The 63,591-nt window shown below is 36.2% G+C and overlaps 3 protein-coding genes across 5 annotated transcripts; 2 read left to right on the forward strand and 1 right to left on the reverse strand.

The window, feature by feature from the left end:
• Nucleotides 1-28,027: 28,027 nt before the first annotated feature.
• LOC133882757 (protein SODIUM POTASSIUM ROOT DEFECTIVE 1-like) lies at nucleotides 28,028-31,126 on the reverse strand. Of its 2 annotated transcripts, none has more exons than XM_062321971.1 (3): nucleotides 30,665-31,126; nucleotides 29,184-29,268; nucleotides 28,028-28,457 (listed from the first exon to the last, which is right to left on the reverse strand). In XM_062321971.1, exons 1-3 carry the CDS (start codon nucleotides 30,986-30,988, stop codon nucleotides 28,336-28,338), a joined length of 531 nt encoding a protein of 176 aa, XP_062177955.1. In that variant the 5' UTR covers nucleotides 30,989-31,126; the 3' UTR covers nucleotides 28,028-28,335. The 2 variants fall into 2 exon arrangements, with proteins under 2 accessions (XP_062177955.1, XP_062177956.1); XM_062321972.1 differs by having other exon boundaries at nucleotides 29,184-29,259; nucleotides 30,665-31,119.
• A 19,389-nt stretch (nucleotides 31,127-50,515) lies between these two features.
• Nucleotides 50,516-53,327, forward strand: LOC133882317 (F-box/kelch-repeat protein At1g22040-like). Of its 2 annotated transcripts, none has more exons than XM_062321457.1 (2): nucleotides 50,516-50,658; nucleotides 51,723-53,327. In XM_062321457.1, exon 2 carries the CDS (start codon nucleotides 51,766-51,768, stop codon nucleotides 53,185-53,187), a length of 1,422 nt encoding a protein of 473 aa, XP_062177441.1. In that variant the 5' UTR covers nucleotides 50,516-50,658; nucleotides 51,723-51,765; the 3' UTR covers nucleotides 53,188-53,327. The 2 variants fall into 2 exon arrangements, with proteins under 2 accessions (XP_062177441.1, XP_062177442.1); XM_062321458.1 differs by having other exon boundaries at nucleotides 50,550-50,658; nucleotides 51,720-53,327.
• Nucleotides 53,328-60,000: 6,673 nt separating this feature from the next.
• LOC133881163 (uncharacterized) lies at nucleotides 60,001-61,779 on the forward strand. The gene is made up of 2 exons (XM_062320118.1): nucleotides 60,001-60,223; nucleotides 60,320-61,779. Exons 1-2 carry the CDS (start codon nucleotides 60,001-60,003, stop codon nucleotides 61,777-61,779), a joined length of 1,683 nt encoding a protein of 560 aa, XP_062176102.1.
• Nucleotides 61,780-63,591: the final 1,812 nt, after the last annotated feature.

Below are 63,591 nucleotides of genomic sequence, written 5' to 3' on the forward strand. Positions count from 1 at the left end.
TTTTTTAGAAATGCTTTATACCTACTCAATTTGTTATTGTTATGGCCATATATACCATTTATTATTATTGTCATAAAACGTAACACAATTTTCATATATGATGAATTGATTTTATTTTATTCAGATAAATTCATATATATATATATAATTCTCTGGTACAAAAAATAAAGACTCCTAATTTAATTGTGATAAGTGTGTAGTGCAATAAAGTATTAAATGTGAAATTTAAGAGACTCCAATATGTTAAAAAAATTTATAAATAATTTCTAATTTAGGCCCTCAATCATGTAAAAGAAATTACAAATTGAAAGTATAAAAAAATATTCATAAATTTTTGAAAAATCCCATTTATTTGTTCTTTTTAAAAGCCACATTTTTACATTCATGAAATTAGTCTAATGTGCATAATTTTTTCTCTAATATTTATTTGAATTGAATGTTTAGAAAAATATAAAAAGTCTTCAAAGTGTATAAATTGTCATTACTTACGTTGTGCATAATGGATAGAATTATATCATCAGTGAGCTTTCGATGTCCAACATTTTTTCTTGCGTTATGTTCTATTACAGATCAATCGTTATATAACTTATTTCCATTTTTTTTCTTTATTTTTCTTTAAATCTTATTATTTCGTATTTTTGAATCAAGTGAGATAAGTCATTATATTTTACATATTAAATAAAATAAATATATATATATATATATATATATATATATATATATATATTAAAATAAATTCAATTTAATTACTATTTAAATATAAGAAAATGGCATCCGTTAAACTTGTCGTTTTAGGCCTCAAAATTTATCAAGCCGGCCCTGATCACACGTCTTCCATACATCCCTTCAATCTCTTAAGTTCAATCTAGTCATTGAGCTACTCCTTAGGGTCATAAGTATGTACAATTAAGTATAAACTAATGTTTATATGTGGTATTCAATTGTACACTTGTATTTATATGCAAGCATACTATACGCATAAGATTCAGCTTGTAAGTTGTAGTTAAAACTATAGTATTGCAAAAATATTGAAGGGCTAAGATTTAACTAAATAATTGAAGGGTTCATATCTATTTCAAGATTTTTCTCAAGCTCTTTTCCATCCATCGCTTATTTTCATCAAGCAGGATTCATATGGATGTATATGAATTCTTGATTTTTCAATCTTAGACTTTCAGCTCAAACTTTCAGTTTCAGAGATTTAGAGATTAGGTTAAGTTAGATTCACGAAAAAGAAGACACAAACGATGCCGTTTCCATTATGTTTTTATTATATGACAAAAACGCGCCATTTCACTTATGAGGTTTGAGTTGAGTTCCGTAACTTACGTTGACCACGCTCCCATTGAAACTGATTTGATTCATTTGAGGTAAATGTTTTTATTAATTATTTTTAATGAAAAGCGTTTCAATTCGTACCGTGGGAGTTGAAGGCTTGATGCCATAAAAACTTAAAAAGATCAACAAAAAAACTAGCTAGCCAGCTAGTTGTTCAAGCTTTATAGCTCACGTCTGCAATTGAAAGTACCCTAGTCTGATTCCTCTGATTCTTAGCTTGAATAGTGTCAGGAAGGTCTAAAAAAAAAATGCTAGTGTCAGGAATAAATGATCAAAGTACTTGTAGTCTTGGACTCTTAAATCCACATTTGCGTATATAAAAGTCATAATTATATGAAAATAGGGCCCAACACTAGGTATTGTAGAATATATTAAACTGAACTTTGAAACTAGGGACAAATTCAATGCAATTTTTAGCCATGATTATCTCTAATAAATTTAATTAAGTGTGGAGGGTTGCAAAGAGAGTGCTTAAAATAAAGCAAAAAGACAACTTTTTGGTTCTTTAAATTTGTAAGGTATCTAATTAAAATTTTACACTGATTTGTTTATAAATTTACTGTTTAATAATAAAATCATCTATGTTGATTTTTATATATAGACAATTTTTAAAATTAATTGTTAATATATATATATATATATATATATATATATATATATATATATATATATATATATATATATATATATTAACAATTAATATAGATCAATAGGATCGACAGATCATCCGATCAATCGTAATATATCAATAGGATCGACAAATTATCCGATCGATCGTGATTGATCAATAGGATCGACAGATCATCCGATCGGTTGTGATAGATCAATAGGATCCATAGATCATCCGATTGATCGTGATATATCAATAAGATCCATAGATCATCTGATCCATCGTGATCAATCAATAGGATCGATAGATCATCCGATCGATCGTGATATATCAATAGGATCCAAAGATCATCCGATCCATCGTGATCAATCAATAGGATCGATAGATCATCTGATCGATCGTGATATATCAATAAGATCGACAGATCATCCGATCGATCGTGATATATCAATAGGATTGACAGATCATCCGATCGATCGTGATCGATCAATAGATCGACAGATCATCCGATCGATCGTGATAGATCAATAGGATCCATATATCATCCGATCGATCGTGATCGATCAATAAGATCGATAGATCATTCGATCGATCGTGATAGATCAATATGATCCATAGATCATCCGACCGATCGTGATGGATCAGTAGGATCCATAGATCATCCGATCCATCGTGATCAATCAATAGGATCGATAGATCATTCGATCGGTCGTGATCAATCAATACGATCGATAGATCATCCGATCGGTCGTGATAGATCAGTAGGATCGATCAATTAATAAGATCGATAAATCATCCGATCGATCGTGATAGATCAGTAGGATTGATAGATCATCCGATCGATCGTGATAGATCAGTAGGATCAATAGATTATCCGATCGATCTTGATAGATCAATAGGATCGACAAATCATCCGATCGGTTGTGATAGATCAATAGGATTGATAGATCATCCGATCGATCGTGATCGATCAATAGATCGATAGATCATCCGATCGATCGTGATCGATCAATAAGATCGATAGATCATCCGATCGATTGTGATCGATCAATAAGATCGATAGATCATCCGATCGATCGTGATAGATCGGTAGGATCGATAGATTATCCGATCGATCTTGATAGATCAATAGGATCGACAAATCATCCGATCGGTTGTGATAGATTAATAGGATCAATAGATCATCTGATCGATCGTGATAGATCAGTAGGATCGACAGATCATCCGATCGATCGTGATATATCAATAGGATCGACAGATCATCCGATCGATCGTGATCGATCAATAGATTGACAGATCATCCGATCGATCGTGATAGATCAGTAGGATCGACAGATCATCCGATCGATCGTGATATATCAATAGGATCGACAGATCATCCGATCGATCGTGATCGATCAATAGATCGACAGATCATCCGATCGCTCGTGATCGATCAATAGGATCGATAGATCATCCGATCGATCGTGATCGATCAATATGATCGATAGATCATCCGATCGATCGTGATCGATCAATATGATCGATAGATCATCCGATCGATTGTGATAGATCAGTAGGATCGACAGATTATCTGATCTATCTTGATAGATCAATAGGATCGACAAATCATCCGATCGGTTGTGATAGATCAATAGGATCGATAGATCATCCGATCGATCGTGATATATCAATAGGATCCATAAATCATCTGATCCATCGTGATCAATCAATAGGATTGATAGATCATCCGATCGGTTGTGATAAATCAATAGGATCGATAGATCATCGGATCAATTGTGATAGATCAATAGGATCGACAGATCATCTGATCGATCATGATAGATTAGTAGGATCGACAGATCATTCGATCGGTCGTGTAGGATCGATAGATCATCCGATCGATCGTGATATATCAATAGGATCCATAGATCATCCGATCCATCGTGATCAATCAATAGGATCGATAGATCATCCGATCGGTCGTGATCAATCAATAGGATTGATAGATCATCCGATCGATCGTGATAGATCAATATGACCGATAGATCAGCTGATCGATCGTGATAGATCAATATGATCACTAGGTCATCCGATCGATCGTGATCGATCAATAGGATCGATAGATCACCCGATTGATTGTGATCGATCCATATGATCGACAAATCATCCGATCGGTCCATAGGATTGATAGATCATCCAATCGATTGTGATCGATCAATAGGGTCGATAGATAATCCGATCGATCGTGATCGATCAATAGAATCGATAGATCATTCGATCGATTATGATAGATTAATAGGATCGATAGATCATCTGATCGATTGTGATAAATTAATAGGGTCGATATATCATCCGATCCGTCATGATTCATGATAGATCAATAGGATCGATAACTTATCTGTTCGATCGTGATCGATCGATAGGATCAATAGATCATCAGATCGATCATGATGGATAAATAGGATCGATAGATCATCTGATCGATCATGATAGATCAATAGGATCGATAAATCATCCGATCCATCTTGATAGATCAATAGGATCGATAGATCATCCGATCGATCGTGATAGATCTATAAAATCGCTAGATGATCTAATCGATCATGATACAACAATAGGATCGATGTGTTTTACTTATGAATGTCTTTAATATTATTTGATTCTCTTATTTAATATTTTCAATTTTTTAAAACTTATTTTAAGAATTAAATATTAAAGAATTAAATGATATTAATACCTTTTTAATTGTCTCTTACTATAATTATGAGTCTTATTTGAAAAAATATTGTCTCTCATTAAGTTTTTAAATAAGTATATATATAACATTTATTAGTGTGTCATTGTGTATACGGTAAAAGAGTACAAAAATGATGGATCCTCTCATCATTTATAATTAAGGTTTTTTTTTTTAAAGAAAATAAATTTAAAAATAAGTCTCTCTCTCTCTCTCTCTCTCTCTCTCTCTCTCTCTTTTTATATATATATATATTGAAAAAACGTTATTAAATACAAATATATGGATCCAGCTACTATGCGGTACAATTAAGTATAAACTAATGTTTACATATGATATTGAATTGTACACTTGTATTTATATGTAAGCATACTATACGCATGAGATCCGGCTTGCAAGCTATAGTTAAAACTACAACACTGTAAAAATATTGAAGGGTTCAAATCTGTTCCAAGATTTTTCGTCAAGCTTTTTTCCATCCATCACTTATTTTCATCAAGTTGGATCCATATGGATGTAAGTTATACACTTATTAACACGCATGAGATCCGGCTTGCGAGCTATAGTTAAAACTACAACACTGTAAAAATATTGAAGGGTTCAAATCTGTTCCAAGATTTTTCGTCAAGCTTTTTTCCATCCATCACTTATTTTCATCAAGTTGGATCCATATGGATGTAAGTTATAACTTATACACTTATTAACTATATTTTGTAATTATATACTTATACACTATTATATATTAACATGTTTATTAATTATAAATATAATATACACATACTAACTAACTGTACTAATATGTTGTCATTGAAACAAAGACCCTATATAAACATGCATGATATAAATATATGTAAGCATACTATATACATTAATGGTCACAACAAGGCATTATTATTATTTTCATTATTTTCAAGAACATAACATTTAAAGTTAAAGAATGTTTTTTATTTATGAATGACATTAATATTATTTAATTCTCTTATTTAATATGATCAATTTTTTTAAAACTTATTTCAAGAATCAAATATTGAAGAATTATATATGATATTAATACTTTTTTAATTTTTTTTATTATAATTAAGAGTCTTAATTAAAAAATATTAACTAGAATTAAATTTTTGAATATGTATAGTATATAATTACTAAAAACTATAAAAAAATAATAAAAAAAAAAGTTTCATACATGCAGTGAAAGTACAAAATAAAAAAAATAAAATAAAAAATAAAGCTCTTTTTTTTTTGGTTTCATACATGCAGTGAAAGTACAAAATAAAAAAAAAAAAAAAAAAAAAAAAAAGATAAAGCTCTTTTTTTTTTTTTTGGTTCCTCGTGCCCCTCAGAGTAATTCCTTTAAAGAAGATTTGAAACTTTCAAAGTCTAATTAATCACAACCCGAAATTTATTGTATTCAACTCAATAAACAATTTGAAGGTAAAAGCAAACACGTAACCATTTCGTGAGCCACCATTTTGGACCTTAATTATTCATTCTCATGAATTCAACTCAATAAACAATTTGAGGCCCGAAAGAGAAAGGAGAAGCAGGAGGAACTCAAACTACGTCCGGATTCATTGAACCTAAATGCGTTGATTATGTCTTCTCTCTGAAGAGCTCATTTAATTAGGAATAGATGATATAATGTTTATATATATATTTTCTGGTGACGCTTATTAACATAATTAACTAGAAATTTAAATATAACGAAAGATAAGTTTATGCAAGTTGTCACGATGTCTGTCGGTTTTGGTCACATATATCTATATATACATATATGCCGACATGCATGCCGTACTGATTTTCTGATTTTGAAAAATTTTCAAGTAGAAATGTCTTCGAATAAAACAAGCTAAGGGTGTCATACATATTTTTATATTTCCGATAGAAAACAATATTATAGGTGGCGTCAACCGGGTTTTACATAAAACTATAATAATTAGTTAATTAAATTATACAAACTTTTAATTTGCTTATGCACGTACAATTCTTTCTTTAAATAATCTCTTTTTTCTTTTTTATTATATTATTAATATATTTCATATTAAGTTAAGTAATAGATTTAATATTAAAATAAAATAAATTCTAACTATAAAAATAAGTTATATATATATAACTAACTATAATTTATAGGTAAACAAGGCAGGGCACCATGCACGTACGTACGACGTAGTATTTTGATGTTTATGATTCAGTGACAATTAACATGGGTAGTATTGCGTGTATATCGTTTGTTTTTGGCCTGAAGGGTGACAAGGGTCTAATATATTGGATATACCTTGAAACTTTGGTTCAGAAAATATGTTTTTGCAAAGGAGAAGAAAAAAAAAAGGTTTGTTTCGTGTGGTTTAATTTTCGTTTGAAAAATTTGTTTGGAAAAATTAAAATAAATTAAAATCTAAATGTAATAAAACAAAAAAAAAAAATTTGAAAATTTGATAGATCACAACCAGGAAGATTCAACTTGCCAAACTGTAATAATCTCTGATCGAGCTAGATGTTACGTATAATAATTAGTTAATTAAAAAGTGTATTCTTTTTTTCTTTTTTTCTTTTTTCTTTTTTCTTTCTTTGTTTTTTTTTTATTTATTTTTTTTTATATCTTTGTTTTGTTTTTCTCTGGGAATCAACTTGCCAAACATATTTTCTTCAGAAAACAATAATTTTTTTTTTATTTTTTTGAAAATAAAAAACTATTCTCGGAACCACTAAATAAACAGGCCAGGGCCATATTTTGATAAAAATATCCTTAAACCTTTTGGTATTTCGGGCCGTTTTTAATTGCAGTCCAATTTTTAAAATTTTTTAATTAGACAACCTTGTGTAGCATACTGATTAATGATCGATCGATCTAATAAAAAGGCACTTTTTTAACCTATTTTCTTTGGACTATGTACTCACCAAAGATTTTAACTGAGGCAATCGAAGGGGGGATGCTTAATTTAGAAACAGGAAATTAAAGGAGTACTTTTGTTCATTTAGCTAAAACATGGGGGACACGAATTTGTCCTCCTATGGCTTTTTTTTTTTTTTTTTTTAGATGAATAAAACCCTTTATAAAGCTCAAACTCAACATCCTTACACTCCAATTAAAATTGGATGACGATCCTGCGTAAGACAATCCCCTAGCTAGGAACACTACTTAAACAGAAAAAGAACCGGTTAAATCATTACCGCAGGCAACAGACAGTATCCAAATACACTTCAACCCCCTCCCACAAAAAACTGAAACTGCATAGCAGCAAACACCAGCAAGCAGAAAAAACTGCAAAAAATACCATCAAACAATCCATTATCTACGATTACAAGGGAATTTCAGAGGAAATTTATAAACCATTCTAGTCTTCACCTCCCATTAATGATGGCTTTTTTCTTCTGTCGCTTTTATCCCATTAACGATGGAGAAGAGAGAGACACAGAAGTTTGGATGATACGTACCCATTAACGAAGGCACGTTTAGTCCTGCTTGAGCGTACGTCATGAACCCTAGCTTTTTTTTTTTTTTTTTTTTTTTTTTTTTTTTTTTTCCGTTTTACTTCATTGGAGAAGCTGAAAGGAGAATTAAGAAGAAAAACATCAAAACATGTTCTCAAATTAACAAAGAACCTTATTGCTTCCAAATCACGTTGGTTACCTGATCGAGGTGTTGCTGCAGCAGTACTGATCACCTCTTGCAGTCTTGGCAAAGATTTTAAAAGAGAAAAGAGAGAAGGGTTGCGTTTATAATAAATCCCTACTCATCATCTAAGCAGCATGCATATATGGTTTTCCGTGAGGAGCACCGTCTTGCTGTGGGATAAGGGAAATTAAGAAAACAAAGAGAGGAGATTAGTACAAAGACATTTGTCGAAGCCTCGTGCATAAAGTTTTGTGGGCAGAGAAATACTCTGCCGTCAATTCCTTTTAAACTGCGTTGTTCCCCGCCAAGGCTTATTGGTTGACAAATTGACATCCACGAAAGAATTCAAAGAAAACACAACCACATGAGACTAAGAGAACTTATTATTTTATGTAATTGTAATGTGCCTATGTAACGTGGGACCACTACGAAAAAAAAAAAAAAAAGATTTAGTTTCATTTAATTTAATGCTGCTTGAACAGTAAATAACACTAAATTTAAATTTGGTGTCGTTTGCTTTCCAAATGACACTAATTTTTGTGAAAAAAAATTTAGTTATATATTTTGCTTAAGTGTTTGAGAGAGAGAGAGAGAGAGAGAGAGAGTTAACTCTCCTGCAACATTGTAGGAGATGAGAAGAAGCAGAAGAAGAAGAACGGGCAAGAGAAGAGATCGAAAAGCCACGAAGAAGAACGTGGAGGAGGAAGAGGATCCTAATTTTTTATTTTTTTTTAATTTATAATTTAGAGGTGTTTGAACTATAAATGCGTCCAATCTCTAATTTGTTAGTCATTTGAACAATCAAGCACCTCTAAGTAGTGTCGTTTGAATAGTAAACAACGCTACTCCTGAATCCAGACCCAATGTTTAGCGTCATTTTGCCATAAATGATACTATTCAAGCAACTCTAAACCTTGGTTTTTTTTTTTTTTTTGTAGTGGATGGAAACATAACAAAACAATATTCTAGGGTAGTTGGAGGAACCTTAAACCTCCTAAAACAAGTATTAGAGTTGAATAATTAACTTCTTTGATATTTGTATTAATCAAGCAACAACTATATATAGCTTTACAAAACCAAAAGATAAACATAATTGATGATATCTACATAGATACCCATAACAAGGATAAAAAGGTAACTCTTACGGACTTCTACTAATTACATACTAACACCTAGGATACACAATATTCTTTATTCTCTACATACAAACTCTAATAGATAAACTCTTACAATTACTCCTATCACGGCTGCTTGTTTATTGCTTGTTGCTGGTAGGACTCTTCTTCTCGTCCATCCCTCACATATGTGGTATGTAACAGTAACGTACGTAGAGTTTGACGCATTCTTAAGAGCAAAATACACGTACATACAAAAACTGAAATTCCACCTTATGATCCGTGTCAACTTAATTATTGTATTAGATGTTATGATTTAGGTCATTGTCAAATTGATCATCTGTTTCTAATTCTATCATTTAGTTCATTTCGTATTTTTACCATTATGGAATAAACATTTTCTCTACAATGATGCAGCGAGGTGTATTTATGCGACGACCCATTTTTTTTTTTTCAAAATGAATCGCGTGGTGGTATGACGATTAGTCAAAAAGCCAACACATAGTACACGTCCCATAATATATACATAGTATATCAGAGTATGATATCTATGCAGCAGAAAACATAAATCTTATAAAACCATCAAATGTTAATTACAACAAAAGAGCCATTACATCATCTATCTGTTTAAGGCTTAAATCATAATGTTAATTACTTATTCAAAATAATGGCTTTACAAAAGAATATGTGTCACAAACGACACAAGACAAAAACAAAAGCCTACAAAATATGGACTACCATCGATTCTGTGACATATAACCGTCGTAAAGTACTTCAATTATAGTACCCCAAATACAAGGCTATTGGGTTATCATCAACATCCGCAATACTTGTAGCCAAAGGAACAACATCTACATGATCATAGTATTAGCCACGTCTGCATAGGTGAAACTAGGAGTTCACCAATTCAGTATTATAAAACTCACTAAGTTTTCACTTTGAACCAATGTTTCTTTCTTTCATCATCCGTTTACAATACTAGCTACCATTTATAAAATCATTCCCTTTAAAACATTCCATAGATGATAATGTAAACACTCATATTTCTTAAACATGTGCACTCTAGCCGTAGCCATATACATATGCTCTGTTCCATTGAAACTCATAACTATATCGATACGTCTAGCATAAAAACTCATTTAAATCATCAATGAAATCTAGTTATAACTGTATACATATGTTCTGTCGCATTCAAACTCATAGGCATACAGATACATCTAGTCATGAAAACAACTTAAAACATCACATAAAACTATGTCATGCATGCTTTCTTTCTTATTACTGGTGTGACTTACAGAAGCTGGACAGGTCAACCTTGGCACGTGAGAGACACGAGCAGTCAGTAGAGAAGGTGCATGGAAGCGCATGGCAACTCCACGGGCCGCGTGGTTGCGGCGGTCCAATAGATGGGCAGTTTTCAATCTTGGACCCAGGGTTTTCTTCCTTAGACGGTTATCAAAAACTACCTACAATTCGTTAGAGGGCGTTGAGGCTTAGATGGCTGTGAAACTGGCATCTGGGACGATCGGCAACAAATTTGTCTGATGGCATGACTATTGAGGTGATCGTATGACCATAGCGGTGCGTAGTTGAATGTGCATAATTTTTCGGTGGTGCGTCGAAGCACGTGAAGATTATTATGGCAGTGATCTCCATGGTGATGGAACCGTCTGCTTCACATCTATTGATTGGCACGGGTACCAAGATGATTGGACGACTTTGGAGATGTGGAGTTTCAAAGGCAGAAACTCTTGGCAGCGGATGGAAGCATGACTAAACTATTTAGGCTAGGAAAAGATGGCTTTGATATCATGTTAAGATTTGTGTATAAATCTAAAATAGAATAAAAGCGGAAGCAAGAGAGAGAAAAGAGACAGAATTTACGTGGTTCGGTCTATGACCTACATCCATAAGGTAAAGCCCAAAGGGCTACATAGTGTTCAATAATTTAATTGTTTACAACACATAGGTCCCTATTTATAGTTGAATAAGTCGACCTATACAAGTAAACCTAAGTCGAATTATACAAGGAAACACAAATCGACCTAGACTAGAAAATATAAATCAATAATATTATATTCAGAATATAATTATAATATGTTAGTTTTTGTGTTGGCTGCATTCTGTTGGACAAAATCACTTTTATGTAATGTTGCTGCTTTCACAGGGATGCTGCTTTATCCAGAGTCTACTCTTCAGCTATGTTCTTCGAGAAGATTCTGTGAAGTTTCAAGGATTTATTTCGGTTCCCTGTTAGCCGTACGGACGACGTGGAATTCCGTCCGGACGCTCATCTATCAAAGCATCATCCGTCCGGATGACGAGAACTTTCCGTCCGGACGCTCATCAATGTCTAGAAGCTTCGAACAGTTCAAGATTACATCCTTCCGGACGTAATGGTAAATCGTCCAGACAGAGTTCGAGAAGATCCCAGTGTTTCAGTGCATCCGTCCGGACAACGTGGCTATACCGTCCGGACGCCATTCAGTGTTTGACAAGTATTAGGGTTTTTTCTTAAGGCACATTTATGGGAAGACGGCTGCTACCGTCCGGACGATGTGTGATCCCGTCCGGATGATGTTTTCTATAAAGCAAGACGTGCATACAAAGTATAACCGTTCGGACGGCAATCTCCATGGTTTGGACGATCAAGCTTCATATATGGAAATTGCGTGCACCAGTTCAACCGTCCGGACATCTCCCTTCATGGTCCGGACGCTCCAAAGCCTTGTTATGGTAATTCTGTGCAGCCAAAGTGCAACCGTCCGGACGTGGCCTTGTTATGGAAGCTTTCAGTGCTACTTTGGAAAGGCGGAGGCGGTTGCAGTTGACCGTCCGGATGCTCAGTCAAGCCGTCCAGACACCCTACGGTATTTTGGACATAACTTTTTACTCAATATCGGATTGGGATGAATTCAGCATCGTTGAAAAGCTGACAAAAAATGCTGTCAACTAATTGGCCAGACGGCCACAAGAAGCTTCTGAATGGACCCCGTTCGGATGGAAAGATTTGCCCGTCCGGACGGCCTTGCAAAAAATTCCAGAATTACTTTCCGGACAAGAAAAACTTGGCCCGTCTGGACGCGCGTGTTTCAGACTCCGTTTTGGACGCGTTTTTGGGTTTCCTAAGCCTATAAATAAGAGGCTTGAGGCATGCTTTCAACATAGAATTCGGTGGTGAATTCTCTACTGCTCAGAGACGTGATATTTCCTCTGAAGCCTTTTCAAGTGTGTTGTTGCTGTGCTGTAAACTGAAGTCTATCTTAGGGGTCGGCCCTAAGGTAAAGGATTCCATTGAAGACCCCTTCAGGTAGGTGACCTGGTTGGGAAGCGTTCGTGTTGGGTTACACGTTAGAGAGCAAGGTACGACCACTACATCAGGGGTATGTGAGTGTTACTGCTTTGTATCTAGCTTTGTCTTCTGAATAGTGGATATCCTGGGTTTGGCTGCCTCGGAGTAGTTTTTCTCTTAATTGAGTTTCCACTTCGTCAACAAAAATTCTTGTGTCTTTTACTTTCCGCTATGCTACTTTTTGTTGACACTTGTGCACACACACACTTGCTTTTTATTTAGAAGTCAAATTTCTATTTTTCAATTGGTATTAGAGCAGGCACACTCTGTTGTAAGGATTTATTTCCTGAGTGTGATCCTCATCTCTTTGTGACTTCTATTTTTTGATTACACCTTTTATTATGGATTTCTCTCAGTTATCTGAAGAAAATCATGATATTGAGCTCTCTAAAGTTTTTGCTAAAATTGATAAAATTGTTTCTTCAAAAGAGCTCAAAAAGGTGAAGCAAGAAAAAGAGTCTTTGATTGATCAGTTATCTGAATCACATGCTTTGATTGACTCTTTGAAATCTGAGAATACCATGTTGCTTAATATTATTGATACACTTGAGAATAAATTGGCAAACTTTTCTAGTGATAATTTGAAGAGTATGCTTTGTATTCACTCAGATGTTTCTAACAAGCTTGATTTAACTATTGATGATTTAAGTACTTCTACTTCACATGCTTCTGATTCTGAGTTAGATATTATGCCCGTGATAGAAGATACAGCTTGTTTAGATAATTCTTGCTTAACTAATCATGTGATGCCAGAGTCCAAGGAATCAGGAATACGAGGTAAGTTTGTTCCTACTTGTCATAATTGTGGAAAAACTGGTCATATTAGGCCAAATTGTTATTTGTTGAAATCCCACAGGCCTTAGATTAAGCAGGATGCTATGAGGAAAAGTGAAGTTGAAGATTCTTCCTCAGCAAAATATGTCCCTCCACATAGGAGACATATAAAAGGTAAGAGCAATGTTATTTGTAAGAATGCTAACCATAATTTTGCAGAGAATGTCAAGAAGCATTCAAACAAAAGAAGCTTGCCCAACTGTCATAACTGCGGCATCACCGGTCACATCCGATCCAAATGTCCACAGCTCCAGAAGTTGAAGGCTCAGAGGAAGCTGCCAACAAGAGCTACATCAGGCACTCTACCTCCTACTGCACTTTAAGCTTCACGACATCAGCAGCAGTTTGTTCCTGCCTATCAGAGTGGCAAATCAAAGAAGAACAAACCAAGGCGCTACAAGAGGAAGCCGCAGAAGCCCACTAGCAACCATGGCTATGAATGGTTGCTGAGCTTGATGCAAGATATGCTAAAGAGTATGGCCAATATGGACATGACCCGCAAACCATCTCCACGGGTTAAGCAGGTATGGGTCAAGAAGGATGAGACCATTCACCCCATGAGGGGGAATGAACGCACCTAGCAGGAGAAGGTGTTCATGCCTAGGATTCGGTTCCTAATCCTAAGGCATCAGGTTTGATTGCTTGCACTTTACTTGTTATATTTGTGTGCTTACTATGCAATCTAGGAACCAGTTTGTTGTGCCCTTTATTCTCTTGAGAGAACATTGCAGGTGCTTGTTGGGGAAGACAGAAAAAGCAGGTCGAGCGATTGTTTTTCTGTATTAGCATCATCAGGTTTGATCTTGGCTTGCATATGATGTCATTTCCATATTGCATTTTTTTTTAATTTTTTTTTTAAAAAAAAATTGGGGAGAATTTGCAGGATATTTTTTTCTTGGCATATCAAATAATTGCATGTATTTTCTCCTGATATCTCAATTCTTTGGGTATTAATTTACTTTGCTTAGATAAAATTAAGAGTTTCTGACTATAATTTGCCAAGTGTTTTCCTGTATATGAAAAAATTGGATAGCTTCTTTTCCCTTGCGATGAAAAATGTGCACTATCCATGACTCCCCTAAAGGTACATCTTTCCTTCTCTGACTTTGTGTTTCTAAGAATTTTTTGATAAGAGAAGATGTTTTTGATAAGATGGCCAAATTGACCACATGCTAGTTGAACATAGAACCTAAAAATTCTGGCATTCCCTCTAGATTGCAGCACCATAAGAATCAAGCAGTAAATCATATGAATTATGCACTTTAAATTGTATATTCACTGCTTATGTGCTGAATTTGCTATATGCCTTGCCCTCTACGTGCAAGTAAAACATTTACTTTGTCCTTCATGGTACAAGTAAATCAATTAGGTGCTACAACTCAGGGGGAGTGTATCAGATGAGGGTAGCTAGGCCCTAGTAAGTTATAAGGTTTGACTTTTGGCTAATCTGTCACAGATTTTCTCTCTTGTCTAGAAAATTTGGTTGCTCTTTGTCATATCTGTGATAGTCATACCTTGTGGGTTAAGTCTTCACACACACACACGCATTGCATGAGTTGAGTTGTCTATTTGAATTTTCTATGTCCAGGAAAATATTCGTGCTAATTAAAATCTCAACTCTCTTTTATATCTCTGCTTAGTTTTGAGATGCTCTCTGATTGTGTTATCAGTGGATTATACATGCGTGTTCTGAAATTGATTTGAGAAAAATTAAATTCTGTAAATTTTTCTTCAGTCTTCCGTTTTTCAGTGTGAAACGTTCGGACGGACCTATTATTAAGTCCGGACAAGCGCAATCTTGCCATATGCTGACCTAGCAGTTGCCATTCGGATGGTTAAGTGACACATCCGGATAGGATCTTTACAGGTTTAAGACTTGCGTCTCTTTTTCTGCCATACACACATCTTTGCATTTTTATTGATTTATCATGGCATGTTGTGTGTTTTTCTCGTGGATTTCTCCCGAGATTTTGGCATTCTGTGCACATCTCTTCTCATCCCATGATCTTCATTGTGTCTTCCGTTATTCTTTTAAGTCTTTGTACTTTTAGAATATTGGAATATTTGTTGGGATATTTTCTTGAGATATTGTACATGAAAATCCTTTTCTATCTGTGTGTTGGGCTGATCTTTTATGCCTTATGAATAGCTACATTGCTTATATTTCTCTTTGGCATCCATTTGACAGCCGTATTAAGTAACACAATATTTTTGGAACTAACAGGATCTAATGGTATTTTTGAAAGTATTTCTGGTTGGTTTTGATTCAGGAATATGACATCCAGCGGCACCCAGCACAATGTTTAACAGATGCATCCTTTGGAAAACTGACTATTGTTGAAGTCAGATGTTCAATTTCCAAAGGTCTTGGGATTTGATACTTGGAGGATTTCTGTTCCTCTCTTTTGAGCCACTTGCAGACTTTTTTCTAGTGTCCTATTGTTTTGGATTTTAGAACGTTTTTGTCTATGGATATTATTACTCTGTTTACCCTTGTACTTTTGAGACATTAAGGGGGAGTAATTGTTGTGTGGTTTTTCCCATTACTCTGTTTTACCCTTTGTCCCTTTGTGACAAAAAGGGGGAGTAATTTTTTGATTTAGACAGGGATTGTATTTTTAACCGGTCAAGTGATTTTTGTCCCAGAATGGCCAAATGGGGAGTTTCTTAGTTTTTGTGTTGGTTGCATTCTGTTGGACAAAATCACTTTTATGTAATGTTGTTGCTTTCACAGGGATGCTGCTTTATCCAGAGTCTACTCTTCAGCTATGTTCTTCGAGAAGATTCTGTGAATTTTTCAAGGATTTATTTCGGTTCCCTGTCAGCCGTCCAGACGACGTGGAATTCCGTCCGGAAGCTCATTTGTCAAAGCATCATCCATCTGGACGACGAGAACTTTCCGTCCGGATGCTCATCAGTGTCTAGAAGCTTCGAACAGTTCAAGATTGCATCCGTCCGGACATAATGGCAAATCGTCCGGACGCTCTTCAAAGTTTGAGAAGATCACAGTGTTTCAGTGCATCCGTCCAGACAACGTGGCTATACCGTCCGGACGCCATTCAGTGTTTGACAAGTATTAGGGTTTTTTCTCAAGACACATTTATAGGAAGACGGCTGCTACCGTCCGGACGATGTGTGATCCCGTCCGGACAATGTTTTCTATAAGGCAAGACGTGCATACAAAGTTCAACCGTCCGGAAGGCAATCTTCATGGTCCGGACGATCAAGCTTCATATATGAAAATTGTGTGCACTAGTTCAACCGTCCGGACATCTCCCTTCATGGTCCGGACGCTCCAAAGCCTTATTATGGTAATTCCGTGCAGCCAAAGTGCAACCGTCCAGATGCTAGGGCAATACCGTCCGGACGTGGCCTTGTTATGGGAGCTTTCAGTGCTACTTTGGAAAGGCGGTTGCAGTTGACCGTCCGGACGCTCGGTCAAGCCGTCTGGACACCCTACGGTATTTTGGACATAACTTTTTATTCAAATATCGGACTGGGACGAAATCGGCGTCGTTGGAAAGCTGACAAAAAATGCAATCAACTGACCATCCGGACGGAAAGATTTACCCGTCCGGACTGCCCTGCAGAAAATTCTAGAATTACTTTCCGGACAAAAAAAACTTGGCCCATCAGGACGGCCCTGGCTCCCGTCCAGACGCGCGTGTTTCAGACTCCTTTTTGGAAGCGTTTTTGGGTTTCCTAAGCCTATAAATAAGAGGCTTGAGGCATGCTTTCAACATAGAATTCAGTGGTGAATTCTCTACTGCTCAGAGACGTGATAATTCCTCTGAAGCCTTTTCAAGTGTGTTGTTGCTGTGCTGTAAACTGAAGTTTATCTTAGGGGTCGGTCCTAAGGTAAAGGATTCCATTGAAGACCTCTTCAGGTAGGTGATATGACGACCCGTTTTTTTTTTTTTTTATATACAAAACGTAAAATGAGTCCTCACAGTGGCACGACGATATGTCGCAAAGCTAACATATGGCACATGTCCCATAACATGTACCTGATAATCAGAGTATAACATATATCTATTTATGCAGCGGAAAACATAAACCTGAATAGCGGAAATTACAACTTATACATCTATCAGAAATGAAATTTCGATGTTAATTTTATACAAGAAACACGGTGGGATCACTATTTAAAATTTAATTACAACAAAGAGCTATTTAACATCTATCTGTTTGAATCTTATTAACACAATATCTACATAACAATAATGGCTTACAAAGAATAAGTACATAAACGTCACAAGCCATACCAAACCTATAAAATAGTGGACAACCCATGGTCTGACAGTTACAACTATCGCAGCGAGCTTCAGTCATAATATTTCAAGTACACTGCTACAAACCCATCAACTATACCGAAGTACCTGCAGCCAAAGAAACATCATCTACACGGTTGCGGTGGTATCCACATCCGCATAGGTGAAAGAATGAGTTCACCGCCTTAGCATGAAACACACTAAGACCTCAGTGGTATAAGACTAACTGAGTTTTCACAAAGAACCAACCTCTATTTTATTTTTAGTCATGCGAGCACTATATTAGCCACAATTTACCAATAGCTAATGTAGCAAACACCGACTATCCAAAAAAACATTTAAAACATACTATATAGCTGTGAACATATGTAGAAATTCCAGTCATCCCTCCTTGGAAGTTTCTACATATAGACCCCTCTATAATAATACTTTTCATCGATCGCTCAGACATACGTGCACACAATCACTCCATCACAGATATCATGTATACACATAGGTCTTAAGCAAAGAACATGGCATCTTACTCTTCCATACTAGGATAACATCCTTCAACAAAACACTCGCAACACCATCTCTAAACGTATTTCAACTTCATGCCTTGAACGTCAATAGATCAAGAGAGCACTAGAGTTAAACTCAATCATGCTAACATGTCTTTCCTGAAGAACAATAACAGTCAACCTTCTTACTCATAGACATGACATTACTCGCGCGTGGGCAGTCATGTATCCATGTACTTTCAAGTTCAATGTATGCTATTAACACATGTGACCATCCGATAGAAATATACATAAGATATTTTTCATGAAGACTCTTATGCATACCAATACGTCTAGCAAAACTACTAATAGCATAAAAAACATCACTCATAAAACAATGTTATACATGATATGAATGAACTGGGGCTTATAATGCTGCTGATACTGATATGCTGTTGATACTGTTATACTGTTGATACTGATATACTGCTGATACTGCTGATACTGATATGCTACTGATACTGTTATGCTGCTGATATACTAATACTGCTGGTATGCATGCTCTATACTACATGCTCAATGTCCTGTGCTTGACCAGTATATATTTCACTACTGTATCACGCTGAAATCATGCAATTGCTAAATCACGTCCTCTTAAAACTAAACAAATCCAACATTTTATCTAACACTTTGAAATCATTCAAAACATAATTTCTTCATAAAACATAACTAATTTCAACATGACATGTTCTTAAACTCAAAACATAGTTTCTTAAAACATAAACAGTTTCAACATGACATGTTCCCAACAATTTGCATAATTCAAATCCCAACCGCAGAACTTAACACTTTAAATTAATTCAATACTTTTCACTCTTGCACTATTTCTTAAACATCATTGATATAATTTAAACATAATCGAAACTAATCAAATTTTCTCAAACATACATTTCATCATATGGTTGGTTTGGTTTCATAAATAATATATATATTTTTATCAATCCAATACATATAAAAATATATACTTTCTCAGTGAGTAGAATACCCACCTTGGCTGCATTGGACTCCAACTCGAACCCTCCCTTGGACTCTAGTCACTTGGATTCTACATTAGAGAATCAATTAAAGTCTCCAATTCGAACACGATCCTGCAAACATTGGTAGCATTAAACTATGCTATTGAACCTAAACTCTATGACACAGAAACTACCCGCTTGCTCACACGTCACATCACTCGCTTCTAAAGCTAGCTAGGTATCCTAAACTATTATTAGGTTAATCGTTGGTTATAGGTTATTGTTACATTTTGCTTATTAATTAAGAGATGCATTTACTAATTTATTTGCCTACATATTATTATTACATCACATTATCATTGTGAATCCATTAATGGTTTGTTGCTTATTTACTAAGTTAACAATATATATTTAACATGTGTACATGCATATGTATATACATATACATATATAACACTTAAACATAATCCAATGATACACTTAAGTGCTATATGCACACGAATAGGTGAATTAGGTACCAAGCTGCCCCGTTATCATTATTAACTATTAAGTCTTATAGTTAGTTTATCCATTTGAGCTAGCTAAGTCTATTCGGCCCATATACATATATTTATGTACACATATATGTATAGAAGGCTTACTGAGCTAAGCACCACTTCATAACGCACTTAGGTATTTTATAATATATAAATAAACGCATTAATTATCTACTTACACTAATAGATGAATTTGAAGCCTATTTATGTATTTCCATCACTTACATATATATATACACTTATTGACTTAAAATTATTAAGATATTTTACAACTCTTGTTCTTCTAGTCTTAACCGTTACACTTAATGCTTTTACTCATATTAGTTCTAACTATCCAAGTAATTAGGTTTAAGACTTAATTGGATTAAATTACAAATCCCTTCACATCTCCATCTTCAACTATTTATTATTTGTTATATAAATACTTAAGGGAATAGATTATAGAGCCATAACCATACTCCAAGGCTCCAAGTGAACGCTTAAGCCAAAGAATCAAAACTTAGATGAATATCCAAATAATCCGTTGCAAAGAATCCAACCATTTACCATAACTACCCATCCAACTAGATTCTAAAATGAAGATTATTCTTAATCGTTTAACTTATCAAATAGTCACTTATGATTTATACTTTATAATTTCCAGTCTAACATAAAGCCAATATTCTCTTAGTCAACATACCTATAACACCATAAGGAGGAATTTAACCATTAATTAACAACACATCCCTAATTAATTCAACTTCATCAAAACCTAAAATATTTAACATCATAAGCATATCATGGAGCACATATTAGTCCATCATCTAATAAAAATCACCAATACTCAACAGAAATCAAGGAGCCAAAACATCATGGTTATACACTATTGTGACCCCAATTTGGCCATCCGTAAACATCAATCACCAACCCATGAAAACCTATCTAGAACTCCAACCAAAATCCTTCCGAAAATCAACCCAAAATCATCTAGAACCACATACATATATCCAGCCCACAAAACCAAGTCAATTAACCCAATTAATAATCAACCCAATAAGAAATTCCAGAATTTCTCAATCCAAACAACTCAATCATTTAACGAAATTAAAGAACTAAAACACCAACTAAAACTAGAATTTCGTCGATCCCTAAAATTTCATACCCAAAGACTCGTTCGGCTAACCCTACAAAGGACTCATTTGGTTCTTCCCAAGAAAACCCCCAAAATTTCGAGACCCATATGGTTTTCTTCTCAACAAAAATCAAAGGAGAATTCAAGCAAAAATCAAAGAGAATGAAAAGATGGCTCACCGGAAATCAGCTCACTGGACCGCCGGAAAACTCGCTGGAAAAAGCCCATGGAGAACCGGGTCTCCTCTCGGGTTCAGTGGGTCACGGGTCACGAGTTCGAGGGGTTCTGGGCTACGGATCTTCGTGGTTCAATAGGTCTTCATCGGAAATCCACTAGAACCACCGAAAATTGCTAGAAAATCGGACCTCCAACGACCCAGCGCACCGATCGGGTTCTACCGACCTCATAGGTTCACGGGTCTCGGCTTCTCTCGGTCTCATCTCTTTGCTCTCAATCTCTCGATCTCACACTCTCGTCTCATCTCTCTGCTATCAATCTCTCTCTGTGGGTCGCTCGAGTAGAAGGACGAAGAAGAAGAAATGAAGAAGAAAGAAAGAAGAAGAAAAGAGAAGGAAGAAGGAAAAGAAAATGAAGAAGGAGAGGATTTTCGGTGATGCAGAGGATAAGGGAGAAAAAAGAGGGGAAAAATTACTGAAATGCCCTTCACATTAAATCTAACTACATTTTACCTCTTACCTTAAACCCTTTACTTTTCAATTATATAAATATAATCACTAAAAATCTATTATTAATCTCATCTATTTAATAAACACAATTTATAGATCACTAAATTTCATATTAAATTTCTGGGTCTTTACAGGTGACCTGGTTGGGAAGCGTTCGTGTTGGGTTACACGTTAGAGAGCAAGGTACGACCATTACATCAGGGATATGTGAGTGTTACTGCTTTGTATCTAGCTTTGTCTTCTGAATAGTGGATATCCTGGGTTTGGCTGCCCCGGAGTGGTTTTTCTCTTAATTGAGTTTCCACTTCGTCAACAAAAATTCTTGTGTCTTTTACTTTCCGCTGTGCTAATTTTTGTTGACACTTGTGCACACACACACACTTGCTTTTTATTTAGAAGTCAAATTTCTATTTTTCAGAATATATTCTAACGTTCCTAATACCACTTCTAAACTTCTTTGGTTGAGGTGGTTACTAAATTATATGGATACTTCTCAAACTATTAGTTCTCCTTTTTATTATGACAATCAGAGTTGTATACAAATTGCTCATAATAATATTTTTCATGACCTAGCATTCCAAAATTATTAAAATTGATTATCACTTTATTCGACATCATCTTCAGTAAGGAAGTTTACATTCACGCTAAATTACTTTTATTAATTAGCTTGTAACTTGTTCACTAAATGAAATCCATTTAGAAGTCTTCTTTGTTGGTACAGTTTTCCGGTTGCTGACATGTCGACCTTTGATTTGCCTTCTTTCAAATCTGCAAAACAGTAAGACTTGTCGCAAGTGCCAACGAGATCTCACTCCGATACTTAAGTCAGTAAATAGATAATTTGGGAGTATTGAAAGCCACCTATTTATAAACACACAGAGGCATTTATGTTGTTCGGGGGATCCCAGATTTCCAGGGATCCATAGTCCCTTCAAGGAGTAAATTGCCTGTAATTTACTCCCCGGATTTCTAGGGATTAGCGATCTTCTCTATGGATTCTTCGGGATTCGTAATCTCCTCTGCAATAGGATGTTGATTATCCGAGGACCGGATATGAAGCTTGGAACAACATTTTCGAAATGGTTCACAGTCAAATTGTTTTCCATCGTCGGTAACGAATAAGAGGGGTATCCCAAACCGGCACATGATTGATTTTCAGAGGAAATTCGTTACATTCTCAGTAGTGATGGTGGACAGTGCTTCTACTTCTGCTCATTTATTGAAGTAGTCCATGGCAACCACCAGAAACTTTCTGCTTCCCTTTTTCGAGAGCATTGGTCCGACAATGTCAACACCCCATTTCGCAAATGACCATGGCGAGGAGATAGAACTTAGCTTCTCGGGCGGATTCTTCAAGCCCCTCACAAATCTCTCGCATTTATCGCAATGCTTCACCAATTCGGGCGAGTCTTTACTCATTTTAGACCAATAATAGCTAGTTTGCATTGCTTTGTGAGCTAACATCGACCCCCTAGTGATTGCCACATACTTCTTCATGTATCTCTTTTAGAGTATACTCTGCTTTGGAGTTCGGGAGACACTTGAGTAGGGGTTGTGTGTATCCTCTTTGATACAAGATTCCTCTGATCATTGTGTACCGAGCATACTGTAATTTGACTTTTGGAACTGGGTTTTGTCTTCAGGTAGCAATCCATTTTGCAAGTTTGGTGCCCCAGTCGGGGTTAGTTGGAGCTTCGTCAACCTGCATCATATCTTGCCTTGGAGTGATTGAAAGACGGCCTAGATTATCACCTCATGTGTTGAGGCCTCAATATCCTGCTCGGTTCTAGATCCTAATTTGGACAATGTGTCAGCTTAGGCATTGTCCTGTCGAGGGATTTTTGTCAGTACGACCTTGTCAAAGTGGGATTGACATTCACGTATCTTTTTGAGGTATTTCACCATCCTTTCTCCTTGAGCTTCAAATTGTTTGGGGATGTGGCCCACTACCACTTGAGAATCGCTCTGGATCTCTCCCATTTGTTGAGCTATGGACAGTCTGGCCAGAATGGCTTCATACTCCACTTCATTGTTTGTGGTGACAAAATCCAACTTGGTGCAAAATCCAGCTTGATAGCATACTAGAACTTTTCACCTTCTAGGCTAGTGAGGGTAACGTAGACCCCACTCCTTTGGTTTGTCGAGGATCCATCCATGTAGACTAACCACATTTCTTCTTTGGGGAGCTCCTCACTCTTGGGAGTATTGCAAAAGTCTACAAAAACGTTAGCCAGAACCTAACCTTTAATCGTTGTTTAGGGATTGAACTCAATGTCAAACTGCCTGAGCTCAACTGCCCAATTCACAAGCCTTCCCTAGAGATCTGGCTTCTGCAACACTTTCTTCATGGTATAACCAGTCAGTACCCATATAGCATGGGCTTGGAAATATGGTCTTAGCCTCCGTGCCAAGATAACTAGTGGAAAGGTGGTCTTAGCCTCCGTGCCAAGATACCTCTCCTCAGCTCCATGTAGGGCTGTGTTGGTGAAGTACACTGGCTTCTAAACTCCTAAGTCTTCTCTAACCAACATCGAACTTACAGCCGAGGGAGATACAACCAAATAAAGATAAAGTATTTCCCCTTCGGTCGGTCGGCTCTAAAGCGGCAGGTTCATCAGGTGCTCCTTCAATTTATTGAAGACTTCCTCGCATTCGTCGCTCCAAGTAAATGCCTTTCTCAAAATTCTAAAGAAAGGAAGACACTTGTCGATAGACCCAAAGATAAACCAGTTCAGGGCAGCTATCCTCTCGGTTAGTTGCTGCAGCTCCTTTATTGTCTTGGGCGGTTGCATTTCCAAAACCGCCTTGATTTTCTGAGGATTAGCTTCAATGCCTCTCTGGGACACCATGAATCCCAAGAATTTTCCGGATGATACTCCAAAGACACACTTAGCTAGATTCAGTTTCATTTTATATCGCCTTAGTGTGTTGAAAGTCTCTCTTAGGTCGGGTATATGGTCGGTTACTTGCGTGCTTTTCACCAACATATGGTCAATGTAAACTTCTACGTTTTGGCCGATTTAATCCCGAAACATCTTGTTGACCAGTCTCTGATATGTGGCTCCGGCATTATTCAAGCCGAATAGCATCATCTTGTAGCAATACAAACCTCGTTCGATAATGAAGGATATCTTCTCCTGGTCTACCTCGTCCATATGTATCTGGTTGTATCCCGAGAAGGCATCCATGAAATTGAGGAGCTCGTGTCCAGATGTGGAATCTATTAGGAAATCCATCCGAGGTAGTGGAAAACTGTCTTTTTGGCAGGCCTTGTTCAAGTCGGTGAAGTCGACACACATCCTCCATTTGCCATTGGACTTCTTGACTAGCACAACATTAGCCAGCCACTCGAGATAGTCCACTTCCCTTATAAATCCTGCTTGTAGCAGCTTCTTTACTTCGTCAGCTATGGCTTGACTTTGCTATGGGGCAAAAGCCCGCCTTCGTTGTTTCACTAATTTATGGTTCGGGTCCACATTCAATTTGTGGACTATTACCAAGGGGTCTATGCCCAATATATTTTCGTTGCTCCATGCGAACACATCTCTATTCCGCCATAAAAATGCCACTGCCACTAATTTCTCTTTTATTTCTTGGGGTAGTGTGAACCCACGCACACTTTCTTCCTTGGATCTTCGACCTCAAACTCCTTAAAGTCTTTAACCGGCTCCCCTAACTGTGGTTGGTATTTTCCATCTTCCTTAGTCTTCTCCCCGAGGCTGGCCTGCTCGGGAAGACCTTTGAGGCTTGTGTTGTAACAATACCGGGCCGCTGTTTGGTCACCCTTCACCATTCCGACTCCTTCATTGGTCGAGAACTTTATACACAAGTGAGGTGTTGAAGTTATGGCTTTCAACTTATTCAATGATGTCCTTCCAATTACAGCATTGTAGGTTAAGGGTCAGTCCACCACCAGGAACTTTACCATCACAGTCCACTGTCTCAGGAATGTTCCCGCTATGACCAAGAGTTCGATGGAATCGACCGGTAACACCTATTCACCTAAAAAACCCATTAAGTGATAGTTAAACGGGATCATTCTTTCCCGATCTATCTTCATGAGCTCAAAGGCTGATTGGTATAAATTATCAATTGAGCTCCCTGTGTCCAACAAGATCCAATGTATTTTGTGGTCGGCGATGGCCAACGTTACCACCAGTGTGTCGGTATTCGGGAGAGATACTCCCGCATAATCATCATCTGAAAACCCTAACACAAGGATCTCGCACCTTCTCAACTTTGGAGGTTTCTATACAAAGTATATCTCAAAGTCCCCTTGCCTCGCATAGGCCTTCCGAGCCGAGCTAGACTTTCCTCCTCCGCCTAATTCTCCAACGATTTAGATCCCCGGAAGTGGGTTTTCCTGATGTCTGCATCATACTCGGCTCCTACTCCTTCCACGCCTATCTCGACTATTTTGGGGTCTTTTGTGGTTCTCTAATCTTGTAGTCACCATTGCATATTTTGTATATAAGAAACGATCAAATCATATTCCCACAGACGGTGCCAAATTGTTGGTACAGTTTTCTGATCGATGACCTGTCAACCTTTGATTAGCCTTCTTTGTAATCTACAAAACACTAAATATTGTCAGGCACGCCGACGGGGTCTCACTTTGATTCCTAATTCAATAAATAGACAATCTGGGAGCATTGAGAGCACGTACAATAATAAGAAAAATTCAGTCTCCTTGATACCTGGGAGAAGCTGCCTATTTATATGCACACAGAGGCATTGATGTTGTTCAGAGGATCCCGGATTTCCCTAGATCCATAGTCCCTTCATGGAGTAAACTGCCCGTAATCTACTCCCCGGATCTCTCAGGATTAGCGGTCTTCTCTCCAGATTCTTTGGGGTTTGTGATCTCCTCTACAATAGGATGCTGATTATCCAAGGCCCGAATCTTCTGAAAGTGTTACCTCTTTAGGGAGATAACGCTCTGCAGATCCCGGGCCTCCTAGAATCTAGGATCGTCGCAAATCTCAGCTATAGTTTCGTATGCGACCAGGCCTTCTTGGGTCAGTCAAACCGACTGGGCCTGGAACTCGGTTTTGGGCTCACTTGGACTTTGGAGAATAATAATTTTGCCAACATTCTTGATCTTGTTTCCAAAATGATGTTAATTAGCTTCATTACAACTGTCTTAAATTCTTAATTGTGAGGAAACATGTTAAAATATTAGAGATTTCTCATCTCACTAGGCTTATATCATTCCTGATATAGTCAAAATCTCTTGCACTTTATGCATTGAGTTCTGACCATATTAGACGATAATATCTTCCCATTACTGTTGTAAATTAGTTTGACAGATTTTATTATTCATTTTATCAACCAGCCTACTTCTTTATAAATAGGCTTGGACTTTGTAATGTTGATAGTAGTTTTCGTCAGTGTAGACTGTGTAGTAGTGAGTCTAGTGACTAGTGCGTGTAAGAACAAAAATATAAATCAAAAACTGAAATGCTCTTAAGGTGTGCTAGTGAGTCGATGTCCTTAATAAATTATTTGTTCCCACCATTTTTGACGAATTTGTATGCACTCAGTTATAATAAATATTTGTCTAGAATACAATGGAGCTAGTGCAAAAATCCTATGTAGTTACTGGTTGCGTTTTGCGCAAAATGAACTCAAACGAGAACACCCTTAGATTTTCTATTAGAGAGAGAGAGAGAGACTCTAATTTGAAAACTACAAAAGGTTTTTGAGAGAGCCAGAAGAGCGATTTTTCTGTGTGAAAAATCATCTACCGTGGACTCTAGCTTTAGTGTTAAAACAACAATTTTAATGTTTGTTCAATAAAAGACATGTAATTCTGCAATTAACAATAAGTAACTACTATTTTAACATTCATTAAAATTTGATCATCAGATATTTATAGATTTTAATTTTGACCGTTAGATTAAAACTATAATTAACGAATATTTAATTATAACAATTAGATCATAATTGTTAGTAATGATTACTTAATCTTAACCGTTACATCAAACTCAATTTAACTTTTCAGTTGACTTTACTAATGGTCACGTAAATCCAACAATTGGATATATCTACCTAAAAGTACTCTACGATCTTGATCAAAACACCAGATCGTAGTGCCAAGTGCGCTATCAAGGCGTCATTAGCACCTTATAGCCCATTGCCATACACATGCGCCTGTACTGTACTTCGTACCGTACTAGAATATACACACAAGTGCATATACCAAAACATTGATTGTTTTAAAGCAATAACTTAATGTGAGTTGGGCTAGCCATATAAATGTCAATTTTCCCTTCTTTATATGTGGAACTCTCTGCTTCCGAGGCTCTTTAAAATATATTATTTAAACATTCTCACACCATAAACATGTGTGTGCGTGTGTGGTGTTTCCAGTGCTAAGTGGAACATTTTAGGATAACAATAGACTAGAGATTCCCCATTTTTCGTCCAACCAACACATGTCACTGTCAATACAATTAAAACTCACATGATCAGATTGTTGCCAACCTTTCCCTTTTTCTAGCCTACTTGGACCACCAAACTCAACACATCCATATCTAAATGTAATATAGCAGAGACAGATTTTAGATCCAAATTGGCACTGCATGTGCAACTTCTGCAGCCTAGCTTCCATTTTTTTTTTTTTTCTTTATTTCAGGTAAATAAGCATCATTCACATTCAACAGGGCCAAAACTCTGCCTTCTTCACCTTTGAAACGCTCTCAAGGACTACCACAGGTGAAACGTGTCCCATCACAGTCACTCTCTTTGTTTCTACGTCGATACTGAATGAAGTAACACCTGATATATATATATATATATGCAACAGTTTAAGGGGGGAAAAAGAATAAATTGGTATCTTCATATACACAAGATTTTTCTAGGTTAATTTAATTAATTTAACTACTAATTTAATTAAGAAATTAATCATATATTGAACCACTATTTATGAAGATTAAAAAAAAAAAGCTTGGTGGAGGTGTCTTTTTTTTTTTTTTACTATTATTATTATTATTGTAGCCTAATGATATTATTATTAGGTTGCGTTTTAGCCAAAATTCGCAAACTAGACCCAAAATATTTTATGGAAATCATTTTCTTATTTTTCAGTGTTTGGTACACGAAAAATTGTTGCTAAAATGAAAAGAAAGCCATTTTTAATTTTTGTAAGATGCTTTTTCTTTTTTAAAACTGTTAACTATTTTTCGAGTTTTGAGTTTTTATTTTTCATCTCACCGGACTAGCCACCATTGGAATACCACCAGAACTCTGCCAGAACATTGTCAAAACTCCGCCGGACCACAATTTTTTAAGTTATTTTTTTAAAAAAATTATTTTTCTTAATATTTTTAAATAAAAATATAAAATTTTTTGTAATTTTCTGTACGTGTCAAATGCTAAAAGCATTTTAGGTTGAAACAAAAGCAGGTTAAGTATAAAAAGGAGAGAAAGAGAGTGAAAAAAAAAAAAAAAAAAAAAAAGAAAGAAAAGAAAAAAAAAAAAAGGTTAATTTATCGATATTGTAACCTTCCATTTTGGAGAGATGCTTCTTAACCTTGCCAGCACAGCCTTGACAGTGAATGGATACCCGCATCACAACAACCTGCAGCAACTTACAATGTGGAAAGCAAAATCTCATAGTCTTAACAAATTTTAACTTTATCATTGCTATATATATACATAATGCATAAAGGAAGAAAGAAGCACATGGGGACATGCAAGGAAATTCACAAAATGTGCTGATCCCACCATATTAATTCGTAAATTAATATTGAAAATTAAGAAAAAAAAATATTAACCTCTCAGTAACTTTACATAAATATAAAGGAAAAATTTGTATTCATTTTGCTTTTTAATTAGTTAACTACTTTTGGGTAACCATTATATATAACTTATATTGTATTTTTTCTAATCTATTAGAAATAATATCAAAATTATAGTAATACGTAAAGTAAAAATGTTATGTTTTTTAATTAACTAAAATGCATAACTGATGGAGAAAATAAATTATGGTGCATGCTACAGTACTGTTCCACTGCAATCCCATTAATTAGTCAAACAATCCATTTTCTTAAGTTTTGACCACATAGTAATTAATTAATGATAAAAGGTAAATGCAGCAATGCTGACCTCAGCATGCACTTGCTTCTACCAGAAGGCTGGACAATAATGTTTCATATCGAGTACTATTGACGATACCGTTACAGCATGTTCAATTTATCTTACCTAGCTACTGCCCCAAATTAATGTATACTTTCACTTTTGTACTTTCTTGTGGTTAACTTTACTCTACCACAATAATAATTTGATTTTTTTTTTTCATCTAATTAACATGTTTACCTGATACAATTATACCAATTCAAATACGTAGCGTATTTTAAGGGATTTATATTTTTGTTGATTTTCTTTGATTTTCTTTGATTTACTTAATGCTAACCAATTAGTGAGAAATACGGCCGGGGATGATTGCTAAGCATTTTGTTTTAAATTTTGACATACCCAAAAGTACAGAAGGGGAAAGCATAAATTATTTAAATTCATGAACCCCACATACGTATTCAATGGTCACAACTAAATGAAGAATTAATCAAGGCTAGACTTATTATAAGTTCTCTAAGTTAGGTTATATTATGTCAACAAGCAGATCAAATCTTGTAATTACTATTTAATAAGTCTTGCTCAGTGAATCAAATATGTGGGAAAAAAAAATAGAAATCAAATCCAAATGATGTATGCCATTTAACCTTTGATCCAAAGCTAGCCAACATATTTTTAATAAAAATAAATAAATAAAGAATAAAAAGAGTAATATGTTCATTAGATCAAATGTTTAAACTCATTGCAATGAGTTGCTTTTTTGGTGAACTTCAACAGTTTTACAGCATTTTGTAATGATCAAGTTCACTTTGTCATTTAATTTTAGTAAATTTGTAACATTTGGAAGAACATAAATTTATATTTGTGTGTGTATATATATATAAAGGTAACGATATTCTCCTCAAGCTGACCTGGAAGACATTGTCCGACGAAGCTATTGAAGATGGTTTCTGAAGGGTGTTTGGCTGATGCTCCGGATCTTGTTCTCTTTTCTTGCATGGGGCAGAATCTGATCTCTTCTTCGTACCCACAGCAAGCTTAGGAGGCCGATCAACAAGCCTAGAGTACTTGGCATTGTTGATCACAAAGCGTTTATTATCAATAAGAATACTACTTCTCTCCGATGACCTTCTGGGCACAACCACCGAGCGAGAATCGGTTGCCATGCACACTGCAGTTGCCGCCGGAGATTGGCACATGAAGCCTCTCATCTTCTTGGTTGTTCTCACGCTCATTGCTGATCAGACAGAGAGAGAGAGAGAGAGAGAGAGAGAGAGAGGTGTAAATAAAAGAAGTTATGATGGTAATAGAATATATTGTCTGAAGGTAGGGCCGGTAAGAAGAAGAAAGAAGATCAGAAGTGAGTGACTAAAAAGTGGTAGAAACATGCAGTCTTTATGACTTAGCTAACACTGGGCTGGCCTGCAATTGGTAGTTTTATCTGTACTGTGTTTCCCTATGTTTTCAATGTCTTCACCATCCATGTCGTTGTCTGGTTAATGTTTTGATATCGACTGGTTTATTTTTTGTGAAGGCAAATCCAAAAATGACCTATTAGACCTTCCTACCTTTGGATGTGCCATTCTCGTGGCCAAATAGGACAGCCAATGTGTTTATTGTTGCAATCATTCAGAGAAAAGCGATAGTCACATTTGCGCTATTAACCTAAAATAATTAGTCAATTTAGAGTTTTTTTATAATCTCTTATAAAACTCAATTTCACCTAATAACCAGGCAATATGAGATTTAATACTAATAATCATTTTTATAAATCACACACTTTATATGAGTTATTCAACTTTTTAATATGGCCCGGACCAGAGTATTACAGTTGCAGCATGCTTCATGGGTACGTTGGTTGCCTTGTAAAATTAATTTCAAAACAACTTTCAATTGAATCTGCTCAGAACAATGCATGGAATATTTCTTGTGTAGTTTTGTTCTGAAAGTGTAGCCACGGTGGGCTTCTAAGACAACAACAATATATGCCAAGTATGTGTGCCCGTATCATAATATAATTTAAATGATCTGAGTTCAAATCTTTTTTTTTTTAATCATTCACTCTTTATTTTAGTTGAAAATTTTACCTGCTTCATATGTGAGAGCAAATATTAGAAAATAATATAAATGGTTAAATCTACTTTTTCTACGAGCTTAAACTTTTTCAGAGGTCTCTTGTTTATATATGGCTAATATCTCCAAATTAGAAAGGATCTGATCGATGGCCCAAAAACTTGTCACCACGTTAAAAGATGATGCGATTTATTTTTCACGTCTGAAAAAGAAAAAGAAAGTCTAAATACTCGATCGATTCTTGGTTGATGTAGGACAGAATATTAAATAAGAAATCTAGTATGGAGTAAGTAAAAGTATTTTGAAAGAAGTAGGAGAAATGTTTGTGAATTTTTGTTTGATATGGCTTGAAAATCCATCAGGTCACGGAGCCCAACTATCTTTTATTGTTCATTCACGTGAGCCGATTGTTTTCCTATAAAGGTTGGTATTCTTCTTTTTTTTTTTTCTTTTTTTTCGAAGGGATAAAGGTTGGTATTCTTTAGTTACACATGAAAGACTCCTACAAGGCTACAAGAAACCTGGCCGCCTAGGTTTAGCCTACTGAGGCAATTATATTAGCACTATATTTGGCCACTCACGAGATAGAATTTTGTGGTGTTATTCTTTTTTATGTTTTATATATATATATATATATATATATATATATATATATATATATATATATAAACCTATTATTAGATTTGCAGAATTCACATATAATTTAAGGTATTCAATTGTAGATTTGCATATCTTATCTATGAAAATAGGCAAGAAATGGCCGGTTTGGTAGGGGATGTGAAGTCCTTAATTATTGTGTTTCATTGAGCGTAGGAAACATTTATTTTTTGAATGTGGGTAGAGCAAAAGATTATGGAGTGAAATAATACTCAAATGGCTTGTAAACCCAATAAGATTTAGTTGGGATGAGATTGTGAACGACAAAGAAAAGAATTGGAAGGGCAAAAAGTTGAATAGCGTGCATTCTTTGCTAGTTGGCTGGCTTTTGGAGGTACCTTGTACAATATATGGAAGCATCGAAATAACCTTAAATTTTGTAATTGGATGAATTCGGAAGAACAAATTCTGCAAGCCATTTGTTAGGAGATTGGTTCAAGAATCATGGAAGGTGAAAGGGGAAATTCAGCTACAACTCAATGAATGTCAAGCTTTGTGGAAATTGGGGGCATCCTGTTGAGTGTTTTGGAAGACAATGGATGGTATAGATGTTGTGTTTTCTGTTTTGGTTGATTGTTTTTGAGTGTTTGTTTTGAAATTCCCTATTCGATGGGGTTGGGCTATGTTTGGGTAGGAGGTAGTTTGGATGTGCGTGTGTTGGTGTATTTTATTTTCTAGGTTCAAGTTTGTTGTTATGAACTTAACTAGTTTGGTTTCCTTTTTGACAAAATTCCAGCTTTACCCTTTCCTCTTTTATAATATAGAATGAGATGCCGAGCACGAAAATCCCTTAGAGAACCTTGAGGTTCTTGCTTCTCCTTTGTTCCAAGAGAGTAATCATACAAAACCTATGGCTTCTTCTCTCTTGATGTGGTGATTCTTCCTATTGTTCTTACCGAGCTTTGGATGTTCATGTTATTATTTTCTGATTAAATTGATCTCTTTCTATAAACTTAAAGATTCTGAGTTTAAACTCTGTCTCTTTCATTTACTTCCCATTTCAATTAAAAAGAAGTTTGTAATAAATGATTAAATGTGTATCTTCCTATCAGATTAAGCTCTTAGGATAAGTGGTGATTTAACATAATATTATAGTAGAGGTCTTGAATTTGAATCATGTCTCCATCACTTCACCCCCTCTCAATCTCAATCAAATATTCTACTTGTTGGGTTTATGACATTATCCCTAACAATAGGCCTTGAATATCGAACTTCCAAGAACCAAGAAAAAAGCTTCCTGTTCATTTTCCCTCTTTTCTCCCTTCACACACTCTCTCTCCGGCCTACACATGTTCATTTTCCCTCTTTTCTCCGGCCTTCCATTGCGTAGCAACAATCACTCAATAATAATGCATGTCAGTTCAATATTATTGACTGCACATATATATATATATATATATTTGTTGAAAAATAGCCTTGATGAGCCCCTTTTACTTACTCTTTAAGACGAGCTTGTGACACCTCTTGAATTGGGCCCTCTTTTAGTTTAGTATTAAATGTAGGCTGATGCTATTTTTTTTTTATTTTTTTTTAAAAAGTATTCCACAGCACCTATAACTTTAACGTACCTCGTTTGCTAAACGAGTGGCTCACACAAAGTGATAGTCGAACCTTACAAGCATAGTGACCACCTGTCAGGAATCGCAGACTAATTCTCGACCCAATGTCTAACGTTTCACCAGGTATTGGATCTTAAATCGCAGGCAGATGGTCAGAGGTCCGAAGATAAAAAAATACAATATATATATATATATTTAAAAAAAAAAAAGACAACGGAATCTTAAAGCTGAATTAAAGAAAAAGACAACGGTGGCTATTAATATAATTTCCTGTTAGGAATAATTGGAATAGTAGTAGAAGATCTTTAGTGCAATGTAGTTCTTAAAAGATTACTCTCTAATAAGTAATGACTGATATTTTCATGCTTAGACAGTTAGACGTGCTTGGAAAACTATCTAAATTCTGCTTAACGAAAAAGATGGTAAAAAAGAGTTGTGATGCATAAAGGAATTAGAGTAGATTCTTTTTATTATTATTATTATTATTGTTTATAATTGAATGATTAGAATAGCAACTTAATTGCACTAAATGATGACCTTAGCAAAAGGAAGACTGTCCATCAGTCATCACTCTGTAACTCAAGCTCATGCTCATATTTTCAGCCCAACTCTTGTCAATTCACCTCTGACCGCTGCGAGTTTCGTCAAATTTCAAAACTATTTTAGGAAAGTTTGTGAAACGATTGCTCAAATCCCCAAAATTCCATCCTGAACAACACACTTGTCGACGGTCCTCTGTGACTCCACTGCTACAGAGATGCATAGAATCCTACTACTACTTATCTGGTTCGCCATTATGACATTCGCAGGGTCAACGAGTTCTGGTACGTACAGAGCCCACTCATGGTTGATTTCTTTTCTTTTATAACAAAGCAACAGCTTGAGAGAGACTGGACGAGTCCTCCCCATGATCAACACCCAACAAACACCTGCAAAGGAGCAGCGGAAATAAATATGAACAATTAACGCTTCCAACAGTTACGTGCACCCGAATTGACTCTTCCAGCAATTTTTTTCACTGCCCAAACAGAAAATGATACAAGAGTTGATGGTCTGCCATTTTTAATTATGGTTCTAATCTTCCATTAGACAGGATCATTCCAGTCTTGTAAAGCCGCTTATGCTTCAACCATATATAGTTGAGAAATGTTCTTCCTCACACCTATATATTTTATACGGGCTAATATAGCTTATTTTAAATAACTCTTAAAACAAGTCACGTCATCGGTCAATCAATGCAAAATAATTGTAATAAATGAATATCTAAGAATAGTATTACTTTATATGGTTCGATACGAGAAAGCGGATCTTATTCGGTTCAAATGAACACGAGAGTATCAAATTTTTGTAAAAATAAGGATATAATTATCTCGAGAATGTTAGGCTGACTACTCTCCCATCCCATTCGTTTGAACTGAAAAGAATCCAAATACTCGGATATGTAGCATTAGGAAGGATGACATGATCACGTGTACCATCACATACGCTTATTCCAATTTTTCTTTTTTCCTTTCTTTTTTTTGTTTGTTATCGCATGTTGTTATGATTACATACTGAGGACTTGGTATGTTGCGCGATAAAATTTGAATAAATGTTTTCAAATTTTTATTGCAGTGATTGTGCAATCTTATCATTTTGTATAAAGTCATGATTTTTTTATGTAGGGGAAGTCATTAAAAACACGTTGGAGCCTTCTAGGTTTTAATATAATCATATTTAAAAAGTGATTGATGCAGACCAGCCATAATTAAATGACCATATCTTGTGATTATGATATCAGTTTAAATCAATATTGGTGGCATTGAAAAGTTTATTCAAATAACTATAATTTTGCAGTTCTCGAAAATATTCCAATTCCAACATTTAATAGGTTAAAATTGTCTGTAAGTATAAATATGAAAATCTGTTTCGAAATATGAAAATCTGTTTCAGAAAGTTCGATCGATCGAAGTGTTGGAGTCTTCAAGTACAAATTCCCGAGAGCTTCGTTCGAACGATAATGCGATATGTTTTTTTTGTTCTTTCGAACATAACTTAAGTTCTTTCAAACGAACCTATGATAATGATTGTTTTGCAATTTTTCATTTTTAGGGTTCTGACCCTACTTTTATTTAAGCTCAATAAAGATGTATATATAGTTTGGCTGCTAGAGTAGATATATTTTTCAGTTTCTCAATAAAAAACACTCATCAACAAGTATTTTTTTTTTTTTTTTAATTTTTGATTTAAGGAAAGGTTGTGTTATAGTGCTTGTAGATTTAGCTTCTCACTAGACCACACTGCAACAATAATGAATTGACTTCATTATTTAAAAATGAATCATGTAATATCAAAGTGATTCTGAAATTGGGATTTTAGTTTCTGACTGCTTGCGCTAATTTGTATTAAAGTTTGGCTGATGTAAACTGCTGAAATCAATATTTTATTTTATTTTTTTATTACAAAATGGACTTATGCTACTTGACATGTACGTCGTCCCATATATTAAGAAAGGGGTGGAAGAACCTTATTTTGTTCCAAGTATTTTGTTTTATTGTTTGGACAAGAAAAATTGATCAGTTTGACTAATCATTATGTAAGAATGATGTGGAAGCTATATATAGAATAAAAGCCTATTTCAATAAGCAAATGCATGCTTATCAATGGTGTAGTAATGTTTAAGCAGCATTTCCCCTATAGAATTCATAGAAGTTCATATTTGACTAATTAGAGTTTTTGATTTCAAAGATCTGTTGTAATTGATTATAATTTCCTGCGATCAGATTTGATGGTATGATTTGAGTGTAATCAGATTTGATTAATTACCATATATACTCATCTACCCCAATATTCTTATAAATAAGAGTCTCATATATTGTAGCATTTTGAGCGTTATCCTGTAAACGTAGCTCATAGGCCGAACCACGTAAAATCTTTGTATTTGTTCTTTTTATTCCGGTATTTATTTATTTTTGTGACATTTAGAATTGTATGTTTTAAGGTTTTAAAACAAAAACTCTGCCCAGAACGGCAGAACTACCCATCCAGCCTCTTCCCCAATGATGAGTGCACTAGTACGTAGTACTAAACTACTCCGCCGAAGAGGTCAGGACTCAGGACCACCCTCTCAAAATTCGCTTCATATATAGCTAGCTCCATGCTTCTTTGACAAAAGGACCACAAGAGGTCAGGACCACCCTGTCAAGAAACCTACCTTACATCCTCAAGCATTAACTCAGTAAATTAATATACCTTTTTCAGTGTACAAGGACAATGCAATGCCAATCCGCTTTCGATCGGATTTACAACAATTAGCAAATAATTTAGACAATTACTATAAGAAAAGTAATGTAAGATCGAGCTGTCTGTGTACATGGCCGAGCAGCTCAATTATTTTTTTAATAATTAAATTTCACATAAACTCTCTCACAATAACTTTCCAATTCATTGGCTTAAGACTCTGGGGGATAGCGAGTGAAAATTCATTTTTAGTTATAATTTTAATCATCGAATCATAATTAATTAAAGATTAGAATTGTGAACATCTAGAGTCTCCACTTAATTGGTAGACGAAGTACATAAATTAAGATGGCCATTCAGGAGGACCAGTGAGACTGATCTTTAACTTCGAAAATGTACAAGTGAGCATCAACCCACAACTTACAATTTTGATCAACATTAAGGTCAGGCAAAGATGTTGGGAAATATTATTTTCATGATTCAAAAATTCTTGTTGATAACAAATACTATTAATCTGAAAATTAACAATAAGATTAATAAAATATAAGAGATTAAAGATAGAGTATGGAAAGATTTCACAATGCTATATAATCACACAAATACGTTATTTTTAATGGTTGATTCGTGCCTCTCAGAATTAGACTATGACATCTATTTTCATTAAGAACGAACCTTCAAAAACAAAGGCTAATAAACCAATCCATATTTCCCTTGTGAGATTCAAAATTGATAGAAAAGATAAATGAATGGAAAAGTAAAGATAAATAGCAGAATAATAAAATAAAGAACACAATAAATTTTTACGTGGTTCGGTCTATGACCTACGTCCACAAGGTAAAGCCCAAAGGGCTACATTGTTACTCTTATTGCTTGATTATTTTACAATATATAATACTGATACTTATAGGAGAATTGAGATAGACAATCATCCTTATAAAGGAAAGTAACATACAATATCAATATAATATATTTCCTTTAAATATAGGAAACATATTCTTTAAAATCCCCCCCCCCCCCCCTAAGGTGCAAGGATTTTGGAAGTTTGAGTTTGCAATAAATTCTTCTTCTTTGTTTGGAGATAACAACGATCGACGACGGTCGATGGCGATAACTGGAGGTGATCGACGACAATGATTAGAGATGCGCTTTAAATTTCAATAGGCTAACTATGAGCCAAAATCAAAGCCAACTATGAGCTAAACAAGGCATAGGTTTTAAATAATACCACAAATGCCAAAAAGAAAAGTGGGCCAACTATGGGCCAAAATGATAACCAACTATGGGCTGAAATTAGCCAGGGTTTTAAACAATACCACAAAAGCCAGACTTGAGTTTTTAAACAATACTACAAGTGCCAAAAGATGAGTCTGGGTCAACAGTTGGACTAATAATGACCAAAATAATGAGTCAACAAAGGGCCAAAATAATATGGGCAACTTGGCCTCTTTTGATTTTTGATTTTTTTTTTTTTTTCAACTTTTCTTCTTTTTTTCTTTTTCTTTTTATTTATTTTTTTTTCCTTCTATCTTCTTCTGGGTCGGGTATAACCCAAATCTTCTTCTTCTTCTTCTTCTTTTTTTATTTTTTTTTACAATTGTAACTGGGAATACAGGGTAGAAGTATTTCACAAGCATGCGAAAATTCAGAGAAACAAAACTGAGAATAAGAGGAAGTAAATGATCTGCAATTGCAAATTCTAGATGTTTGTTCACCACAAAAGAATCTTACGGTATTGTCAAAGATTCTCAAAAGAAAAGAAGAGAACAAACTCTTTCGTATTGCCTTAGCATATGATATAATGGGTAAAATTATAGATAAAGCCATGAAAGAAAAAGTAAAGCATATTTCCTTGCCGTATGATATAATGGGAAAATTATACACAAAACCATGAGAGAAAAAGAGAAGTATAAGGAAATAAAGAAAACAATGATGGTGAAAAACTAAAAACGAAGGATCTAGGATAGAGATGATAAGCGTGAAAAGACAGGGAAAATAATGGAACAAAAATAAAAAGAAAATTATACAGGATAATTTTAGATCAAAAACATAGAGATATAAAAATAAAATAAAAAATAAAACACCACAAAGAAAAAAGAAAACGAAAAATTCACAGGACCATTGGATCGAATACTAATGTTAGCCTATTTTTCTAATACCATGACAGAAAAGATAAATACATAGGAAAATAAAGATAACAGTGAAAATAATAAAATGGAGAGAATAGATTTTACGTGGTTCGGTCTATGACCTACGTTCACAGGATAAAGCCCAATGTGTTACATTGTTGCTCTTATTGCTTGATTATTTTAGAGTACAAAAATATTCATATTTATAGGAGAATTGAGATAGGTAAGGATGGTAATCAAATCTGATTAATTTGATTACCATCAAACCTAATTACAATCATCCTTATAAAGGAAAGTAACGTATAATATCAATATAATATATTTCATTTCAATATAAGAAATATATTATTTAACAAAAATTTCTTTTAGCAATAAAAAAAATAAAAAGAGAGAGAAAGAAAGAAGAAAGATGAGTTAAAAAAACATATCTTCTCTAAGGTTAGTGTACAAAATAAGCTAACATCCAACGGTCACAAAGGAGCCCAATCACCAAAGGCTTTAATGTGTAAGAGTGTAGAAGGCTAGTGGGAAAAAGGTCAAAAGACTTTAGTGTCCCAAGGGCTAGCGCCAACCATTCAACGTTAGTTCCGAGACAAATAAATAGGTTCAAGAGATATTACAAGAAATTTGTTCATTAGCGTCAGCCCATAACTCGCAGTTAAAAAGGGCATATTAGCGTCGACCTTTAACAATCAACGCTAATAAGTGACTATTAGCGTCGACTTTTCTGTCGATGCTATTAGTTGCCGATAATGTTAAAAACTAGGTAATATTAGACCCTAGAAGTTAGGGGTGGGCATAACTTGCCCGCACTCACAAATTCGTCCCATACCTCCCCATACTGCCCTGAAATTACCGAATCCCAAACTTAAAAAAGGGGACATGAGGCTTAACATAAAGGACCTGCTTGGGACGGGGCGGATTGCAAAAATGCAATTTTCCCAACCCGCCTACCTACTTCGCCTCGCCCTGCCCCAAGTAAAGCAAAACTCAATTTAAGTAAATACCCTCCTAGTCCCACGAGTTTGTGTGCCACGAGTCCCCAACTTTCTTATGCACGAGTTTGTGTGCGTCACTATGTGTGGTCAACAGCTACCACGAGTCGCCGAGCCTGAATCCCTAATCTCATTCTCATCAGCATAATGTCTTCATCCTTCTCTAACTCAATAACTCCAATGGCGCAAGAATCCACTAGCTGACAATCGAAAGAGAAAGAGCCAACAGCTCTAGATCTTTGGATTATTTTCAAATTCAGCCTTCAAGACTCCAACTTGCAGCCCCTTTCTTCATTCATATACGGTATAAGATGGGTTTTTCAAAATCTCTTCAATTTCAAGATTTTATCTTGCTAACGCCGCTCTCAACTGGAGCTTTTCTTCTTCCACTATAGGCCCGTTGGTATTACTCTTGCCCTCTCTCTATCTCTCTCGGATCCATGTTTCTAAGTTCTCGCTCTCTCTTTATCTCTCATCTCTCGTCTCTCTTTGACCAAGAATAACTGCTCTACCCCAAATCCACCCTGGCCCGTGGTACCCGAAACCCAATAGATTTACATTTAAAACTGCGGTTTGCGGAAGTCAGGTTTCAAACCCGTTCACTGCGGGCCAGATTTTGAAAAACGCTACTAGAAGTCGACGCTAATGACCTATTATCAGCATCAATTCTTGAGACTCGACGTTGATTATAGGTCAATAGCGTCTACCTTAGGTCTCGATGCTAATAACAATAATTTTTTTAAAAAAATAAATAAATTTAAAATAGAACCACATTAACGTTAGCGATAATGACCGTAAAATTAAAAATAAAAAATAAAATAGAATACCATTAGCGTCGACACTAGAAGTCGATAGTCATGACCTACTATTAGAGTTGACTTTCGGGAGTCAACCCTAATAATAGGTTGATAGCATCGACCTTCATTCCTTAAAAAGATAATAATAATTAAAAAAAAAATCATATTAACCTATAGAAAAAATAATTATTATATCCATATTATTAGTAAATTTTTCTATTTATTTAATTTTTTTTTATATATACACTATTTCTATATTTATTTCTTTTAAAGACCTCAATGTGATATGGATCAAGACATTTTATGGGATGAATATGATTAAAAAACACATGTTGAGATCTGTTGACTGGTGCACTGTGATGATTAAAAATCCACAAACCTCATCATGTTCTCCCTCCTCCATGAGGAGTTCTTGATCTTTCTCACAATGTCTAGAGATCTCAACATGTCATATGGATCAAGATATTCTATAGGAGTGCTCAATATTCAAATTACCCGACTCACTGACTATATGATGGCTTTTCAAAGTACACTTTGTAGACATGTCATGTTTGTTTTTTTCTACTAGATCATTGATTGTGAAAATTTGTTAAGCATCCTCTCATTAGTCATCATCAATCTTCGTGCATTAGTCTGATCGATCGTAATACGATCAAATGATCAATTGAACTTGACATGATTGAAGGTTTGATTGAATGTCCAATCGATCCTAGTGCATTAATTTGATCGATCGTGATATGTGACAACCCGTTTTTTTTTTTTTATATATATATATATATATATATACAAAACGTAAAACGAGTCCTCACAGTGGCACGACGATATGTCGCAAAGCCAACATATGGCACATGCCCCATAACATGTACCTGATAATCAGAGTATAACATCTATCTATCTATGCAGCGAAAAACATAAATCTGAATAGTGGAAATTACAACTTATACATCTATCACAAATTAATTACAACAAAGAGCCATTTAACATCTATCTGTTTGAGTCTTATTAACACAATATTTGCAAAACAATAATGGCTTTACAAAGAATAAGTGACATAAACGTCACAAGCCATACCAAACCTATAAAATAGTGGACAAGCTGTTGTCCCAGTCATAATATCCCAAGTACACTGCTACCAACCCATCAACTATACCGAAATACCTGCAGCCAAAGGAACATCATCTACACGGTTGTGGTGGTATCCACATCCGCATAGGTGAAAGAATGAGTTCACCGCCTTAGTATAAAACATACTAAGACATCAGAGGTATAAGACTAACTGAGTTTTCATAAAGAATCAACTTCTATTTTATTTTTAGTCGTGCGAGCACTATATTAGCCACAATTTACCAATAGCTAATGCAGCAAACACCGACTATCCAAAAACATTTAAAACATACTATATAGCTGTGAAAATATGTAGAAGTTCCAGTCATCCCTCCTTGCAAGCTTCTACATATAGACCCCTCTATAATAATATTTTTCATCGGTCGCTCAGGCATATGTGCACACAATCATTCCATCACAGATATTACGTATGCACATAGGTCTTAAGCAAGGAACATGGCATCTTACTCTTTCGTACTAGGATAACATCCTTCAACAAATTAAACACTCACAACACCATCTCTGATCATATTCCAGCTTCGTGCTTTGAACATCAGTAGATCATGAGAACACTAGAGTTAAACTTAATCATGCTAACACGTCTTTCCTGAAGAACAAGAACAGTCATCTTTCTTACTCATAGACATGCCATTACTCGCACCTGGGTAGTCATGTATCCATGTACTTTCAAGTTCAATGTATGACCTTAACACATGCGACCATCCGATAGAAATATACATAAGCGCTATTTATTTAAGACACTTATGCATACCAACACGTCTAGTAAAAGCTACTCATAACATAAAAACATCACTCATAAAACAATGCTATATATGCTATGCATGAACTAGGGCTAATAATGCTGCTGATACTGATATGCTGCTGATATTGATATGCTACTGATACTGTTATGCTGCTAATACTGTTATGCTGCTGATATTGTTATACTGATACTACTGGTATGTATGCTCTATACTACATGCTCTATGTTCTGTGCTTGACCAGTATATAGTTCACTACTGTATCATGCTGAAATCATGCAGTTGCTAAATCACGTCCTCTTAAAACTAAACAAATCCAACATTTTATCTAACACTTTGAAATCATTCAAAACATAGTTTCTTCGTAAAACCTAAACAGTTTCAACATGACATGTTCTCAAACAATTTGTATAGTTTAAATCTCAACCGTAAAACATACTCAAACACTTTAAATCCATTAACACCTTTCACTCATGCATCAATTCTTAAACATCATTGATATAATTTGAACATAATCGAAACTAATCAAATCATCTCAAAACATACATTTAATTATATGGTTGGTTCGGTTTCATAAACAATATATATATTTTTATCAATCCAACACATATAAAAATATATATTTTCTCAGTGAATGGAATACCCACATTGGCTGCATTAGACTCTTGACTCGAACTTCCACTGGATTCTAGTTACTCGAACTCTTCATTGGAGAACTAATTAAAGTCTCCAATCCGGACACAATCCTGCAAACATTGGTATCGTTAGACTACACTATTGAATCTCATACTCTATAAGATCCTAACTACCCCACATGGTTACACGTTGTGTCACTCGCTTCTAAAGCTATATAGATACCTTAAACTATTATTGAATTAGCGTTTAGGTCTTGGTTCATATTTTATTCATCCAATTATCTTTAAGTTACGTTTACTATTTTATTTGCTTACTATTATTACATCATATTACCATTGTTAATCTCTTAATGGCTTGTTATTTATTCACTTAAGTTAGCAATGTATATTTGGTTTACATACATGCATACATATACATATGCATACAACGTTTGAACCTAATCCGATGATACCCTAAAATACTTGGTGTACATGGATAGATGGATTAGCTACTTAGTCACCCAATTTTGGATTCATATTAATTTATGTGTTCCTATAAGCTTGTTAGCTTATATTAGATTAGGTTGAGGCACATACATAGTTTTTCTATTAAATTACATACACTTATTTTCCCCAAAACTACATTCTCCAATGACTTTATACACAAATCCAAATAATATCCAAAACTACATATAATCGGCCACTAAAAGGAATTACCAAATCCAATTTCTAAAATACAATCCCATATACCATTGAACTCAATCCATTACATAAATGGCAATGATACATTTCTTTCCAAAACCACCACATAATTAATAACCACATCATCAAATTACTAACCAAAAACCAGATTTGGGTTCCACCAAAAACATCCATCCAAATCGGCCCATATTTCACCAAATGAACACCCAAGACTTCATCCCACTCTCTCTCCTAATCAAACACCAAAGCCCAACACCAATTCAAAAATCAACATATCCATGCAAACATGACAAGAAATCCTACCATTAGTCACCACTCACTTTTGGCTATAACAATCTCAAGTAATAAGGAATCCAACCGATGAATTCTACCAATTGAAACAACCCGATCAACTAAAACTCACTCTAACAAAGAAACATAAACCAACATCATCACCCAATTTACAAATCCCCAAAACCAAATTCGGATTCCACTAAAAACATTATGGAAGTCTAACCACAAATTCAACAATCTATTTTAAAACCTTAAACACAATTCCAGCATTACTAAAACCAAAATCCCAAGATAAAAACACCATTAGGTCCAACCTTTTATAAAAACTAATCACAACTTCAATATCACATTAAAGCCCCAATTGGTTAAACCAATCCCTACAACAATACATCCAAATATCATTTAAACAAAATATCAACAACAAAGCCCCAATTAGGACCTTCCAAAATAAACTATTTTTGCTTAGCATAAACCCTAACCGACAAGCACAATCAATAACCCATTCAGCCACATAGAAAATCATCAACAAGCCACAATTAAAATCAAATCCCAAATCAGCCCTACAATCTCCAATAAACCCCCATTCGGATTTGCAACCAAAAATCTTAAACATTAACCCCTGAAAATCAACCCAAATCAAAACCTAAATATCAAGAATCAAACTACATCAAACCAATAACCCATTCAGTCAACAATAAAACAAAATGGAAATTCAACCAAAATCAAAGACAGGGGGATTTTATAATCTCAATGCATTAGATCGATCGATTGTAATATGTTAGATTGTGATTGGCTGCATTCTGTTGGACAAAATCACTTCTATGTAATGATGCTTATTATACAGGGATGCTGTTTTATTCAAAGTCTACACCTCAGTTATGAGCTTCAAGAAGGCTCTATGCAAGATTTTAAACAATGTAGTTCAGTTCCCTTGCATCCATGCGGACGACGTGGAATTCCGTTCGAACACTCATCTATCAAAGCATCATCCGTCCGGACGACAAGATCTTTCCATATGAAAGTCCCTCTGTGTCCAGAAGCTTCGAACTGCTCTCAATTGCATCCATCTGGACGTCCTAGCAACACGTCCGGACGCTTTTCAATGTTCGACAAGTCAAAACATTTCTTTCCAAAACACAAATATGAGAAGACAGCTGCAACCGTCTAGACGACGTGGCTATTTCGTCCGGTCGCTATCCTTGATAAGGCAAGTCATGCAGAAGATGTTCAACCGTCCAGACGTCAGAATCCATGGTCCGGACGCTCAGGCCTTAATATGAAAATTGTGTGCAGCTAAAGTGCAACCATCTGGACGCTAGGGCAACACCGTCCGAACACAGCCCTATTCAGGAAAAAATTTCAAGCGAATTTGGAAAGCCAATTGCACAGTTGTCTTTCCGGACGCCACCTAGGAAAATTGCATCAGACACGATTTAGGTTTATGTAGCTTATAAATAGAAGCTCCTAGGCATGTAATTTGTAAGAATTCGGTAATGAATTTCATAGTGCTTACAGAGAATATTTTAGGAGCTATTGTGCTGATCCACTCACTCTCAAGCCCTTGCCAAGTCCTGTTGCTGTGCTGAAACTGAAGTCTATCTCAGGGTTTGGCCCTAAGGTAAAGGATTCCATTGAAGATCTCTTCATGTAGGTGACTTGGTTAGGAAGCGTTCGTGTTGGGTTACACGTCAGAATTCAAGGTACGACAACTGCATAAGGGTGTGAGTGCTACTACTTTGTAACTAACTTTGTCTTCTGAATAGTGGATATCCTGGGTTTGGCTGCCCCGGAGTGCTTTTTCTCTTAATTGAGTTTTCACTTCGTCAACAAAATATTTGTGTCATTTAAATTCTGCAATTTAAATATTTTGTTGCACATTATCACACACTTGGTAAAGTAGAAGTCTTCTTTATTTTTCATAATACATTAGTCCGATCGATCATGACAATATCGAAGGATTGATCGAACTTGACAACATTGAAGGTTTGATCGAACGTTGGATTAATCATAGTGCATTAGTTCGATTGATCGAACTTGATGAAATTTGTATTTTCATTATGTACTAGTTCGATCGATTGTGATAAGATTGAAGGATTGATTGAACTCTTTGGTTTTTTAATCATCTCGATGAACTAGTCTGATCGATCGTGATAAGATCGGAGGATCAATCGCACTTGACACGATTAAAGGTTCAACTGAACATCCGTTCGATCTTAGTGAATTAATCTGATCGATCGTGATACGATGAAGTCATGAAGACATTCTATAGGGGTACTCAATACTTAAAATGTCTTTCACAACTAACTAATTGGTGACTTCTCAAAGTACAATTTGTAGACTTGTCATGTTTGCTTTCCTCTATAAGATCATTGATTGTGATAATTTCTTGAGCATCCTCCCATTAATCGAACTTGACACGATTGAATGTTCAACCCTAGTGCATTAGTCCAATACTATGTCTAGAGACCTCAACATGTGATATGAATTCAAATTTATTAACCATTACATATAATTCAACGTTATGTAAGGGTTTCATCATGTTCTCCTCTCTCCATAAAGGGTTCTTGTTCTTTTTTACAATTTCCAGAGACCTCAACATTTGATTGAGCCTATCATCCACAAACTGACGATCAAACATAAGTTTTGAATCGCACGATGGAGATGTATTTACTATGTTTAACATGTTCGAAGCCTAAAGAATGGGTTATATGGCTTCCATGGGTTGAGTATTGCTAATACACTAGTACCCACTCAGCTCATAACATCACCCCCTTTGAGTTGGTATATGGCAGACCACCACCCACCTTATTATCATATGTGAAGGGCACTGCACAGGCAGAAGCCATTGAGAGAACTATGGTGGAATGTGATTGCTTTTGAGGGAAGCAAGGAATCGATTGCTAAAAGTTCAACATTAAATGTCACAAATATACAACAAGCATCACAAAGAGAAGCAGTTTGAAGTGGGATCCTGGTTCTATCTGAAGCTACAACTTTATCAACAATCTTCTGAGGAGTCTTGGAGCAATGTCAAGCTTTCAGGTAAATAATATGGTCCATTAAAAACTTTTTTTTAAAAAAAAATTGGGCCCATTGCTTACTTGCTCGATTTGCCCAATGAGTCTAAGTTGCATCTTGTTTTCCACATTTCAGTACTTAAGCAGCATATGGGTATTGTAGATCTTACCGAGATTGAATTGCCTGACGTTCTAGATTCACAAGTCCAACCTCAAGCAGTTTTTGGAGCAAATGGTGCGCAAAGGGTACCCATAAATCTTTGTACATTAAACATAATATTCTCCAGTAGAAGCTTCATGGAAAAAAATGGTTGACTTTGTTTCTCATTTTCTAGATTTCTTTCTCACAAGAACGTTTTTAATGGGGTAATAATGTTAGAATCCTAATTCTATTAGTTAGTCTCTGCCTAATGCTCTTGGTTTAACTAAGAGTAGTAAGTATTTTATTTATTTCCATGGAAGTCAATTTCTTTCCTTGAAAGGGTCATATCTTTATTTTCCTTACTGAGAATCCAAGTCATAGTTGCAGTTGTAAGGTATTTCCTTGTATGGTGCCTTGCATCTCCTAGTCCAAGTCAGAATATGTTTACTAGTTCAAACCCTATTCTAAGTCAGTTATATCCCTTATTGAAGCAGATTTTTGCAATAAAGATGGCAGATAATTATGCAATAAAATAAACACTTGTTGTGAGGTTTTGAGGTCTCTCTAAAGGCCTCTACGTTAGCCATAGGGAAGTCACCCAGGACTCATCCTGATAAGTTTCTTAGCCAAGGTCATGTTACGCGGTTTGTTTCTTAGGCTCGTAACAAGTAACGATAATCTGAGAATACTTGACTTTAACGTAAATATCAAACCATCAAAGCAATAATCACAAACACCAAATTTTGTTGACGAAGAGAAAAATCTTGCAACAAGGAAACTTATCCAAGACAATCAAACACACGATATCACTCAACTATAGAAGAACTAAATACAAGCAAAGTAAACTTACAACCCCTTGTAAAATACTTAGACAATCTGTATGATGACAAGCTCCTCGCGTGTTTTTGCTTCGTTACCCCTTTTGACCGATCTTCTATGAATGATTGCCTTAATGATCCCTACTAGTAGACTAAGTTGATGTTCAAACGTGTAGCAACACACCATGGTTTGATCTCTGCTCCGATAGCCTTCGACACACTAACATGACTCTTGGCTCATAGCACAAGAACCTTCTTTGTCAACACAAGCAAGGTCATGGATGTGGCCTCTCAACTCTCCTTGGAGGATCTAAAATTTCGTGTTCTGAGAGATACTGAAAACTGAAGCAAGATTTACCTTTTATAGACAAAAAACCGTGTTTGTGCATTACGGTGTCCGAACGAGGTATTTCCATGTCAGAACTTGATTATGGTTTCATGCCCAACCCCTTTCATGTCCAGACAAATTTCCTTTATTTATGGATATCACTTACCATCTTCCTCATGTTTCGGCAATTTTCCTTTATGTCCGGACATCCTTAATCATCGAGAATGATTATGTTCGCAGCCATGTCCAGACAATTTAGGAAACATTTACTCCTTAAAGTTGTTCATGTGCGCACATCATTCATATAGAATGATAATGTCCATCATCATGTTCGGACTTCACAGGGAACATGTACTCCCAAGAATGTCGCATATCCAGACATCTGTAGCTTGTATTCTTGAAGCAATCTTCACCATCTTCATATGCAGACTTAAGTACACAACTACTCAATTTCCAAAATAAATAAGAACAAATCCGGCACGGAATGAGCCAACACAAAAACCTATCAATATTTTTGAAGCCATGAAACCAAATAGAGGCTTGGTGGTAAGCACTGAAGTTATAAAATTTTAATAAATTAATTTAACAGTAATGATTAAGATTTAAGACTTTTACATTGAAAAGATTCTAAATAAGCTAAAGGATCCTTATTAAAAAAGAAAAAATGAAAAAAAAAAGTCACCGATTTCGGCTTGGTGAGTCTCAGAATGTCTCTGTCTTTTTGTTATCAAGTATTATAACAAAATTCTTGTTACATTAATTAATTCAATACTGATTTTTCTAATATAGCGTCATTGTCAACATTTTAATTAATCAAATACCAAATGATATTTAATAGACTACTTGTAACTCCCCTTTGGGCTATTATGTTACTACTTTCCTGTGACCTGACAATGAAAATTGGGTGTTACGTCATAGTAATAGTATTTTACTATGACAGTCATATAACATTATAATAAATAACATTTTTTAATAGTAAAATTATTGTTTATCAATAGAGAAATTTTATTTAGTACGAGGTATGTTTTCCTGCCAACTAAAAACATAATTTTTCACCGACTAACTTACGTAGCAGGGAATCATATACAAGTTTCAACTTTTTAGGTTAATCTTTTCATTTTTTTTTCAAAGAGATATGATTTCCTGTCACGTATGTTAGTAGGTGAAAAATTATGTTTTTAGTTTGCAGGGAATCATATTTCATTTTGAGAATATTGAATAAAAAAAATTATTGAATATTTTATTTTTATAAACTTTTATGAATTTAAAGTCTTCCCACTTGATTTAATTATATAACAATTTATTAAATAACATTACTATTTGCAATAATGAAACAAATGCGTGGTCGAATGACGGTTGAAGGATGATGAAAGAGCGTACGTCGTAGCTGAATATAACCCCTCCAAAATGAAAACAATAATGCGCAATATAACCCCCTGCAACGGATCAGAAAACAGCACCACTTTTTGACTGTTCAGAATGGTTGACCGACAAGGACGGACGGCTACGATCGCGTAGTCTTTGAGAAGAAGCGTTGCAGAGAATCCGGTGCCGTGCCCTAACAAAGGATAAAGTTTTGTTCTTTTTCTTAAATTATAATTTATTATTAGCATTAGTGGTAGATTGATAGAAACGAAGAAAAACAAAGAAACCACGCAAGGGCAAGGCTCCCTTTCTGCCAAAGAAAAGCTCAGCTTCCTTCTTCTTTGTCTCTCAAAAAGTAAGTAATATTATTATTATTTTTATTTTTTTGTCTTTAATTCTTCGATGAAGTCTCAGAGTGGGTCGCTAATTTTCTAATTTTTTTGATTGTTTGGTTTTAATGTTATTATTTTGTGGCTCTACTTAGTTGCTATTCTCTGGGTGTAGTTTATGGTAGAATTTTTTTTTTTTGGTTATTTGAATCGATTAATTCAGTGAGGTTTTATAATGCAACGGGTTCTCGTTGAGAAACCCATTTATAATATAGCTTTAGTTTTGCTTATGTTGTATTAGGTGTTGTTTTGCCTGTGGAAATTGCTTGGATTGTTAAACTTTCTTTTGGTTAAGACCTCTGTTTGGTTCCTAAGAAAGCCGAGGGTTGGGAAAAGAGAATTGAATGTCTGATTTTTATTGTTTTTTTCTTTTATTGATAGTTATAATAAGCTCTTTTAAATGAAAGCTTTTGTTCCTCTTATCATTTTTTTTTTTATTATTATTATTCTTTTCATAAATTTAGAATATATAGATTTAATATGTTAAAAATGCATTTTCTTTTCCTTAATTTTCTTTCTAAAATTTTAGTGGGTTTAAATTCCTTCCGTGTTAAAAAGTCCTGGTTTATCCCGATGCATTTGATTTTTTACTTTTTCTGCAAGTTAAAACATGTTCAAGATTGTCGTTGCCTATTGTATTCGATTTTTGGGATATAATTTTTAACTTTTTTGAAACCACTGCACCAACGAGTTCTCTCAACTGATAAATTGGGTAATGGAAAGTTTTCACTGTTCAAAAGTGCCCATGAACACTGATTAGTCTGCTTCTTAATGGAGTTTTAGAGACTACTTTCTGTAGCAATACGAAGATCGATGTATTGATGTGAGATTCTCACCAATATAGAATGCATTTTTTTGTTTGGGGCAAATTGGTGTAAAATTTGAGCACTAAAGTGTTTTTGTGATAACTTAACTTTGACATTGATACTGATACCATTCTTTCGTACTTCCGTTTATTATGGTGAGCTTAGATATGATTAAAAGTTAGAATTGTCAACATTATTACTAAACTGATTGGTTTAAGAAGCAGGTCAAGTTTGATTTCTTATTAAAATCCGAAGACTTTAGACTCTATGGGGGCTAGACTGAGCCTAAACAACTCCAGGGGTGAGCCCTCTGAGGTTTTACGAAGTGAACTTTGCAAGAGGCAAAGGTTGTCATCAAGCTTTTGTGAGGATAATCCAAGATTGATCTCCAGTCTTCCTGATGAGATATCTATGCAGATTCTTGCTAGAATTCCTAGGATCAACTATTTAAATCTCAAGTTGGTGTCTCGGGCCTGGAAGGCTGCCATTCTGAGTGTTGAACTTTACAATGTGAGAAAAGAACTTGGAACTACAGAGGAATGGCTGTATATATTAACAAAGGTTGAAAATGATAAGCTTCTATGGTATGCTTTGGATCCTCTATCCAGAAGATGGCAGAGGCTGCCACCAATGCCAAATTTTGCTTATGAAGATGAATGTAGAAAGGGTATGATCCCCCTTCGGATGTGGCATATGGTGGGCTCGAGCATCAAAATTGCCGATGTGATAAGAGGTTGGCTTGGGAAGAAGGATACATTCGATAGAATGCGGCTTTGTGGTTGTGCCATTGGGGCTGTTGATGGCTGCCTCTATGTGCTAGGGGGATTCTCTAGAGCTTCAGCCATGAAATGTGTCTGGCGGTATGATCCAATTTTTAATTGTTGGAGTGAAGCAGCTGATATGTCAATTGGTAGAGCTTATTGTAAGACAGGCATCTTAAACAATAAGCTTTATGTTGTTGGAGGGGTTACTAAGGGCCCTGGTGGATTGACCCCTCTTCAATCTGGTGAAGTTTTTGATCCGCATACTGGTATATGGTCTAAAATACCAAGCATGCCTTTTACAAAAGCTCAGGTGCTACCAACTGCCTTTCTGGCTGATCTGCTCAAGCCTATTGCCACTGGTATGACTTCATACAGGGGAAGGTTATTCGTACCTCAGAGTTTATATTGCTGGCCATTTTTTGTCGATGTTGGAGGGGAAGTTTATGATCCCGAGATGGATTCATGGGTTGAAATGCCTATCGGAATGGGTGAGGGTTGGCCTGCAAGGCAAGCGGGAACAAAATTGAGTGTCACTGTTGACAGTGAGCTGTATGCACTGGATCCATCTAGCTCTCTTGAAAGTGCCAAGATTAAGGTATATGATTACCAAGATGATGCCTGGAAAGTTATTGCAGGAGACGTTCCTATCCCTAACTTCTCTGCTTCAGAGTCTCCGTATCTACTTGCCTGTTTACTTGGGAAACTTCTTGTGATTACTAAAGATGCCAATCACAATGTTGCAATCTTGCAAGCTGCTTTGAAGAATCATTTAGCTCCCTTCCCATCATCTTCATCATCATTGGATGATGCTCACCATGGAATTTCTGAACCAATAGCAGAATCCGAAAGAGATCTTTGGGAGGTAATTTCCACTTGCAGTGTTGGGTCGGCTGAACTGGTGAGCTGTCAAACCCTTAATATTTAAGGATTTTGCAACAAAGTTGCTCTTTATAAAATGATTTCAGACATTATACTTGAGTTGGTTGATATGATCACTATTAAAAATTCATACCAAATTCAAATTATATTAGCCAGAATATAAGATACATAATGAGGTTGTCTCCATTTCAGTAGAATGGATGCACCTACTTGATTGTTGGCTTCTTTATTTATTTATTTATTTCCTTGTGGCTGGGGCTTGTTTCTGGAGTCTGTAGCAGTTGGTGAGTCTCGAATCTTATTTTTCTTTTTCCTCTTTTATTTTTTGTTGTTAAAATTCTATCTCATGTGTGTTAAGTTTTAGATTGGCTAATTTGCTGCCCAAATAGGTTGAATGTTAGAATGATTTAGACTTGCAAATTTGGATGAATTTTGGCTCTGTTGCTAAGACGTTCAGACTGCTTCGAACTACTGGACAAAATAGACTTAAGCACTTAAGCGCTGATTACTCATTACCATATGACTTGACTTTGTTTCAGAGATATTGACAACAAAACGTAATTGAAGGGGTAGAAAAACAGCAATCTTAAGCACTGATTACTCATTGCCATATGACTTGACTTTAGCAAATATTTAAGTTGTTGATGGAGGAACAGGAGGGCTTTCATCCTTGACAAAACCATTACTATCACAACATTTTGGATTATCTTATTGTTCAATAAGGTATAAAAAGCCCCATACAAAATAGATTCATCAATTAACATCATGGTATTGTTACCAAAGCAAAAAAATTTCAGTTTTTACAGTCTCGCTCATAAGCTTAAGATTCTTATGCTTTCCTGCCAGAGTCCGATTGGAGGATGTGGAGATTTTCATTGGTTTGCAACATGTCTGGACTGCTTTTTTAGTTCAACAGGGCCACTCCAAAACTTCTTTTATGCATCTAGTTATCAAACAAAATTAGCATAAAATAGAGAAAAAAGAAAAAAGAAAAAGGAGGAAAAGTACACATATCCCTCGTAAATTACTATGTAATTGTCATTGTACCATTCAAATTACTAATTGTGTCAATTTTTTTTTCCATAAACTATCAAAAAAATGTCAAAGTCCCTCCAAAGCCAACTAAAAACTAAAACAATAACCAAAGCAAAAATATATATCTAAAATAAGTTTAAAAAACATTAACGATTTTTTTTTTATTATTATTTTTGGAAAGATTGAAAAAAAAAATGAGAAAAAAAATGAGAAAAATAAAATTATATTAAATCAAAATCTTAAAAAAAAAAAAAAAAAAAAAAAATTACTTTTTTTTAAAAAAAAAAATTTAAATAATAATTTTTTGTTTAGTTTTTTTTTTCTTTTCTTTTGTCTTTTTTTATTTTTATATAATTTTAACAATTTTTGTAATTTTATGAATGATATTTTTGTCATTAGGGAACATTGACATTTTTTGGTAATTTGAAGGAAGACTGACACAGTTGAATGATGGAAATACCCTTAATAATAATAATAAAAAAAAAACTAAAATTAAAAAAAAAATAAGAACTAAAACTAAAAAATAAATACATAAAAATCAAGGGTTGCCAAATTTTAAAATTAAAAGAAAAACGAAAATTTTTATTTAAAAAAATAGCAAAAATATTGTTTTTTAAAGAATTTATTTTTAAAAAAATAAAAAATAAAAAATTTATTTTTTCTCAAAAAAATTAAAAATTACAATAATTTTTTTTTTTCGAATTTATATTGGTATTTTTGTTTTATTGAAAAAAAATGTAATGCTATTTTTGTCTTTTTGCTTGGCATTCTATTAAAAAATAAATGGAATATAAATAAAAGATATAGGAAAAAGTCTAAATACCCCCACAAAACTACCACCAAATTAACAATATACCTCCAAACTAAATAAAAAAAAATGGGAAAGAAAAAAAAAATCCAAAAAAAAGGGTGCAAAGAGGGAAACCCCGCACACCGCAAGGTATGTTGGTCATGCCTGGGGCAACTTACATTATTTCCAACAATTGATCTCAGAATCTTTCTCTCCTTCTAAGTCATGGCTTCCTCTTCATCTCTAGTCCTATTTCCACCACCTTGGTCACGGTGGAGAAGGGCTTTCCTCTTTATCTTTGATTTCGTTCCTGTTGATCAATGCTATGGAGAAGGCCAAATCTGGTTAATTGGTACCATGAGCATTACGAAATGATAGGTTGTAGCATCATATTGAAAAGTTGGTAGAGACTGTCATATCAACATTGTAGAATAGTTATGGGTTAAAGATGAAGCATCTCATTACCAAGATTGAGCAAGTGGCATATCGGTTCAAGCCTACGTCGATGTGTTCTATCGTTTGTCAACTCGTAATGACCTCATGTGGAGATGAAGGCTTCACAGGTTGCTCAGCTCATAGGGGGAATATGTGTAGCAATCGAAGATCAGGTTTTTGATGCAGCGTAACATAGTGGATTCTCAAAAACAAACAATAATAGAGTCACAACGTTTCTCAAAAATCAAAAGTCTGTCAAAGAATTGACGAAAATAGGAGAAAGACTCAAACTTTGAGTAATCCTTATTGAAAACTGATAAAATATAACAGAGTTATGGTTTAGGTTGTCTATAGCAAGTATTTATAGGCCACAAACTCTTAAAAAATAGGAGTTTTAGGTTTCAAACTCTCAGTAATCCTTATTGAAAACGGATAAAATATAACAAAGCTACTCTTTAGGTTGTCTATAATAGGTTTCTCATGCAGTGTGATGTAGTGGGTTCGTAAAGACAAACAACAATAGAGTCACAACCCTTTTTAAAAACCAAGATTCTATCAAGGAATTGAGGAAAATAGGAGAAAAACTCAAACTTAGAGAAATCCGTATTGAAAACTAAGAATATATATATAAAAGAAAAGCTATGTTTTAGGTTTGTCTATAACAACTATTTATAGGAAAAAAAAAACTCCTTAACCTAGTAGAAATTGAAGTTAAGTCGGTTTAACAAAATAGTTGCAACCAATTCAAACTGGACTAGGATCCTCTCCAGTTCAGAGGAATTGGAGAGGAGCTTGTCCTTTATACATGTCAGGGAAATAATCAACTCCGAAGGCACGTGGACTCTATGACAATCAGAGGTTTGAACCACAGGTCCAATCGGCGTGTCACCTCGGTCTTGTCACCTCGGATATTTATTGTAGCCTTGTATAAGAAGATCATCTCGGTGCCTGAAGGATTGAATACCTCGAACCTACCAAACTCTACATGCTGCAAAATATTCCGAGATCTCCTAGTTTGGGCGAAGTGAACAGGTCTCGGATATTTTCGTATCAGAGAGTTGGTCAAGGTACGAGATAATCGCCTCGGGGTTATCTCCTCAGGTTTGGGCCTCGGAGAGTTGGTCAAGGTACAAGATAATTGTCTCAGGGTTATCTTCTTAGGTTTAACAAGTGTTTGAAAGTCCTTAGAACTTTATATCCAAGATTTATAGGCACAGATTCCTATTTGCGATTTAGTAAGAGTAGTGATAAGACTCCAATCCCAAGATCTTCGGGATTGACCCTTATCCCAACATTAATGGGATAAGGCAACTATCAACGTGGAAATCATCTAAATAGTCAAACTATTGTTGTACAACTTGTTCTCGATTCGAACTCTACAGGGATAAGGTTGAAACCTGCACGATCCAGGATTCAAACTACTAGTCCAACTATGCTTTAAACACTCCAGTAGTTTTATAACTATGAAATATGTGCCTATAAATAGGATTACTACGTCAGGTATGAAACACGCATTCTTTAAGCTCTAAGATTACTGATATTCTGAAGAAAATAAATAAAGTTTGAACTGACTTAAGCATCAGAGTGGACGTAGTCGGCACCCTCGACTAATTGTTTGTTATTTTGCAGATTACGAGGTGAACGAATACCAAGGAAGGCGATGAATCACAATGCAACACGTCACCGTACCAAAAACTGTACCAACAGTTTGGCGCCGTCTGTGGGAACGAAATTATTCGTTTCTCATAAAAAAAAAATGTGATGGTGACTACACGACGTACTAATCCGGGTCAAGACAACATCCATGAAAAAGCACGACGCCCTAATCCGGGTCAAGATAACCCCTATGAAGTAGAGTTTGCCGATCCAAAGGCCAGAATAGCCCAGTTGAACCAACAATTGGCTCAGGCATAGAAGAATGTAGAGGACTTATTGGCTCAAAATGCCTTGTTGCAAGCTGCTCAGTCGCAACCACCATCACAACATTTGGAGAGAGAAGAGAATAGCCACAACACAGATGGCCGAGCAACTCCTAGTGAACACCCGGAAGGGTAAGGGGAAAGAGCCGAGCCACGGATCGAGAACAACATTCTGCCCGCAAACCAGCCTCCACCCCCACCAACGAGGCCGAGAGGAGGCTGTAGCAGATGGTCCTAGACTTGGGTGCAAAGTATGATGCACTATCAAAGACTATGGATCAGAAACACGATGGGAAAGAGTCTCTTGTGGACAACCTCTTCCAAAGCAAGAAGTCTGTATTTATCGATGAAGTGTCCAACTTTGACTTGCTTGAAAGGTTTAAGGTACCCAATATCTCTGTTTTTTCAGGTTGTGAAGACCCAGTTGAGCACTTGGATAATTTCCGATCTTACGTGTCTTTGGATAAGACACCCGACACCGTGGCGTGCCGAGCCTTTCCCCTCACCTTGTCAGGAAAAGCCCGAGACTGGCTCAGGAACCTTCTCCCAAAATTGATTGACAGTTTCAATACCCTTGGGAAGAAGTTCCTAGCCCAATTTATGTTTGGGAGAACCAGGAGGAAACCCCGAGGATATCTACTCTCCGTATGTCAGGGGCCAAACGAATCTTTGAAAGATTACTTATGGAGGTTTAACTAGGAGAAGTTAGAGACAGAGAGTGCGCTAGACGATTTTATTTATGGTGCAATTTTCCAAGGACTAAAAAAAGATGGACCACTGATGGCCGATTTGGCGTTGAAACCACCGAAGGATCTCCACACCTTTATGATAAAGGTAGACAGGTATATTAACCAGGAGGAGATGCTCCGAGCCCTTCTCGGTTCTTCTCAGCAGCAACCAGAGCCCTCCTTTGAGAAGCCCAAGAAGAAAAAGAAGCCAGAGGCCGCACAAGATGACAGTCCCTGGGAGTATAAGAAAATAAAAAAGAATTTCGGAGTGGACTCCATTGAATGCCTCTCTCACCGAGGTACTTATGGAACTTAAAAAGGATCCTCATTATCAGAAGCCGAAGCCCATCCCAGGAGTTCCACCCCCACGCTTGGCTTACAAATGCTGCGCCTTCCATGATTCATACGGTCATCTTACCGAGCAGTGTGTATCCTTGAGGCAATTGATTGAGAAGCTTATCGAGAATGGGAAATTAGTCCGATTTTTTGTTGATGAAAGAAATCAGCAGCGGCAGGAGCAAGGCCAGTATCCGAGGCCTAGAAGAGAAGAAGATTGAAATGAAAGAAGAGATTATCAACCGAGGCTGGAAGAAAGAAGAGATAGGGCCAGAGAAGCTACACCTCGGCCTCAGGAGGAAGAAAGACGTGGAAGAAGCAGGAGCAGAGCTTGACAGGCGTAGCATGACAACGTTCCCATCATTCACACCATCTTGGGAGGATTTGGAGGGGGAGGAGAATCCAGCTCGGCTCAGAAGGCTTATGCCAGGCAACTGGATGATTTCGAAGTATATTCGGTTCAAAAGCCCCCCAAATCCCGAAAATATGATCCTATGATTGTAGGGTTTTTAGATGAAGATTATGTTGGAGTTTCTCTTCCACACACCGACGCTCTTGTGGTCTCATTGACAATAGCAAATCATAGACTCGGTGGATCCTTGTTGACACAGGAAGCTCAGCTGATATCCTGTTTAAGTTAGCCTTTGACTATATGGGCATTCCACGGGAGAGGGTGGTCCTAGTCTCATGCCACTTATTGGGTTTCGCTGGAGAAAAGGTGCTGCCTCTCGGATCTATTGAACTCCCTGTCACGGCAAGAACTTATCTGAGGCAGAAAGTCATCATGGTAAGATTTCTGATAGTAAATAGAACCTCAGCCTACAACGCCATTTTTGAAAGGGTAGCTCTTAACGATTTAAAAGCTGTCACCTCAACATCGCATCTCAGTATGAAGTTCCCGACAAAGAGGGAGTTGGAGTGGTGAAGGGAGATCAGAAAGAGGCTAGACGTTGCTACAACTTATCTTTGAGAAATACCCCTAAGAAGTACGATCTGGGTGAAAAGACTAAGGAGGACGGAAAATAGCAATCACCGTTGGGGGAGCCTGTGGAAGACTTGGAGGAATTTGAAGCAATGATCCCAAGAAGAGAGTTCACATAGTTTCGCAACTCCTCCAACATGTGAAGGAAGACCTAGTGGCAATCTTGAGGCGCAATAGTGATGTATTTGCTTGGAGCCACGAAGATATGCCAGGAATTGATCCCTTGGTTATTGTCCACAAGCTGAATGTGGACCCGAATCATCGACCAGTGAAACAGAGAAGAAGAACTTTTCCTGCTAAGCGGAATCAAGCTATTGCGGAAGCAGTAGAGAAGTTATTAAAAGCCGGATTTATCCGGGAGGTGGATTACCTCGAGTGGCTGGCTAATGTGGTGCTGGTAAAAAAGTCAAACGGCAAGTGGGGGATGTGCGTAGACTTCATTGACTTGAATAAGGCGTGCCCGAAGGATAGCTTTCCCTTGCCTCGGATTGATCTATTAGTGGACTCAACGTCCGGGCATGAGGTCCTAAGCTTTATGGATGCTTTCTCGGGGTATAACCAGATCTATATGGAAGAGACAGATCAGGATAAATCCTCTTTCATCACTGACTGAGGACTCTACTGTTATAAGATGATGCCCTTCGGGTTGAAGAACGTCGAAGCTACTTATCAGAGGTTAGTAAACAAGATGTTTCAAAGTCAGATTGGTAGAAATGTTGAGGTGTACATGGACTATATGTTGGTAAAAAGCATCCAGGCAACCAAACACATAGAAGATCTCCGAGAGACTTTCCAGACACTAAGGAAACATAAGATGAAGCTTAATCCCATGAAGTGTGCATTCGGGGTTTCTTCAGGTAAATTTTTAGGATTTATGGTGTCGCAGAGGGGTATCAAGGTTGTCCTTGATATGTAGGCACCACGAACTACAAAACAGCTCCAACAATTGACAGGAAGAATTGCGGCCTTGAATTGGTTCATCTCACGGTCAACAGATAAATGCATTCCCTTCTTTAAAATTTTGAGAAAAGCTTTTACATTGAGTGAGGAGTGTGAGGAAGCGTTCGGAAAGTTGAAGGAATACTTGATGAATCCTCCATTGTTGAGCCGCCCAACTGAGGGGGAGATACTTTATCTCTATTTGGCTGTATCTCCCTCGGCGGTAAGCTTGGCCTTGGTTAGAGAAGATGCAAGAATTCAAAAACTAGTTTACTTTACGAGTAAGGCATTTCATGGAGCAGAAGAGAGATATCTTCGGATCGAGAAGTTAGCATTTACTCTAGTTGTCTCGGCTCGAAGATTAAGGCCATATTTTCAGGCTCACACTATCCGAGTCTTAACCGAATATCCAATGGGGAAGGTTTTGCAAAAGCCTGACCTCTCAGGGAGATTAGTCAGCTGGGCGGTGGAACTCGGACAGTTCGACATCGAGTTTCACCCTCGGACAGCTATCAAGGGGCAGGTTCTAGCAGATTTCTTGGTAGAATTTTATAGTATCCTCAAAGCAGAAGAACTTCCCAAAGAATCGACCTGGATTGTGCATGTGGATGGGTCCTCGGCATGGAGCAGAAGCGGGGTGGGAGTCATCCTCAGGAACCCCAAAGGCCAAGAGTTCGGATTTGCCATAAAACTGGATTTTGTCACCACCAACAACGAAGCAGAATATGAAGTGGTAATATCAGGCTTGGCACTGTCCCAAGAGATGGGAGCAACAAATGTTGAAATACGAAGTGATTCTCAAGTGGTGGTGGGCCAAGTTCAAGGACAGTTTGACACGCAAGAAGATCGAATGGCCAGGTATCTGGACCAGGTACGCAAGTTCCAATCTTATTTTGACAGGGTTGTTGTGACAAAGATACCCAGGGAAGCAAATACCCGAGCAGTTGAGCTCTTAAAGATAGTTGCGGCAACAGACGAGGAGATTGAGGCCTCAAGATGGCAAATTATTGTTCTGATCGAGCCATCCATAACTCCGAAAGTTAACATTATGCAAGCAGATACAGCTCCGACTGAACCAAAATCGGCTACTAAGATCATTCAGTTTCTAAAAAATGTGACATTACCTCAAGACAAGGCTGCGGCTCGAAAGATCAAAAACCAAGCAACTCGATTTAGTTTGCTCGGAGAAGTACTCTACAAAAGAGGATACTCCGAACCCCTACTGAAATGGCTTTCCAAGACCGAGGTGGAGTATGTGTTGAAAGAAATCCATGAAGGCATGTGCGGAAACCATTCGAGAGGACGAATGCTGGCAGAAAAGACCATCCGAGCAGGTTATTATTGGCCATCAATAAGCAAAGATTTAGCCCGAGTTGTGAAGCATTGTGACAAGTGCCAGAGATTCTCAAGAATCATGAAGACAACACCTGAGAAGCTTACTCCCATTACTTCTCCATGGCTTTTTGCGAAATAGGGGATGGATATTGTCGGTCCAATGCCTGTAGGGAAAGGAAGTCGGAAGTTCTTGGTTGTGGCTGTAGATTATTTCACCAAGTGGGCTGAGGCAGAGGCACTAGTAGCTATAACCACAACGAATATCACAAGTTTCCTATGGAAATCGGTGGTGTGTCGATTCGAGATACCACATGGATTTGTCACAGATAATGGAAAGCAGTTGACTGCAGACCATTCCGAAAGTGGTGTTCAGAACTTTGTATCTGCAACTACTATTCGTCAGTGTTGCGTCTGAAGGCAAATGGGCAAGTGGAGGCAACAAACAAGACACTGGTAAGAACATTGAAGAAAAAGCTCGAGAGGAAAAAAGGAGCTTGGGTTGAGTATGTTCCTGAGGTGCTCTGGTCATACCAAACTACAAGTAGAACTCTGACAGGCGAGACGCCCTTTTCCCTCACTTATGGGACCGAGGCAGTAATACCAGTTGAAGTGGGCTCCCCAAGCTTTCGAGTAGCCTACTACAATCCCGGGCTCAATGATGAAAGCATCAAACTACATCTAGATCTTTTGCAGGAGAAGAGAGACGATGCTCATGTTACCTGGGCAACATATCAAGATTGAACAGCTCGATACTTTAATAAAATGGTGGTTCCTATAAAATTTCAAGTCGGAGATTGCATCCTCAGGAATGTGAGCTTAATGACGAAAGATTCAGTAGAAGGAAAACTGGCACCAAAATGGGAAGGTCCCTATCAGGTAGTAAGATGTCATCAAAAAGGGGCTTATCGTCTAATGATCGAGACAGGGAAGATGCTCCCAAGAGCCTGGAACGCCGAACATTTGAAGAGATACTACATGTAATTTTTCTTTTTTCAACAATTTTATCATCAATAAAGCAGCTTCTTTGCCAAATTCATTTTCAAGAATGGTAGAGCACTTAAGAATCCTCCTGACTCCCTTCCTCGGACGACTCGAAAGAGTTATGGAAGAGATACCCAGGGAAGAATCTGCCCGACTCCCTTCCTCGGATGACTCGAAAGAGTTATGGAATGGATACCCAGGGAAGAATCCGCCCGACTGCCTTCCTCGGACGACTTGAAAGGGTTATGGAAGGAATACCCAGGTATCTGACTATCCCCCTCGATTGGGGGTCTCAGAAAGGATAAGGATAAGGATAATCTAAAGCTTCATCGTCACAAGATATGACTCCACAAAGATTGATATGAAGAGAGATTTCATCAAAAGATATGGGGATGAGACCTTCCTTCTAAAAAAAAATAAAGTAAGATTTCATACTTTTGATTTCATCAAAACAAAGGGCTGTTTCGAGAAGTTCACCTGATAGTGGGAAATAAGAATGCCTTGAGCGATCCTCTCGGGGGAAGCGGTCCTTGCATTACCCAAGAAACCCTCGGGAATCAAGTTTTTGATGGCCTCCATCGGGTGTCCAAGAAGGCCTCTACCCAAAACCTCGAAGGCCGCTCTGAATCTGGAAGAGCTAGGTTCCTCAGGATGAGCAACTTCAACATTTGGAGCCGCCTCAAATTCATTAGGCCTTGGCCCATAAGTGTTGGCCTTGGTGTTGACTCCGGACCTATCTGGCACTTCGAGATGTTGAGTTGCCTCAGACCAATCTGTGCCCCCTACTTTGAGATCGGCTTCCGAGCTATTCCAAACTCCTCGTGCGGAGAAATTTCTGGCCCTTCAACACCTACCCTCTCCGGTATTCCCCTTTCAACTACTTCGGTCTGAGCTGGAGCCATATGAGACCTCGAAGATGTAACATGCTCCGTTTCCCAGTCGTAGACAAAGGGTGGGGGAGTGTCGGGTC

The sequence above is a fragment of the Alnus glutinosa genome, chromosome 11, assembly GCF_958979055.1.
Source record: "Alnus glutinosa chromosome 11, dhAlnGlut1.1, whole genome shotgun sequence".
Classification (NCBI taxonomy): domain Eukaryota; kingdom Viridiplantae; phylum Streptophyta; class Magnoliopsida; order Fagales; family Betulaceae; genus Alnus; species Alnus glutinosa.

Excerpts from the sequence above, each read along its gene's own strand:
- LOC133882757 (XM_062321971.1), bottom strand. The coding sequence starts at position 30,988 with ATGAGCGTGAGAACAACCAAGAAGATGAGAGGCTTCATGTGCCAATCT. Across the intron at positions 29,269-30,664 it reads CGTCGGACAATGTCTTCCAG|TTGCTGCAGGTTGTTGTGAT; the intron begins GTCAGCTTGAGG and ends CCACATTGTAAG. Across the intron at positions 28,458-29,183 it reads GCATCTCTCCAAAATGGAAG|GTGTTACTTCATTCAGTATC; the intron begins GTTACAATATCG and ends TATATATATCAG.
- LOC133882317 (XM_062321457.1), top strand. The coding sequence starts at position 51,766 with ATGGGGGCTAGACTGAGCCTAAACAACTCCAGGGGTGAGCCCTCTGAG.
- LOC133881163 (XM_062320118.1), top strand. The coding sequence starts at position 60,001 with ATGCCCTTCGGGTTGAAGAACGTCGAAGCTACTTATCAGAGGTTAGTA. Across the intron at positions 60,224-60,319 it reads TGCATTCGGGGTTTCTTCAG|GAAGAATTGCGGCCTTGAAT; the intron begins GTAAATTTTTAG and ends AACAATTGACAG.